General features: G+C 37.2%; 2 protein-coding genes across 2 annotated transcripts; both read left to right on the top strand.

Annotated features, from left to right (window-relative positions):
• The first annotated feature begins 16,807 nt into the window (after positions 1 to 16,807).
• LOX6 (PLAT/LH2 domain-containing lipoxygenase family protein) lies at positions 16,808 to 21,494 on the top strand. The gene is made up of 8 exons (XM_078983481.1): positions 16,808 to 17,238; positions 18,436 to 18,713; positions 18,786 to 19,023; positions 19,107 to 19,424; positions 19,509 to 19,594; positions 19,672 to 19,779; positions 19,857 to 20,164; positions 20,269 to 21,494. The coding sequence occupies exons 1-8, from the start codon at positions 16,851 to 16,853 to the stop codon at positions 21,290 to 21,292; spliced, it is 2,748 nt and encodes a 915-aa protein (XP_078839607.1). The 5' UTR covers positions 16,808 to 16,850; the 3' UTR covers positions 21,293 to 21,494.
• A 25,929-nt stretch (positions 21,495 to 47,423) lies between these two features.
• Positions 47,424 to 49,410, top strand: LOC145034918 (uncharacterized). The gene is made up of 4 exons (XM_078983480.1): positions 47,424 to 48,170; positions 48,261 to 48,692; positions 48,771 to 49,041; positions 49,117 to 49,410. Exons 1-4 carry the CDS (start codon positions 47,673 to 47,675, stop codon positions 49,266 to 49,268), a joined length of 1,353 nt encoding a protein of 450 aa, XP_078839606.1. The 5' UTR covers positions 47,424 to 47,672; the 3' UTR covers positions 49,269 to 49,410.
• Positions 49,411 to 59,483: the final 10,073 nt, after the last annotated feature.

Below are 59,483 nucleotides of genomic sequence, written 5' to 3'. Positions count from 1 at the left end.
TGGATGCCATGAAGTCCTTGTACTTGCATCCTTTTCCATCGTTTCCTCTACCCTGGTTCTTCTGCCTTACAATCGGTGGGTCGTCTTGACCAATGATCCTACTAAAGTTTCCTCTTTCAAATTGCCTTCCATTTACTTCAGGCTCTTCAAATTGAATTGACAATCCTTCGCGATTCTGCCTAATCAGACGTCTGGTTTCTTCCATCTGACGATCCAACATCGTTTGAATCATCAATTGTATTCCAGCCATTGTTATCGGCTCAGGTGTTACTGTTACAACCAGTGCTTGCTCAACCACAGGAGGTTGATTCCTGTTTTCGTTCACGTTTCCAGCTCCACTTCTTGTTCTTGCCATTCTTGATCTATACACCGAATAAAGTGATTTTATATCTTCATTCATGGTAGATATTCAAATCATCCTTATCACTCTGAAATGCTTACATGCTAGTTCTAATATCGTAGTCGTACGCTTAGAATCCTAAACACATAAGGTTTCTAGATCCGGTCGGCAACATACCATAGATCCGAACAAACAATATCATATATGGCAAACATATAACATTTAGCACATAAAAGCATTTTAGACATCCTTCCTAAAATATACTAGTGCTCATGTCTTAAAATATGGTAGACACTCATCTCACAATCATCGCTTAGCATTCTAAGTTTAAGTCTAGAAATCCTACAAATTTCTAGTTCGCTTAAATTAATGCTCTGATACCAACTGTGACATCCCCAATTTCACGGCCAGAAAAGACTGATTTGTTTATGCTTTGTTTTTATAATCAGAGTAATTGTTTAAAGAAAATTGTTGCGGAATTTGTCCCCAAAACAAAATATGATAAGAATTTATCAAAGCATTTCTTAAAGAAAAGTATTTTCATCATATAACAAACTCTCAGGATGTCATGTTCCGATACAAACACATAAGCATAGACAGAACTTACATTTATTTACACTAATAATTTACATCTCCTTTAATCTCTTAGTGCAATATGTCTTCGTATTGATACCTGTGATACAAAGAAAACTGAGTGGGTCAGGCTTGGGAGCCTGGTGAGCATATAGGGTTTTCAACCCACAATAATATAATTATTATATTCAATCATCAAACAATCAACCCAATTACCCATCCCCATTTTCTTCTTTAATTCTTAAGGTTTTACCCTAAGAATCGACTATCCTTCCTTCATTCATTCCTAAGGAATTGACCTAAGGAATTGGCACAAAGTGCATTGCTGCCTGAGGTTAATCTACATAGTACTAAATCTATAGCTACCAAGAATCGTAGTACTAAATCCATAGCTACCATGGTTCATCTACATTGTACTAAATCCATAGCTACCATCGTTTTATTATGAGGCACTAAATCTATATCTGCCAGGGTTTTTAGAGTATACCGGTGAACATCAAGTCCACAACACCTACAAGTTGCGAGTTTGCTAGTGTTCCACTATACTGTCTAGAATAGTCTTTGGTTGTCATCCCTACTCTGCTGAATGACGGGGGTCATCGTTTGGGTAAGGTTTCACTTATTTTTCACCTATCACCCTCATCTCATGATCTATATTATCTTTTGTCTCATCCTCAAACTCATCTTTCATCACACACTAACTATTTCATCTACCCATATTCTACCAAACATATTCGTAGATATAAATTACATATATATAATTTGAATTATTTAAAAGCCTGTAAAAAACATTCGTTCAACATCCATCTCAAGTAAACAAATAACGTATAAACACATAGCACGTATTTCATAGCAAATACTTCATATCTATGTGGTAGAAGAAAGTAACTATATACTCACTTGATCAGAAGATGATCGGACAACACTACAACTTGTAGAAGTAGTATTCTTCGGTAGATCTGGAAGATCTTCACAAAAAAATGGGCTTCTCGCGGGCAGAGCTTCGGCTCAGAAATCTCACTTATCGGGATCCTCAGGGCTTCGGAACTTGCTTCGGGGATCGAGAATGATACTGGGGCTTCGGGATATAATTGACACGCAAATCGAGGCAAAAACTTAGAGAGAAGAAAGAAAATGAGCAAAGAAAATGGCTGATCTCGGTTTCTATTTATAGGCTGCTGAGTTTGGGATTACGTTGGGCGTAATTTCCATGTACGCTGGGCATAGTCAGTACGCTGAGCGTACGTTTCAGATAAGCTTTGGTATGTGTGCCATGATCTTCAAAAAATCATATCTTTCGCATACGAGCTCCATTTTCGATATTCTTTATATCCACGCGTAAGTGAGATTATGCTCTACAATTTTTATTTTGACTCCGTTGGCTAATTTTGATTTTATTTTTATTATATTATTTTTGGTAGGCCGGGACAGGAAAAACTCAGTTATAAATTCATAACTTCTTCATCCGATATCCGTTTTCGTTTGTATTTTTACTGTTGGACTACTATCAACAAGATCTTTGAGTCTCGTTTAGATTGTTTCGGCTAAAAACCGCTCGATCTCAAATCGAGTATTCGGGCTGCATACCTCTAAGTCGAAACTTAGAAAAATCATAACTTCCACATACGAAGTCAGATTCGGACGTTCTTTTTATGCACGTTCACAGTTTAACGAAATCTGCAACTTTTTTTTTAGATCGCTAAGGCTAAATATCAATCTAACGTAAATTCACTTTTTATGTCATTCAACGTCGTGTCGGTTCTTTCGCGAAACTTCGACAGGTCATAACTTCTTCGTTATAACTCGGATTTCGGCGTTCTTTATATGTACGGAAACCTTGTGACATATACTAAAACTTAGTTAAGGTTATTCATTCTAAATATTCTTCTATCAAAAAGTTGTTTTTTGATGCTTATCATCTCTTAATTGATGAGCCTTGATCTACAGGCGTTACTGGATGTTGTGACAAGTCTCTGAGCAGAGTTTGCACCAGCAATTGAGATGCAATAGCTGGGGATGGAGTTTCAGGACCTTATCTAGAGCACAAAGACTGTGGAAGTGTAACATCTTAAAATTCACGACCAAAAATTTCATTTTTAAATATACAATTATAAAACCATTTGTCTGAAAACAACCATAGTATGAACTCATGTCAAATCCAAAGTATCAATAGTCAAAACATGTTATGATAAATAAATATCAGAGTAACAATCTCAAAGATCTCCGGTGCAGAAAATGTAGTGTGATGCGTTGCGATCATGCCGGCTCCTTTCCCTTCGAAGAGGAAGTACCTGAAACCAAAACTGAAAACCGTAAGCACAAAGCTTTGTGTAACGACCCTAGTTCTGGTATGTTATTTAATGGTTATTTTTCTAAGTATTCAAGAGGGACTCGACAAGTCTGTTACCCGACTCATCGAGTAGAGACGGGATTTCCAGCACGTGTATGTGGGTGACTCGACAAGTCCATATCCTGGACTCGGCGAGTCCGCCATCCTGGAAGAAACCCTAGATCCATGGGTTTTGCACCCTATATAATCCCCCTTATGCACCCAATCTGGCCTCCCTCACCCTCAGAACGTTTCATAGCCATACCCTAACCTATCTTGAGTGTTTTTGGGTATTTTTGTGTAAGAAGTGAAGATTGGAAGAGAGGAGGAAGGCTAGATCCAAAGGAGAAGAAGGGGAACAAGATCTTGCATCCATTTCAGAGTCATTTGAGGTATTAATCGGACCCCTTTCTGTTCTTTGGTTGTTTTTCTTCAAAAATCTCATTTAGGTTACCTTTTTGCCCATTTGTGAGCTTAATCTAGTATGGGAGCTTGTGTAAGTGTTATAGCTTTCAGATCTAATCATATTTCTGTCCCAAAACCCATATCTAATACCTTTATTGAACCTTGTTGCATATAAACCCTAGATCTAGCCTTATTCATGCATTTTAAGCCTATAAACCTCTTTAGGAGTGTATGTGCACGTAAAAATGGAACCTTTACGTGCAAACCAGGCCTTATGAGCCCAGATCTATCAGTTGGATGCGTTGGTTTTGAGCAAAATCGTCTAAATAGTAATTGCATGCATGCGACTCAGCGAGTCATTCTTTGGACTCGGCGAGTCGAGTCGCGAGTCCAAGACAGTCTTCATACCTCTAGATCAGACTCGACGAGTTGTTCATACAACTCGGCGAGCCACAGCCAGAGTGTTCATACGTTGAAGGAGGACTCGACGAGTTGTTCATACAACTCGGCGAGTCAGATGTAGATCGACTAGGTGATAACATAGAAGGGGAACTCGTTGAGTCTATGCCAAACTCAATGAGTAGTAGCGATCAGATGCAAAGAAGTGAGGGTGAGGACTCGACGAGTTGGTGACCCGACTCGATGAGTCAGGTCAACTGTATGTTGACTTTGACCAATAGGGTTGACTTTGACTAGGGGGGTAAAATAGTCATTTTACCCTCGGTATAGTTATCAGTATTTGATTCAGTATGTTATGGAAATTGTATCCGGGGAGATACCGGAGCAGCAGCAGACAGTTTCCAGAGCCGTTTATTTACCAGCCAGTTTACGAGGTGAGTTTTCTTCCAGTAGGAACGGGTCTAAGGCCACAATGCCGACCCGTTTAGTTAGTAGTAGTTTCTGGACTTCGGTCCGATGCAATTTTTAGTATGTTTGATGCCTTCGTGGCTCAGACAAGATTTATGTGTTATGTGTTCCGGGCTACAGCCCGATGCAGTGTGCAGTTTATGTGTTCATGCTGGTTAATATGTTTATGCCATGCTATGTTATACTCAGTCAGTTCCGGACTTCGGTCCGATGCAGTTAGTTCCGGACTTCGGTCAGATGCAGTCAGTTCTAGACTTCGGTCCAATGCAGTTTCCGAACTTCTGTCTGATGCAGAGGGCAAGGCCATGGTTAGTTTCAGACTTCGGTCCGCTGCAGTTTCCGGACTTCGGTCCGATGTAGTGGGCAAGGCCCAGTATGTGTTTATATGTTGTTTTATGGTATGTGGTAGTTTGGGGGAGCTCACTAAGCTTTGTGCTTACAGTTTCAGTTTTGGTTTCAGGTACTTCCGCAAGTAAAGGGAAAGGATCGGGTTGATGACATCGCACACACCACAGCTTCAGCCTTATTTCTGGGAGTTTTGTTCAGATACTTAGATATGATTTGATACAGTTCTTGATATGACATTTTTATTATGGCTTTGAGATACCCGACGTATGGTTTTATTATATGACATTCAGTGTTATGACTTTTATTATTATTTAAAAACAAAATTTTTGGGTCGTATTTCTGGGATGTTTCACTTTGTGAGTTCCTCCATCATAACACATACCATACAATAACATACTGCCTAGAATATATGGGTAATGGCCTCCTCTTTGGTCTCTTTCAACCGATAACTATCTAACATGCCTGGGTGCTAGTCTACCCCTTCGGTCTCTTTCAACCGGTAACTACCTAACATATATGGGTGTTGGCCTACCCCTTTGGTCTCTTTCAATCGGTAACCGAAGACTATTTCACCCCTACCACTAGCACATAATACCCTATCATATATATATAAATTACATACTACTTAGCATATTTGGGTGCTGGCCTCCCCTTTGGTCTCTTTCAACCGGTAACAAGGTTTATCCTACCCATCCTACCACTATTACAATATGAAATAACATACTAACACATAAAGCATAACAGATAGTGGCATACCAGACAATTATCACAAAGACAACCATCTCAACTATAGTCAAATACTAGTGCGCCGACATTGGTGTCTTCGACCCATTCCTGCTAGAAGGTAACTCACCTCAAACGCTGCGAAGTAGCTGAACAGTCCACGACTCTGAAATCAATCCCACTCAAACTCCTACACGTAGAAAAATTCCTTTAATTACCCTTTCATACTCATGACCCCCTTTAAGGGTAAACTTTGGTGAAAGTGAAAGTGAAAGTCAAGGTCAACATCCGGGTCAAAGTCAACCTCTGGTCAAAATCAACATTCCGAGTTGACTTAACTCGTCGAGTTTGATAAATCATAACACTCTGAAATCGTGTTTCAACTCGTCGAGTTCTTTCTTAACTCGTTGAGTTCCTCGTGTCCACAAAATTGAGACTTCTCAACTCATCCTTGAACTCGTCAAGTTTGTCCCCTTAACAGAATAGAGACATTTCGACCCAACTCGCCGAGTTCCTCTATGGACTCAACGAGTTCTTCAGTCTGTTAAGCCATCTTAATAGATTAAGCTCCTATCCTTCAAATATAGGCTCCATACTTCATCTACCTACTGAAAATGTCCTTTTAAAGTTAAAGTTTCCATCTTTACCAATTAATAGCCTCCCATAATGGGTTTAGCTCAAACCCTAACTCCTTAAGACCTAGATCTTAATCCAAAAGCCATTTATACTTCAAGCTAAGACATATAAACTGAGATCTAGACCCTAGACACCACTTAAACACGTAAAGTATCTGCCTTTCTCCCTATGCATGGACTTTTGGGGCTTAAAAGGCCAGACCGTGCTACTTGGACCTAAAACCCCATAAAAGTGACAATTAGGAGATATAACAAATAAATAGTCAAGGTTTGGACTTTATACCTCCAAATGGTTGCCAAAACACTGAGGATCTTGGATCTTATGAACATAGGGTTTGGTATTGTACCTTTTGAAGGCATGCAAAGGCATAAAGTCGGAGACGTTATCATTTAGGATGCTTAAGACGAGATTTGGGAATTGGACGTTTATTATTTAAGTATTAAGAGTTTATTATAAAGTTGAAAAAACTGAGTAGTATGCATGGCTTAATTTTGGCTACACAGAGCGTAGCCTAATTTTGCCCCATTTCCATCCGCAAGCTCTACGTTGGGCTTAGTGCATGGTACACGTATAGCCCCATAAGTTGATTTTTGGACAAAATGGGTTTTAATTCAAGTAGGGTGGATTCTAGCCATGGAAGGGTAAAATGGTCTTTTTGATGGGTTTTAGCCATAAGAACTTTCCTATGTGCGCATGCAAAACCCTAATGCTTGGATCTAGGCTTTCTAATAAACATGCTTTTGAATCCAAGACTTCTAATAGCTAATTAGGTTAAACAACAATATCAAAACAGATCTAGAATCATACCTTTGAATTCCTTGTTGATCTTGTTTGTCTTGGAGCTTCTAGAGTCACAATTGTCACTCCTCTAATGGCTTACAAACACCAATAGCAAGCAAGATGATTTAGGAGAGAGGAGAGGGGAGGAATTCAACCAAAGGTTTCTTGCTTAAGGTTGTGTGTCTAATTCCCTCATCCATAGGGTCTATTTATACTATTAGACTCCTTAAGGGTTTCACCCTAAACCCTAATTGGATAATCTTCTCTTAAGGCTATCCAAATCCATTCCATAGATAACCCTATGGACGATTTGAGCTATCCTAAAGCTCTTAGAATCCGTCCAAGGTATATCCTAATGGATTTATAGTCTAAAGTCTAACTATCAAACAATTGACAGTTTATACCCTCTTATTTAATTAATCTCTTTAAGTCACCAAATTAATACCAATTAATTTATGACTTATATTAATCAAATAGCCAAATATTATTCCTTATAATATTTACTCTCTCTTAATAAATCATCCTTCAAGTTGCTATGGTGAAGGCAACCCAAAAGGACCATGCACAACCAAATATAGTTATAGCCTTAGACACTATTCCAACAGTCTCCCACTTGGATAAGTCTAGTAACTATACAAGTACAATTCGGTTTGCAATCGTAGCTCTTAAAGATGCTGTCAACTCTGATCTAATCAATCTTGTCCTTTAGATAAGGGATTGTACAGTCCTCTGTTAGATATCATGCTGACAATCCTATGGAATGGTTAGTCTAGCATTTAGATTTCTCGATCTCCGATTTATTTGACATAGAACTTAATCGAACACATCAATTCAGTTCTGACCGGGCCCGGCACATAAGTCAAATCAAATCATCGAGTGGCCAACATATCTCTTCTATCCTCTTATGATAAAATTTACAGATAAACTTCGACTTATATGCATTTACTTATTCATTAACCAACTATACACAACAATGCGTTTTATAACATCAAGTTACTGATGCGTTTTCGCATTATCAATGCACAATCAATTAACAAATAATAAACCATATATCTAGGTTTTAAGACCATATGATATTATCGTCTTGCGATCACCTTTTATATCGTATTCCATAAAGTGATTCCAGCAAGCGCGGGTTTATTCCAATGCTCATAACCAGTTCATAAGCACTCATGAACGTTGCAGCAACCCTTGCTATGTCTAACACCATTTAGACACTCTACACGCCAATTCATGACAATCTTCATTCATATCTACTCCCAACATATGAACGATTGTGGACCATTTGAATAATTCGATTATTCCTAATAAACTCAATTATTCTGGAAGTCAAAACATGCAAAGTGAAACAATAGTTAAACAACTAACATGTGACAGTAACTTTACTCATAAATAAAACTCCTTTATTTAATCATCAAATGTTAATTACATTTATCTATTATACGTTTCTAATACTATCTAATCTATACTAATATCATCCTTCAGCCCAATACTCCTAGCATGCTGCAAGTGCTTAACCCTACTCAGTCCCTTCGTAAGCGGATCTGCTGGGTTATCTTCTGATGATATCCTCTTCACTACGAGTTGTCCTTATTCTACACGATGTCTAATGAAGTGATATTTTCTATCGATATGTCGAGATCTACCATGATCCCTCGGTTCCTTGGTCAAGGCAACCGCACCTTCGTTATCACAGAAAATCTCCATGGGCTCCTTTATGGCCGGCACAACTCCAAGATCACCGATGAAGTTCTTCAGCCATATTGCCTCCTTCGACGCTTCGCTCGCTGCGATGTATTCTGATTCACACGTTCAATCAGCTACGGTTTCCTGCTTGGAACTTTTCCATGTCACTGCTCCTCCATTTAGGGTAAAGACCCAGCCTGACTGCGAACGGTAGTTGTCCCTGTCGGTCTGAAAGCTGGCGTCACTATACCCTCGCACCTTCAAGTCATCACTCCCTCCAAGGACTAAGAACCATTCTTTCGTCCTCCGAAGGTACTTAAGGATGTTCTTCACCGCAATCCAATGTGCTTTGCCAGGGTTCCCTTGATATCTGCTAACCATGCTCAAAGCGAAGGCTACATCAGGGCGAGTACAAGTCATAGCGTACATGATTGAGCCAACTGCGGAAGCGTATGGTACTCGGCTCATTTCTGCTATCTCGGCTTCGGTACTCGGACTTTGAGTCTTACTCAACTTGGCATTTCCTTGTATCGGTAATTCTCCCTTCTTTGAGTTTTCCATACTAAAACGTTTTAGTACCTTCTCCAAGTAAGTATTTTGACTAAGTTCAATTAGTTTCTTACTTCTTTCTCTTACTATCCTTATTCCCAAAATGTAAGAAGCCTCTCCGAGGTCCTTCATAGCGAAGCACTTCCCGAGCCAGGACTTAACCTCCTGCAGAGTCGGGATGTCGTTTCCTATGAGTAATATGTCATCGACATATAGAACGAGGAAGCTTACTATACTCCCACTGGCTTTGACATATACACAAGATTCGTCTTCGCTTCGTACAAATCCAAACTCTTTGACTTTCTCATCGAAGCAAAGATTCCATCTGCGAGACGCTTGCTTAAGTCCATAAATGGACTTCTCAAGCTTACACACTCTATTCGGATGCTTCGGATCCACAAACCCCTCTGGCTGAGCCATGTAAACATCCTCAGCCAACTTTCCGTTAAGGAAAGCGGTTTGACATCCATTTGCCAAATCTCATAATCATGAAATGCGGCAATTGCTAGCATCACTCTAATAGATTTAATCTTCGCAACTGGTGAGAAGGTCTCATCATAGTCAACTCCGGGAGTTTGAGTAAAGCCCTTCGCAACCAATCGCGCTTTATATGTGTGTACGTTCCCATCCACGTCGGTCTTCTTCTTGAAGATCCACTTGCACCCTACGGTCTTACGTTCGGGCACGTAATCAACCAAATTCCAAACTTGGTTATCGTACATGGATTGGATCTTGCTATCCATCGCCTCTTTCCATTTCGCAGACTCCGGGCCTGCCATGGCTTCCTTATAACTATTAGGTTCATCAAGATTTACTAGTGTACCATCACTAATATACGTGTCCCCTTCGGTGGTAATATGAAAACCATAAAACTGGGGTTGAACTCTAACTCAATCGGAACGTCTAAGAGGTAAGGATTCGTCAATCGGTTCAACCGGAGTTTCCTCCTCAGGTTGAATGCCAGCGGTAGAGGTTCCTTCATCTATCGATTCTTGAATCTCTTCAAGTTCGATTTGCCTCCCACTGTCTCCTTGGCTTATGAGTTCTCGCTCTCGGAAAACTCCTCTCCTCGCAACAAAGATAACATTATCTTTCGGTCTATAGAAGAGATATCCAAAGGAAGTTTGCGGGTAGCCGATGAAAATACATTGCTCACTTCGAGGTTCAAGCTTGTCGTGAGTATCTCGTCTTACGAAAGCCTCGCAACCCCAAACCTTGATATGTGCCAACGAGGGAGCTTTCCCCGTCCACATCTCGTGAGGTGTTTTGGCAACCTTCTTAGAAGGGACTCGGTTAAGGATATGGGCGGCAGTCTCTAAGGCATACCCCCAAAAGAATATAGGTAGTGAAGCACGACTCATCATAGAGCGAACCATATCCAATAAGGTTCGATTACGCCTTTCTGCCACACCATTCAATTGCGGTGTCCTAGGAGGCGTCAATTGCGAAACTATTCCACACTCCTTGAGATAATCGTGGAATTCAAGACTTAGGTACTCTCCTCCTCGATCGGATCGAAGCATCTTGATTTTCCTGCCCAATTGATTCTCCACTTCATTCTTGAACTCTTTGAACTTTTCAAAGGTTTCTGACTTTTGCTTGATTAAATAGATATACCCATATCTACTATAATCATCGGTAAAAGTCACATAGAAGCGGTTCCCATCCTTCGTGGTTGATCTAAAGATTCCACATACATCGGTATGTATTAGGTCCAATAGTCCCTCACCCCTTTCACAAGTACTCGTGAAGGGTGACTTAGTCATCTTTCCAAGTAAACAAGACTCGCATGTGTCATCTTCCCTAAGGTCGAATGACTCCAACACTCCATCCTTTTGGAGTTGGGCTATGCGTTTCTTGTTGACATGTCCAAGACGACAATGCCACAAGGATGCTTTATCCATACTAGTGGAAGAATCAATGTTCAAAACATCATTTCCTAAGTTATCAACAATCATAACAGTTTCATATATTCCATTACATGGTATAGCTTCAAAGTAAAAGACACCATTTAGATAAGCCAAAATAGAACCATTCTCATTATTAAAAGAAAATCTAAATCCTTGTCTATATAAACCATGAAATGAAATGATGTTTCTAGCCATTTCTGGCGAATAGCAACAATTGTTCAAATCCAAAACTAAACTATTCTTAAGCACTAAAGAATACACTCCAATCTTGGTCACAGGCGACGATCTTCTGTTCCCCATGATTAGATTGATCCTTCCTTGCTCCACATCCCTACTTCTTCTTAGTCCCTGCACATTAGAACAAATGTGATAACCACAACCGGTGTCAAGAACCCAAGAAATAGCATGATTAGAATCGTTAGATTTGATTGCATATATACCTGCGAAAGATGGCTTGATCTTTCCTTCCTTGATGGCTTGCAGGTAATCCGGGCAGCTTCTCTTCCAATGTCCTATCTTGTGACAGTGGTGGCACTCTGCCTCCTTCGGGTTAGAGTAGGGCTTAGAGGGATCAACTTTTGTCCCACTAGAAGAGGAACCATCTCGGGCTTTCACCTTGCGATAGTTGTTCGAAGAAGCTTTCCTCTTCTTTCCCTTCCCTTGACCAATAGCCAAGACAGGAGCAGCGGATGGATTGGGAGTTGGTGCAACAGACTTGTCCTTGAAATTGCTCTCAGCAACCCTCAAGAGACCTTGGAGTTTACTTAGAGTGACCTCCTCTTTGTTCATGTGGTAGGTCATCCTAAATTGATTGTACATCGGAGGCAAAGAGTGAAGTACCATGTCGATCGCCAAGTCTTCGCCGAAGTCAACATTTAGCTTGCGAAGGCGGTCGACATACCTTTGCATCTTTTGCAAGTGCACGGTAAGAGATTCTCCATGACCCATCTTAGCGGAAATCATGTTAGTGAAAATCTCGTAACGCTCTTGTCTCGCGTTTTGGTGGTACCTCTCCAACAAGTCTTGATGCATCTCGTATGGATACATGTCCTCGTAGGACTTTTGGAATTCGGAGTTCATGGTGGCGATCATGATGCAATGTACCTTCGTTGCATCTCGCTCATGAGTTTCAAAGGCGGTGATTTCTTCGGGAGTAGCAACTTCGGGGTTGATTTTCTCGAGCTTCTCATCGAGGACATACTCTTTATCCTCATAGCGAGCAATGGTGCGAATGTATCTTATCCATTCGCTAAAGTTCGTTCCATCGAAGGTGACCTTTTGGCAAAGGCTCATCAACGTGAAAGAACTAGCAACAGCGTTGTTTGCGTTTGACATCTATAGAAAGGACAAAGATAGATTAGAACAAGAATCCCTAATTATCACCCAATAAGAAAAATTAGGGCTAGGATCCAACAATAACATTTACATACTAGAAAAGGGATGCCGTAATCCAATATGCAAATAAATTGAAGGTAAGTGAATGACGATTCACTAATTCTCCACTACAAAACTTAAACTATTAGTCCTAAGTGTTTTTGAGAATTCCTAGATTCGGATGAGATTCATTGAACTATTCAATGGTATGTTTAAATCTCGATATGCCCCTCTTGTTTGTGACTGGGATGCCGAGGATCACAAAGCGGGTGTGAATTACCATGCAAATTCACATGGTGCCTTCATTGTAACGATCACCTATTCGATGTGCCGGTAAACCACACACGCTCCATCGAACTATGATGAACAATGAATCACCCTTTGCCACCTTCGCTTAGAACCAATTAGTGTGCCGGTAAACCACACACGCTCCACTAACATCTTAGCAAGGTGCAAAGTGTAATTTCATGGGATTGCATCAATTCACTTTTCCTAAAGTAACTAAGATTGGGAAATTAAAAAAATTTAGTTACTTCGTATTTCTTATTATACTTTTAATGAGAGGATGAGGTTGCCCTATCCTACCCGTTCGGCTAACGACCCTCCACCAATCAAGCAAGCGGTGGGTGTGAGTGTACACCCATTAAGCGCCATTTTATAGGCCGCAACCTTATACCCACCTTATAGATCGGCTTCGTGAATGAGGCCTACTAGCGGTAAGACTAGCATTTAGTCATACATATATATATATATATATATATATATATATATATATATATATATATATATATATATATTAATCTAGTAATATCATATAAGTATAGGGTTGCATTTTAAACTTTTCAAAATCTAGGGTTTGAAATTTAAGTTGTCTAAATTAAAACTTTTAATCACAAATATAAATTTCAAAACTTTAGGGTAGGTTTTAAACATTTAAAACATAGAGGATCAAATAACAAATAATTCCAATTAACAATTAATATTCTAATTATCTTTATTTGATTTATCTTGATTTCTTTGAAGATAATTACCAAAATAATTAATCATTATCATATAAGGAAATTAAATATTTTATTAGATGATAAATATCTTTAATTAGATCAAGATAATAGTCATATTTATCAAAAAATCGGATTTATATTGATCTAATATGATTAAGGTAAGTTTCCATAAGATAATTATGAAAAAATCCCGAATCTGGCCATTCCTGACGCCTGGACTCGCCGAGTCACAAGGGGACTCGCCGAGTCAGGCCTACTCGACGAGTCCACCTTGGAACTCGACGAGTCAGTGACTCAAAACCCAAAAAATCGAATTTTGCAGGTTTGTTTCAGTTAATCAAGCAACAATTTAAAGAAAACCAAGCTAGGCTTTGATACCACTGATGGGTTTTAGCCATAAGAACTTTCCTATGTGCGCATGCAAAACCCTAATGCTTGGATCTAGGCTTTCTAATAAACATGCTTTTGAATCCAAGACTTCTAATAGCTAATTAGGTTAAACAACAATATCAAAACAGATCTAGAATCATACTTTTGAATTCCTTGTTGATCTTGTTTGTCTTGGAGCTTCTAGAGTCACAATTGTCACTCCTCTAATGGCTTACAAACACCAATAGCAAGCAAGATGATTTAGGAGAGAGGAGAGGGGAGGAATTCGACCAGAGGTTCCTTGCTTAAGGTTGTGTGTCTAATTCCCTCATCCATAGGGTTTATTTATACTATTAGACTCCTTAAGGGTTTCACCCTAAACCCTAATTGGATAATCTTCTCTTAAGGCTATCCAAATCCATTCCATAGATAACCCTATGGACGATTTGAGCTATCCTAAAGCTCTTAGAATCCGTCCAAGGTATATCCTAATGGATTTATAGTCTAAAGTCTAACTATCAAACAATTGACAGTTTATACCCTCTTATTTAATTAATCTCTTTAAGTCACCAAATTAATACCAATTAATTTATGACTTATATTAATCAAATAGCCAAATATTATTCCTTATAATATTTACTCTCTCTTAATAAATCATCCTTCAAGTTGCTATGGTGAAGGCAACCCAAAAGGACCATGCACAACCAAATATAGTTATAGCCTTAGACACTATTCCAACACTTTTACCCAAGTAAGACAACTACGAATGAATGACCTAAGGTGGATTAGCATCTAAATTATGATTATGGTTTTATTGTGAATTTGGTTAGTATGAGGAGTTCCAGCATCGACTAGTCGGGTGTGGGTATTGTTTATCTTCAAACTGAGGTAAGTCTTCTCATTATATTCGTGGGTCGAAGGCAACAATGTCAGTCCACTGGCTTGTACTAGTTGTCTTTGTAACTCTTGCATTATATGTTAGGTTGGACCCATTTGTATGTTAGGCAGGGACTAATATTATTTATTTTCGGTCGGGCCCATTTGTATGCTAAGTTGGGCCCACTATTATTTATGTTGGGTTGGGCTCATTTATATAGTATATTGTATTTTGGGAAACTCACTAAGCTTTGTACTTACGGTTTTTTGGTTTAACATTTTCAGGTAATTCCAGTTCGAAAGAGAAGAATCTGATATGACGGTAGAAGACCCCCTTAATTTTATTCCACATTGACATTTGATTTTACTCTGATGTTGAGAATATTTTATACTACGGTTGAATTGAAACAAATTGGTTGTATTTTTGGGTGTTTGAAAATGAAAAATTTACCACTGTTTTTAAGATGTTACAGTTAAAGGCAACCATAATATTACATAACTACGTCTAGTCATTAACATTAATTTAATATGTAGTTCACATTTTAGACCATATTATATGGATGTCAAAAAGTTTTATGTAACCCCATTCCCGTGAGACCTCGATCTTGTACAGGGGTATTTGATTAAAAAAATATTGGGCAGGGACGAGGGCAGGGGTTGGGTTAACCTCCGTTTTAATTTAGGGGGCAGGGGCGGGTGTGGGCAGTATCGTCCCGAAATCATATGTAGGCCCCGTTAATATTATATATATATATATATATATATATATATATATATATATATATATATATATATATATATATATATATAATTTTGAACTGCTAAAATTCAACAAAAAATAATCATGTTTTTAAGTTAATATAATATTTTTGAGATGTCATAACATTTTTGTTTTTTAACATTTCAATTTCTGTTATAAATAAGTATTTTCTACCCACAAAATAGTTTCTTTTAACCCAAAAAACTACTTTTAACTAAAAAAAAAAAGCAACCCAAAATCAACCATTGTCGGGGACGATAATCCAGGAGTTCGGGGGAGGGGGAGGGAAGATTAGAGATTTTGAGGGTGGGGTGGAGGATGCAACCCCAATCTGTTTGCATCCGTTGACATCCCTACCACATCAAGGATGCGTTGCCTTCTGTGTTTGTTTATTTAAAATCATTTATGTTTTTTAGTAAAAATATTTGTTTCCGGTGTCAAAATGTAATTAAAAAAAGGTATTTGGTTTTGTTTATTAGGTACTAAAGCATAGTAAATTGGTAAATTAATGTTTGGCAAATGGTGCGGAAATAAGATATCAATAATCCTTAAATAATTCAAAAGTTTGAAGAAAATAACTTATCAAAAACTTATTATTTAAGTCAATAACTTTTTATAAAATATTAACATCTAAAATACATTATTATCGATATTAAACCATAATAAATCAATAAAACACCAAATAAATAATTCCAATTCACAATCAACACATAAGCATAATTTAATATATTTCTCATTTTACACAATAATAATATAATCTATTATAGTGAAAATAATTTTGCTATATTTCAATCTCTAATGAGTTTTAACACTTATTATTTTATGATAATTTTTAAATAAATAATATCTACATATCAATTTATGATTTTTTTAATAAAAAAAAATTAAAAAGTCACATAATACTTATACTTATATATGTAAACTAACAAATGTAATAAATATTATACTAAATTGCAATTAATATGTTTCTTAATTCTTTATTTCAAAATTTTATCTTAAAAAATACTTATAATTTACATTTTAATATTTTGTTATTTTTAATCAACCTGTTTAATACATATCTTCTAAACCTAGTATTCTAATATATTTGAATTTGTTATCAAGACTTTATCGATTTATACTTCATATCATAAAAGTTTATCACCAACCACTGTATAGATACAATAAATGATAAATGTTAAGTAACGTCTAACAACAAAAAATGATTAAAAAAGAACCATTCTATTACATTTAAGATAAAAAAGGCAATTGACCTTTTTCTATATAAGCATTCCTAAATCCCACTTACTCCTAAAAAAAGACCACGTACTCTTCTTACAGAAGAATGTATACATCTCAACCACCTACCTCCTCTATCCGACGATCACCGGCAATCTCAGCCACAGGAGAATCTACCATCAACATCCCGGCCAAAAACCGAGTGTGTGGTCATGGTTTCAGGCCAAACCTCCGGAGTCAAAGCCGTAGGGTGCGAGGGTCATCGATCAGAGCAGTGGTGAGCAAGGAAGAAAGCAAGAGTAGTACAGTAACAGTAGAAGATACGACCGCCATTGATGGAGTTGGAGGGATGATGGATCTGAAAGCTACGATCACAATAAAGAAACAGATGAAGGAGAAAGTGATAGAGAAGATTGAAGACCAGTGGGAGTCATTCGTGATCGGAATAGGTCGTGGGGTCTTGATTCAACTCATTAGCGAAGAGATTGATCCAGGTAAGCACTTTTTTACAGTTTTACTTGCAATCAAAATCAAAAGTAGCATTTGGAAAGCATATATAACATGCCTTCCACCCATTCTTTTATTTTATGAAGATATTATTTTGGAAATTGATAATTTGATATTCTATATATGTTGACTTTTTAATCTGTCTTTCATTTAAATATTAATTATCTTATATGTTTTTAAAGGACGCCTCTAGAAATATATTTTTTGAAATAAAGTTGAAAGTGCATTCTCTTTGTGTATAGTTATCGTTGATAGATAGAGATAACGTGTAACAATATTATATATTTATTACACTCTTAACTTGTAACATATGTTCGATTCAAAAATTACATTTTTTAAAATAAAAACATATTATTTTACGTTTTAATAGAACTAATTAATATACTACATCATTGATGTAGTATAATTTACTTTTTTTTTTTCTTGATTATTGTATTTCTATTTCTTTTTTGCCGAAAGTTTTCTAGGGAGAGTTTTATAACCTTATGGTAAACTCTAACAAAACTGATTATCTATAATTGTAAAGTAAAATTAACCTAGATATTTTAAATTCAGTCTTGTCGTATCTAATACTTTATAAATAGCAAGAATTTGTTAAACGTTTGACACAATAAAAAATATGACAATATATTACAATGATAAACAACAAAAACATGTCTATCTTTTCTTAAATCATGTTTATTACAACGTAATTTTAACTATTTAATATCTCGACATTCTAAAAACACATCCAAAACAACCTTGCATGTTTTATATAATCTCATTATATTACCAGACATTATAAAAACTTAAAATAATTAAAAGTATGGTTCTGATATTCTAAATTATTATCACAAAAATGACAGTTCATTTAGCAATTTGGACTTCGTCAAATGGCATTTTTAAACAGATGATATTTTGGAATATTTATTAAAAAACACTTTGGAGTTATGAGATAAGAAAATGAAATATGCAAAATAAAATGTTGTATAATTTATTGTTGTAAAAGTGATTTATCAAATTATTCCCTCGCCTATTTCCTCTAAAAATATAAATATAAGTCGCTTGATCTCCAAATAAATAAAACCAATTTATTTTAAGGTTATTCGAAAACAAATTAATCCGCAGTAAAGTTAAATTTATTTTTCTTTAATAAATTAAAATGCAAAAAGAAATGATATAAACGTATCATCGTCTTGTTGCAGTAACAAAATCGGGCAAGTATGCAGAGTCTAGTCCCAGGGGTTGGTTACCGAATGCATCCAGTCATCCTCACGTTCTGGAGTTCACGTCGAACATCGCCGTTCCGGCCAACTTCGGTCGTCCGGGAGCCGTTCTAGTCACCAATTTACTCCGAAGAGAGTTCTACTTAGTAGACATTGTCATCCATGGCGTCAACCAAGATCCGGTCATCTTCCCAGCCAAAACTTGGATTCATTCGCAACAATCCAACCCCGATAGCCGAATCATATTCAAAAACCAGGTACGAATCACATTGATTTTGAATTTCGCCGGAAAACAGTTAGGATCCTAACTATTTCTGCCGTTGAAACAGGCATACTTACCATCACAAACCCCACCGGGGCTTAAGGATCTCCGTAGAGAAGACCTACGAAGCATCAGAGGCAATGGAAAAGGCGAAAGGAAACCACATGATAGAATTTATGATTACGCCACGTATAACGACTTGGGTAGACCCGACAAGTCACCGGACTTAGCTAGACCGGTTCTTGGAGTCCCAGAGACGCCGTACCCTAGGCGGTGCCGGACTGGACGACCACCAACCAAATCAGGTAGATTTATCCTTCGGCTTTCGTCTTTTATCACCTCTAGAATTCCTCGATGATCCGAATTTGCTAATAATCACTCGATATAGATCCGAATTCTGAGTCTAGAATCGAGAAACCACATCCTGTTTATGTTCCTAGAGATGAAACCTTTGAGGAGATCAAGCAGAACACCTTCTCTGCCGGAAGACTGAAAGCCCTTTTGCACAACTTATTACCGTCTATCGCCGCCAAGCTATCGGATACGGACATCTCTTTTGAATGCTTCTCCGAGATCGATAAGCTTTACAACGATGGGGTTTTTCTTAAAGAAGCAGAACACAACCAGTTCTTGGTTAACTTTACCAATCAAGTCATGAACGTTGGTAAAAGATTCTTAAAATACGACACTCCAGCCATCATGAGACGTATGTATAATTCAAAAGATTCAGATTAATCTAACATTTTGTGTTTCGATAAGATTCACAGGTTTTTTTTTGTGTACTATTCAGGGGATAGATTTGCATGGTTGCGTGACGATGAGTTTGCTCGACAGACATTGGCTGGGGTTAATCCAGTGAACATCGAACTATTGAAGGTACTAAACAACAGAAGCACGACAAAACTTTCTTTGAATCAATATCAAATTAGATTAATTTCGGGATTTTTCTTCAGGAATTCCCGATTTTGAGCAAACTCGACGCATCAACTTATGGTCCAGTTGAATCAGCACTAACTAAAGAAATAATAGCAGAAGAACTCCACGGAATGAGCGTTGAAGAGGTATCGATGTCGTATATATTGTGTTCATCGTCTCCAGATTTCTGATTAACTAAGCGTGTGATTTTGTCACGACACAGGCGATCCGGGAGAAAAGATTGTTCATAATCGACTATCATGACATGCTTCTACCATTTATAGAAAAGATGAACGAATTGCCAGGAAGAAAAGCTTATGCTTCTAGAACCATTCTGTTCTTTAATCGAGCCAATGTTCTACGACCTATAGCCATCGAGCTCTCACTCCCACCAACACCTTCTTCTTCTTCCTCATCAAATAAACGTGTATTCAGACCAGGCCATGACGCAACAGCTCACTGGCTATGGAACCTAGCCAAGGCTCATGTTTGCTCCAATGATGCCGGCATTCATCAGCTAGTCAATCACTGGTTAGATATTTCAAGATTTTCTTGAATCAAGACACCCAAATTCATCAAATTACTGAATCTTGACTAAAAAGTGAACATTTTTTTAAAAAAAAAAAATTCTTCAGGTTGAGGACCCATGCGTGTATGGAGCCTTATATAATTGCAACCCATAGGCAGCTTAGCTCGATGCACCCTGTGTTCAAGCTTCTCCACCCTCATATGAGATACACTTTGGAGATCAACGCACTCGCTAGACAAAGTTTAATCAATGGAGGTGGGATAATCGAGGCTTGTTTTAGCCCCGGAAAATTCGCCATGGAGTTGAGCTCAGCCGCCTACAAGAGCTCATGGCGGTTTGATTTGGAAGCATTACCGGCCGATTTGATTCGCCGGGGTATGGCGGTCGAGGACCCTACAACGCCACATGGCGTAAAGCTAGTGATCGAGGACTACCCGTATGCATCAGACGGGCTTCTAATATGGTCCGCTATAAAAGAACTGGTTGAAAGTATTGTGTATCATTATTACCTTGGATCTGACTCCATCACATCTGATGTAGAGCTTCAGAGATGGTGGAGTGAGATCATAAACATGGGCCACCACGATAAAAGAAACGAACCATGGTGGCCCAAACTTGATACAAAAGAAAGTTTGATTGGTGTGCTGACCACTATCATTTGGATAGCTTCTGGTCAGCACGCAGCAATCAACTTCGGGCAGTACCCATTTGGTGGGTACGTGCCTAACAGGCCTACACTTATGAGAAAGCTTATTCCTGAAGAAGGACCCGAATACGATCACTTCTTAATGAACCCTCAGTTTACTTTTTTGTCATCTTTACCGACTCAACTTCAAGCCACGAAAGTGATGGCGGTTCAAGACACGTTGTCGACTCACTCGGCTGATGAAGAGTATTTGGGTCAGGTGCACCATCTCTCGAACCATTGGCTACATGATGGTGAGGTTTGGGGTTTTTTTGAGAGGTTTGGTGCTAAAATGGAGGAGATAGAAGGGATTATTAATAGTAGAAATAAAGATGTTCGTTTAAAGAACCGAAATGGGGCAGGGATACCTCCATACGAGCTTCTTCTTCCGACGTCTGGCCCCGGTGTTACGGGTCGTGGGGTTCCAAATAGTGTTTCCATTTAGGACATATTCATATACATCGTTTATCTTTGTACACTAGGAAACAAATGGAATTGTTATGATGATCAGAAAATATACAATTTGTTAGTAAACTAAAGAAATGGTAGATACTAGATATTTACAAATTTTAAGTTTGCATTTTGTTTCTTTGTAATTTTGCATTGTTCTTTTTTGTGAGTTTATTGTTGTTCTCTATGTTTTTATCTTTTTGGAGTTGGGGTTAACCCGAACAAAATTTTGTAGTATGTTACTATGACAAACCCAAAATTTTGGTTGTTCTCTATACATTATTGCCCATTTTTTGTAAATCAAATTTAGTAAACTCAATTCTGCAGCCTCTTTACTAAAACAAATTTATAAATATATAAATTTGAGAATTTGTTATATATTAATTTAATGATTTTAGTTTTTAATATAATAAAAAAAAATTATATATTTTTCTATCTTTCTTCATAACCATCTTTCTACTCATGAAATAGTAAGTGTATTAATTTTCTCTCTTAACATTTTGATATTTGTGTTGATCTAATGAATAACAAAATAGGAAGAAATAAAAATAAAAGAATATTTGATTTTATCTAAAACAAATTATTTAATTAATTTAAATATGAGAAATCTGCAAAAAAAAAAAGAAAAAAGAAATCGTTACATTTTGACTCTATTAACTACGGTTGTAAACAAACCGAACATTCAACGAATTGTTTATGAACCGATTCGGTAAGAAGTTTGTTTATATTCGTTTATTTAATAAATGAACGGATAGTTTTCGTTCGTTTAGTTAAACGAATGAGCATAAACAAAGGTCTCGTTCGTTCAATTATGCACACGAACGTTCGTTTACATTCGTTTATATTCATTCGTTTAAATTTCTATTATCTTCATATATATTCAATTGTGTTTAATTACATTATTATATTATATGTTTGTTTATGTTCAATTATGTTTGTTTATCTTCGTTCGTTTGTTTATATTTGTTTAACATGTTCATTAACATAAACGAACATTAACAATGCAATTTATTATACGAACGAACATGATGAAGAAAACTCGTTCGTTTATCTGTTCTTGTTTATTCGTTTGTTGGCTAACTTAAACAAATGAACATGAACAAGTCATCGTTCTTATTCGTTTGGTTTATTTACAGCCCTAAATTGACAAAAAAAAACCATTTTTTTTTGCAGTTTAACCATTGAAATCAGTAAACACTTATAGGGCTGTAAACGAACCAAACAAACACGAACAAGGTCGTGTTCATGTTCGTTCGTTTAAGTTAGTCGAACAACAAACGAACACGAACGGATAAACGAACGAGATTTTCTTGTTCATGTTCGTTCGTTTAACAAATTACTTTGTTCATGTTCGTTCATTTATGTTTGTGAACATGCTAAACGAACATAAACGAACAAAGATAAAAAAAAAAAACACAATTGAACATATATGAACATAAACGAACATATAATATAGCAATATAATAAAAAATAATTGAATATAGATGAATATAAATAAACTTAAACGAACGAACATAAACGAACGTAAATGAACATCATAAACGAACGTTCACGAACATAAATGAACGAACGAGACCATTGTTCATGTTCGTTCATTTAACTAAACGAACGATAATTTTTGTTCATGTTCGTTCATTTATTAAATAAACGAACATAAACGAACTTCCCGCCGAACAGTTCACGAACGGTTCGTCGAACGTTCAGTTCGTTTACAGCCCTAAACACTTGTACTTGGTTAGTGCCAATTTTAAGGGTTAAAAAATGAATGATTTTTTCGTTAATAAAGTTAAAGTTTAAAGAATTTTCTAGAGATTTTTTTTTTATATACTAAAGTTATTTGAAGAAAACTTATATTGATTTATTAAAAATACATAAAATAAAAATACCATCTACACCTCTTTCACTAAAAGAACTCATGTTTTTTTTTAAATAATACACAATGATAATTTATATATCATTTGTAGGAATTTTTTTGTGATTCTTTTAATAAATATAATTTCTCCAATCATAAATATATCATCTAAATATAATTTCTAAATAGAGTTCCATGATATATGTGACATAAAAATGCACTTCTTACCACAAATCAACAAAAATCATATTAATTTATTTAACATGTGGTTTTATAACTATTGTAACTCTTATATTATGGTTATTATCATAAAGACCTCATATTTAAATGAAATGTCTAGTTGTATCCTAATTCCAAATTTGTGTTCGTTAATGCCCCATATTTAGATACGTTTTGTCATTTATGGTTTTTTATCAAGTTGTAAAGAGAAAGGATTGTAGACGGACAATGGTGACCATGGAGAGTTAGAGATAATGTTAATATGTGCTATCAGTGTTTTGTGGTGAAGATGGTGTTGTTGGTAGCAAATGATGGTAGTGTGACAGAGTGTGGTGGTAGTGATGTGTAAATATGAGGATTTTTATGGCAATGGTAACCAGCTAAAAGGGTGCAAAACCTGATAAAATGTTAAAATATAAAAATGTGACAAATATGAGCCATTAATGAACATTAAAACAGACTTTTGTTGATTTGTCGTAAGAAGTGCGTTTCTAGGTCACATAGTTTGTACAATGGATCTCTATTTAGGAATAACAGTCTTTGATAAATCTTTATTTTCTAAGGTGTCGTTTGATTGTAAAAGAATCTTCGGTAAGTTATAGTTTTATGATAAACGTTTTACATGCAAGACCCACGAATTCAACAATGAAGTAACATTTGACCTATGAAATATACTTCTTGTCGACAAATCAACAAAATCCTCTTAAGTTATATAAGATATGGATGATATCTTTATGGTTGTAATAATGATATTTGTTAAAGATAATCACAAAAAAAAAAAAAAAATGATATATATAAATTATAATTATTGTGTTCTTTAATAAAAAAATTACATTTAGTTTGAGTTTTTTAATAATTCAAATAAATTTAGTATATAAAAAAATCTCCAAAAGAATCATTAAACTTTAATATTGTTAACGAAAAGGTCATCGATGATTTTTTTTTTAATAACCCTTAAAACCGGTATTAATCGGTTGCAAAAGTTATTTTGCAAGCAATTATGTTTCAATGGTTAAATTAAAAAAAATAACAACAATAAAAATAAAAACAGGGATGACTTTTTTGTCAATAACGTTAAAATATACAGACTTTTTTTTTTTTTTTTTTTTTTGTAAATTTCTGTTTAAATATTTATCATAATTTTTCTTTTTGGTTTATTAGTTATAATTTAAATTACATGTAAAAAAAAAAAAAGAAAAACCATATGTTCCAGTAACAGTGCCAACATTATAATTACCTTGTGTTGCAGACTGTTGTTATACAAGTATAATTAATTAATAAAACTGTTTTATTTATGTATAAACTGTGCCAACATTATAATTACCTTGTGTTGCACACTATTGTTTATACAAGTATAATTAATTAATAAAACTGTTTTATTTATGTATAAATGTGTAAAACGTTTTTTTAATCATAAAGGCATGATACTTAATACTTATGTTTATACTTAGTGTTCATATTATCGACTTCATAAATGTAAAGTTGTTTTTGTTGGTTTTATCCATATAACATATAAGGATTTTTTGATTTTTTATTTGTTAATGTTCAAAATTTGTCAAATTTTTTTAGTCTTATCCTACTTATAGTAATAGAAAATTGAGCAATCTAACCCTTATTTTGGGTATTTTTTAAAAATATAACATATTTTCTATTTTTTTTGCAAAATAACCACATATTTCGGAACGAGTCGTTTCGGAATGTATTTTGGATTATTTTTCGGGTGGTCCGGTTCATTTCATTGGATCTGAAATGCATACTCAGGATCAACGTATATGTTACGGATCGGGATTTTGAATATCAAAATCCAGAATATAATTTGAGGCGACGATTTCATTCTGGAACAGCGCATTCCGATTCCTACGTTCCGACATCCAACTTCGATCACCGACAACCATCTCCGACATGGAAGATGAGCACTACGACCCCATTATTTTACGGGTACGTTCTTTATTTTCTCTTTATATAGTTTCCTTGTTTGTTTAATGTGTCTATTTTTCTACTGTCACTATTCCAGAATTCGTAGAACACCTCCGGAATGAACTGAAAACGTTATGGAGTTTAAATTAAAGATGTTATTGTTGTAGGACTAACTAAAAAATAATTTAGATGTTTAGGTATTGTTGATTTACATCGAAATGTCATGTTCCGGATCTTAATAGTTCATTTCGGAAGCCACCGGAACGTGAGGAACTGTTCTGGAACATGATGAACTCGTATGGAACATGAGGAACAAGTCTGAAATATTGGTCATTTCCATTTTAGAATGAAGTGGTAACACCTTTTTTATTTGTGCAAACACGACATGATTTTTGATGCATCAATTACACTCTTGTGTAAACCCAAATCGGTCGGAAAATTCTTGTGGTATTTAGAGACAGACCCGAATGCGAGACTATGTTCCAGAATACATGTTTCGGGAGGTAGTTAGACATTCCTAATATAAATGTCGATCATTTGATTCTACATTACGTCTTTTGCCACAAAGGTGTCACCGAACCTCGAAGCCAAGTAGATGAAATGGTTTTAGAGATTGGGAGTTACGAGCTGTCTTTCGGGAAGAAAGAATTTTGTCTCAACACCAGCTTTCAGTTTGATAACTATTTTCCTGCTTATGCATCCGGCGTCGCCTTCCATTCCAATGCCTTTCCTATGGTCCTGACTAATGTCTCAATCAAATTCAACCATGTTTGAAGGTGTTTAAACATTCACTTAATGAGTTATCAGACGAGGATGCAGTCCGTGTTTGTCTTCTATACCTATTAGAGAAGGGTTTCAATGGGCGGTTGGCTACACAACCTGTTACAGAAGAGTATTTCGCTTTGCTATCCAACATTGATGAATTCAACAGGTATAATGTTGTCTATTTGATAATTACTAATTATAATTACTTATCGTTACTAATATTTTTTAGATATTTAATTGTTAACTAATTTTTTATATGACAGATATCCATGTGGGAGAATAATTTGAGATCAATTGTACAAATAGCTATTTACTGTATTCAATAAGGTTAACAAGCTTATACTTCCAGTCGAACCAAAAGAGAACCAAATTAAAAAATTGACCTACACCCTAAAGGGTTATTATACGCTTTTAAGGTAAGTATATGATGAAAAATTTATTATTTATTTTTGTTTGCTAACATGCTAACTATTTTTTATTTATTTGATTTCTAACGTTCATATATGGATTCTTGAGATTTTTCCGGTGAGTAGTTTGTTTGGTACCCAACAACAAAATTTGATCACTCGGATTGTTGCATGGTCAAAACTGAGGCCTTTACAAAAGACTCGCTACAACCAATTTTAACAAATCGATGACGTATAGTTACTATATTATTTAAATATTTATTTATTTATTTTATAATTTATGTTTATTTATAATTTTATAATTTTGTTAGTAAGATAATAGACTCGTACACAAGTTAGAGCCGATAGAAGATGAGATGTGGGTTGAATGGTGGATAGTTAGCTCAGAGTGGATTGATTACCTTGATTTTACCGACACTTAAGTTCACATGGCACCTTCCCTAACACCATCACCCAAAAACTCCCCTACCCATGAGTGTCAAGAAAAGAAGGCATAGATACATGATCCATCTCACCTGCCACCACCACCACCGCCGACCACAAACCCATCAACTGACAAGGATCGAATTATTAGTGGCTTGAAAAACAAGGTCCGTCAATTGAAAAATGAGTTTTCTGAATGTCGTGAGTAGTTGTGGTCTCAGGATGAGCATTTAGCATAGCATGAGGCTACTTTACCCATGGTTCTAAAACTTATCAATAAGACTCCCGGAGACGATGTTGGTACCTCGAAGGGGATGAGGTACATTTTTAATTATTTCATCATTTATGGTCGTTATGTTTTTGCATCATTTATAAGTATACATTATTGAACCCTACATGGATACTACAATGACAATGACTTATGGGAGCATGATTATGTCTTAAGCACCCCCGAACAGCCACTAAATGATGGCCCTGAAAAAAGCCGAATAGCGTCCTTGAGCAGTTGTCTTCGGTTATTCAATCATCGAATTTAAAAGAGATTCCACATGATGAATACGAAACACCATCGTGAGCACCCCTTAGGCGTTCTAAGCACCAAAAATTTATGTATGTATGGTATAAGTCGACATGGATACAAATGAAGAGGAAATGTGTTACACGACAACAACCAAAACCGTTGGACAATCTTTTAGAGCCTACCGTACATAGTGTATATAAAGAACGATATGGTTCATTATTGTTTGGTCACAATTATTTGACCGGTTTTGCTACACTTGATTTTTGGACACGATTATATGCGAATAGTCTTGAAGGATGGTTGTCATGTGATGTAAGTAATATAATTATTTTCTCATTACACAATACGCATATAATAACAATACTTACTTTACTGCAAAAAATAATAATAATAATAATAAATAAAATAAAAAAATAAAAATGGCAACACATCATGATGTGGATCTCATTTTTGCTAGAGTGTAGAAAGGATGATGCTCGACGTATTCAAGCCAACAAACAAAAATATGGGCCCAACCATCGGGTTTATTCAACCCGATCAAACAATAAATGGCCCATCCTTAGGGTTTATTTCAACCCGATCTTACAATAATGGGCCTAGCCCTAGGATTTATTTCAATCCGATGACACAAACATATAAGAGTCACATAATGGCTAGCATTCTACATAACAGAATAATGGGTCGACATTGGTTCCTTCGACCCATAGGTACAATGAGAAGACTCACCTTTGTCAAAACACAACTATATCACAGACTCGAGCTGTTGCTAAGACGGCTCCTTAGAATAATCATAACCTAATAATAATCCTAATTAATAATAATGGCCAAAACATAATTTATCCTAATAAGGGGAAAAGACAATTTTCCCCTTCACACATGGTCCAACCAACCAAATCCCAACACTTCCTAGTAACCTAAAGCCCAAATGGCCCAAAAGGCTTCCTGAGCGTACGCTCGGTGTACACCTAGTTACGCCCAACGTATAGCTCGACCTCAAAAGACTTACGGGATCACAACCTGATACGCCCAGTGTACTCTAGGTTACACCCAATGTACTCAACAGGCTTCAAAATCTCTATTAACATCTTAATACCTTAAGAATTTACGTCTAAACTTCAAATCAAAAACTAATAAACGTCTGGAGTCATAAAGTTGCAAACTTTATGTCTTTGCATGGCTACTAGGAGTCCAAAGTCCAACTCTAAGTCTTATTGATGACCAAAAGTGTAAGTCCCAAAATTATGAACCAACTAGTAATCAATCGAATAAGCTAAACAAAAGCGGAAACAATGCAAAGCGAATCAATCCAATGAATACGATTATGTATTCAAGAAGTCTTCTAGTACAAAGGAGCCTTCACAATGCTATGACCGAAAACTGCTAGCCTTAGAACAGGTCATATAAGTCTCCTTATATAGGGAAAACAAATGTACAAGCCAACCCGAAACCGAAAACACCAAGGGACCGAAATCAAGGCTAATTTCGGTCCAACCAACCAAAAATACAAAATAAGCCCTAACAACGAATAATAAAGCCTACAATATATATATATATATATATATATATATATATATATATATATATGCATAGCAAAAACAAACAAAATAGGTCCTAAAAATCTCCCCCTTGGTTTGATACTAGCTTGAACACAAGGCTTGTTAACGATCACCACATCTGAGCTTCCCATAGCACCTGCCCGCATCCTCTTGTTTATGATTTCAGCAACCATACCAGTGAACTCTTTGGCAGCAACCTCCAAAATATCATCTTTGACCACGATCTGATGCCCTGCCAGAGTATGGATATCACGCTTAGAAAACCGTAAGAGATCCTTCGTTTCAAGAAGACGAATAACACCAATCGAAAGCTTGATGACAGTAGTGGTTGTGGCTTCATCAAAAACCTAATAGTCCATATTACGTAGAGAACTGTCAGGTGACTGCTAAATAATAGGAACTTGTTTCATCTGCTTAGTGAGAGGCCACATCACATTCTTCACGGTTCGGTTGGTGTTGGGATCAAGTACACCTTTGACTTTCTTCACGAAAGAATATGCAGTCTTCATCCCATCAAACTTTCTCTTCACTTGATTCTCCAAGAAGAGATTGAATTCAGTTCCATGAGGGTCATTTGATGGGTTGTGGACGGGAGCACTAGCTAATTCTATAAGATCAACATTAGTCTAAGAACTAAAGTCATTTTGATGCTCGTAGTACTCCACATTGCCACTGTTTCTTTTGACTGCCTAGATATTCTTTTTTGTCATGAAATCCCCACACCTTAATACCCGACTAATCACCGTACTTAGTTGAGAATCTCCTTTTACCGAGCTCAGTGACACTTGATGGGTTTTAGTCATAAGAACATCCTATGTGCTCATACAAACCCTAATGCTTGGATCTAGGTTTCTCTATTGTACATGCAATTCATCCAAGACTATAAACCCTAATTATAGCATATGTAAATCGACATTAACATATTAATAGGTTTAAGATGTTACCTTGATTGTTATGTAGCAATAACAATCACAATTCCTTCTTGTAATGACTTTAGAAAGCTTAGAGTCACAAATGTCACTCCTCTAATGGTTCACAAACACCAAGAGCAAGAGGATGAAGAAGAGAAGAGAAGGAGGCTGCCCAAAACCGTCCAAACCCCTAGAAGGAAGCTTGTCCACGTTTTTGAGTCATAAGGGTTATATATATATAGTGAGGCTATTAGGGTTATCTAACAAGGAAACCCTAATTTGGATGCTTAAACCCTAAGCAACCCATTGACTCCTTTATTTAAGGCCCTTGGATGATTTCTTATGGGTTTCCCCATAGAATTCGTCCAACCTTATTATATAAGGCAATCCATAGCCTAATTGCAATTATCTTATAATTACAATTCCAATCCCTTAAGTTTAAATAATTTTTTTTTATGTCACAAACTTAATTCCTATTAATTCTTGACTAATATTAATTAAACAATATGATTTCTCCTTTAATATATTATTCCCATAATATATTAATAAATCATATTTAATCCTTTCTCTCCATAATTCATTCTATCAAGTTGCTTTGGTGAAGGCAACCCAAAAGGACCATGCACCATCGGGTCAAGTACATACCAAAATAGTTATGGATTTAGACACTAATCCAACAGTCTCCCACTTGGATAAGTCTAATAACTATTCTGCGTATGACTTCAGATCCTGATCTACAATCGTAGCTTTCCAAAGCCGCTGTCAACTCTGATCTTATCAGATACGCGTGTCCTTTAGATAAGGGATCATATATTCCTCCATTCTAAATATCGTAACCGACTGATCACCGTACTTAGTTGAGAATCTCCTTTTACCGAGCTCAGTGACACTAACTCGAGGCCGATCTCCACAAACATTTTGATCAGAGTTTTTCATGAAAAGCAATTGACCTTTTCCTTGAGTTTTGGCTTGCCTCTGAGCTCGCTTCAAGATTACGCTGGGATCAGCATTAGCGGGTTCATTATCAAATCAGTCAACAATATGAGTTGCACTGGTCTGACGAGGAATATATTGTGGTGCTGGGGTAGGTACACTTAGGGATGCATTAGCTTTATCAGGCTCATTAATAGATCTCTTGAATTTGTCACCAAATTCACTGATTAGCTTATTCTTCAAATCAAAGTATCCAGCAGTAAGAGCACCGAGATTTTGCTGCAGATTAGAAATTTGTTTTGACTTTTGAGCATTTTCTCTTTCAAGATCGGAAACTCTAGCATTCAGAATTCCAATCAAGATATTTTCTCAATAAGCTTCTGATTCAAGATCCCGATTTCTTCCTTGAGCACAAAAGTTGTTGGATCTTCATTATCAGAGATCCCTGCAGCAATTGATATGCATTTACATTTGGGTGAAGGATCAATACTTTCTTGGGGAAGAAACCTGACAAGCCTTTCAGAAGCAGCATCGTGCGCAGATTCAGGGGATGAGGAACCTCTAGGAGCTGAAGATCTTCTTGTTTCAAAAGATGTATGAACAAAACTAGGCCCCTCATGCAAGATTTGGCTTTCGACATGAGTTGGTTGGGTTGGTTCATTGGTTAGGGTTGGTTCATTAGTTGGGGTTGGTTGTTGAGTAGGTTGAGTTTGTTCCCTAATAAGCACTCCTGGCCTAGGATCTGCATGCTTTCATTCCAGTGGCAGCTGGGATACTTGAGACTCTTCAAGATCACATTTAGATGGAATAATGTTTGGAGTAGCAACTGCTCGGGGGAGGAATCCTTGCAATTGAATCCAATTGAGCTATAATCTCCTCCATCTAAGCGGGCGTTTGAATTGGCAGATTGAGAATGTTAGTATCTCCCTCAGTCTCTGTTGGAGAATTCACAATGTCATTGACTTCATCAACATCAAAATACGAATGAAAGTCACCATCACTCAACTCAAAATCAAATGTGAAATATTCATCATTAAAACTCCTTGCAACACCCCTTCATCAATTCCTTCACCTTCATCATCATCATCATCAACATTAAGAACATGCACATGTTCCTCTGCCACAATCTCCATAGGGGAAGTGACAGCAGGAACAACTTCAGGCTCATGAACAGGAATATGTTGAAGTATAGGAGCTTCTTCGATTTCAGCAAATCTTCCAAATTTTACTAAAGGGCTTGTTCCCCTGAACTCAACCTTTAAGCCCTTGCGATTCTTTTTCATCAAAACAAAAGTGTTTGGACCCAAGGATTTCATATCCAAAGTTTCACATGTCCTTTCCAAATCGGGATATTAATCATCAAAGATCATTTGTAGAAACCTTGGGCACATCAAGAATATATCCTTCTTTTTCCATTATAGGTTGCTCTTCATCTCATTGAACACAAGTCTTGAAAAATTGAAGTCCAAGTCCATGATGAGAGCAACAATGGCACCCATAGATGACTAGGAGATCTCATCCGATCCCCCTTTTATGCCTGAAATGCATATCACGAAAGTGTGAGCAAGGAAGCACCATTAGGGAGGGAGTAGCTTCTTCAAGGTTGGAGGAAAATTACCTTTATAGCACATTCTTTCGAGAACCTCCTTAATCTGAGAAGCAGGATTGCAGTCGGGGATCCTGGCTGATCTCCAAATCAAAGAACTTCTCGAATGGTTTGTTCAGACAATAATTTTCTCCCCCTTTACTATTGACTCAACAGTGCCTTTTCCATTTGCTCTTGCTTTATTGAGAGAGGCTTTATCCCAAAACTCACTCACTAACTCTTTATAAATGATAGGATTTTCTCGAAGAGCGTGAGTGATTCTACAGTTGTTTAGACCATGAACCATGGACTTAAACTCCTGATGGCTTAGAGGTGCATCAGAAAGACATCCAACAATGTTGTAATTATCAGAAAATTTCAATCCAACCATTTGTGTGCACCAAACGAACCAAGTGAGAAAAGCAAAAATTAAACAAATAAAATTAAATTTCTCAAAAGATTGATTTCGATTAACTAAGGTTGATATCGGTCAACCAAAGTCAAAACAGGCTCAGATTAGGCTTGAAATTGGTTGAAATTAAGTCGATTTCGGTCAAAATGGTCAAAATTTATCTAGATTGGTCCATTTTCTGAGGTTTTGGCCGAAAACGTCCCACCGAAAATCTAAAATCCTTGGATTTGGGTTTTTGGCCGAAAACGCGTCACCGAAAATCTAAGACTCTTGAATTTTAGTTTGCGGCCGAAAATATCCCATCGTAAACCAAAACCCTTGAATTCAAAACCCCAAAATTAACGTAGCACTTCCATCATAATCGAAGATTTGTCCTAAAACATGCAAGAAAACTTGATAAAATCATGTTAGATCTGATGCACCGCACTCGAAATCTACTTACATTAATGAATCAGTGAGCAATTTTGATGAATCACAAGGGAAAAATGAATCGATGAGATGATGAACTCGAGCAAATGGATTTTAGCAGCAAACGTGAATGAATGAGAGAGAGAAAGAAAAAGTGATTTCAGTGGAGGTGTGAAAAGAGAGGGGGAGGCCGAAATCTCTCTTTTTATACCCCAATTTAGGGTTTTCGGCTCATAAATCCGGTGGGCCTCACCCCAAAAATAATCTAGTTTTTAAAAAATATTTGAACGTTTTGAAGACTTAAAAATAAAATAAAATAAAAACTAAAATTTAAACGCAAACAAAATTTAATTTTAGAAAAAAATGAAAAAATAAAAATAAAATGAAATTTAGAAAGAACACTAACCACACTTCAAAACTAGAATTTAAACACTTTGGGATCATAAGTTTTAAAACAGTCTTAACTTTGTTTTTCAACACAAAAATTATCCAAAATATCATTCTTGAACTCTGTGCCAACGTTACTTCAAATTCCCTTCACCCTTTTGTTAGTCTGATTCTCAATTAACACAATGAATTGCTTAATCAAGTCAGCAGTCTTACTCTTGTTGGATAAGAAGAAAATCCAGGTAAACCGTGGGTAATCATCAATGACAACCAAGCAGTATGAATTCTTACTAATGCTGAAAATGTTGACCGGACTAAACAACTCCATATGCAATAACTGAAGAACAGTGATGATTGAGTTGACTAGTTTTGGCTTATGTGGCTTGCGATGATGTTTTCCTTGAGCACATGCCACACACTTCTCGAAAACAATGAAGTTCTTGATTGGAATACTACACACAATATCATTTTTCGCAAGACGGTTGAGGTTCTTGGCATTTGCGTGACTGAGTCGACGACGCCAAATCATAGCATTGTGTTCAGAAACCTTAGAGAAAAGACATGTAACTTGCTCGGGAATGTTATGGTTCATATCAATGATGTAGGCATCCCCTTCTCTTTTTGACCTCACCAAAATCCACTCTTCAGGAATGATGATTCCAGGCTTCAGAATTAGACATTCCTTGTTCATAAAGTGAGTGGAGTAGTCTTTATCACAAATCTGAGATACACTCAGCAGACTGTGTTTCAACTCGGGAGCATAATTCACACCGAGAACCGGAGACGCTCCACCGCAAACTCGGCTGACTGCAAACGCGCTGCTAGCCAAAAACACTGTTGAAACCCTAATATGAGACCGAGAATAGCCGCTGGGGTCTCGTAAAAAATGATCAAAATCGCCCAAAACTTGCCAAAAACACAAGTTTTTCAAAATTTTAATGCCAAACTCAATCAAAACTTCAAAAATATGAAGAACACGAAGAACAAACATGAAACATCCCAAAAATACCACCCAAAAATTTTTGTTTGAAAACTTTACTAAACCATAATATCAATTACCAAAAGATAAAGCCATGAATCATGTATCTCAAAATGTCATAATAAATTTATCAAATCGAAACTAGTATCAAAATCATATCAAAATATCAGAGTCTATCTCCCAGGCTAAACTATGGTGTGTGCCATGCCATCATCCCTAGCCCTTCCTTTTGCTAGCTGAGGTACCTTAAATCAAAAAATAAAAATGTAAGCACGAAACTTAGTAAGCTCCCCCAAACTACTACATACCATACAATAACACATAAAGCAACTACTCGGCCTTGCCCACTGCGTCGAACCAAAGTCCTGAAACTGCATCGGACCTAAGTCCGGAACTAACCAGGGCCTCGCCCTCTGCATCGGATCGAAGTCCGGAAAATGCATTGGACCTAAGTTCGTAACTTGCCCTCTGCATTAGACCGAAGTCCGGAAACTTACTGAACATAGCATAGCATAACATAACTACTAGCATAAACACATATACTACATACTGCATCGGACCGACGTCCGGGACACATAACACAAAGACATGCTTGAATCACAAAGACATCAACCACACTAGGCTACAGCATCGAACCAAAGTCCGGAACTACTGCTAACTAAATGGGCCGACATTGTAGCCGTAGACCCGTTCCTACTGGAAGGAAACTCACCTCGTAACGCTGGCTGCTGAGATGCTAAGTCTGAAACTGTCTGACTGCTGCTCCGGAACTCCCCGGCTAAAAAATCCATAAACACTAAATCAAATACTAATAACTAATCTCATGGTAAAAAGACTATTGTACCCCTGGTCAATGTCAACATCCTGGTCAAAGTCATCTTTCAGTTGATCGGACTCGCCGAGTTGGACTACCAACTCGCCGAGTCCTTATCATTCTTTCCGATCCTCTACCCGCTTCTACTCGTCGAGTTTGGCAAAGACTCGACGAGTTCTTCTTCGATACTAACATCGAGTCTAACTTCATCCGACTCGCCAAGTTGTATGAACAGCTCGTCGAGTTCTCCTTCATCATATGAACTCGTCCAGTCTGTGACTCTCCAAGTTGTATGAACAACTCGTTGAGTCTGTTCTTGAGGCAAGAAGATTGCCTTGTATGAACAACTCGTCGAGTCTCATGCATGCCATTACTATACAGTCGATTCTAGTCAATTTCATTGCATCCAATCCATAGATCTGGGCTTCTAGGGTTGGTTTTACACGTAAAGTTTCCAACTTTACTTGCATGCACAAGAGAATGGGGGTAAAACACCAAAATCATCCAACAATAAGCACTTGGGGTTTGGAACAAGGCTATATTTGCATAAAGGTAGCTACATTGAGCTCCTAGAGCTCAATAACATCCAGATCTATGGTTTCCATCCTAAGGAGAGTTCACATATCGAGTTTGAATCATATAAAGTTCCAAGAGAAACATACCCAAGCATAAAAGAGGGTTAAATGGAAGAATAAGCAAGGTGATAGGTTTATTACCAAAATATATAGCAAATGGGAGCTAGATTTTGGATCTCCTTTCTCTTCTATTGGTCTTCTTTCCTTTTTTCTCTTCTACAACTTTCAAACTAACACCAAAACACTCAAGCTCAACAATGGAGACTAGGGTTTACAGAGAAATGCTCTAGAGGTGCTGGAGGCTAGGATGGGAGGCTATAATGACGTTTAAATAGGGTACAAACCTTGGGATTTAGGTTTTCTTCCAAACAGGCGGACTTGCCGAGTTCGGAATATGGACTCAACGATGTGGGACCATGACTGATGGGTTTTCAGGCTTGGCAACAAACGTCTCGTCGATGGAAGGGGATAGGATTGACTCAACGATGTGGGCAACCCTTTTTCCACGACGTGGGACCAAAAAAAGGGCTATAAATAGAGCTCAAAGGGTTTCGGGTTTCATAGCTTAATTCTCTTCTTTTTCGTGTCAAAGCTCTACATTTTAACCCCCCGAAGCCATCCCGAAGCCCCGTTCTTCACATCCAAGTTCCGAAGGAAGGTCTTACACTCCTGAGATTCCCGAGAATCCTGAGAAATCAACTTTCTCCAGTCGAAGTTCTGCTCGATTTTCGTCTCACCTTCTTCAATCTATCAAGTGAGTTCATACCCCCACAACTACATTTTCAAATGCTTTGTAAATACTTTCATACACTTTTAAGGGGGGGAAATACAAGTAAACACACAGTTATCCTCGTGTGAAAAACATCAATCTTTTTCTATACTTTTTGTAATATAATCAATCATATGTTATTTATAACTATCATACGAAAACGTTCTCATGCAACATATCACGATAACACCTTGTCCTTTTGGACTAAAACATGTTGTTATATAAATTATCAAACACTTTATTTATATTTTGAGTATAAATGTTCAATAATGTTATTACAAATGTTATACTTTACATACAAAGTCGATACTACACTAGGGTTTACCATACAAACAAAATACTTTTGGAAAAACTATAATAGGTATAGTTTACAAAGAAATCGTGAAATTTTACATACTATAAATACTATATCAAGGAAATACTTTCATATACAAGAACAAATGAAATCTTCATACATAAATCTTTTTGATACTAAGTTTTGTGAGCCATTCAACTTCACGTACTTTCAAGTATGTAGTTAAAGTCATGTATTATATACCATAATATCTTGTAGGGAGAGCGTGATACTTGTGTATTGATCTATACGAGATTGACAATCCTGCACCTAAACTGTTAGCTACAGTTAGACCGGCAGGTTTGGGGTGAATAACTTCATAACATTCCAACGCCTGAAGAACGTTGTAACAGGCAGTCTGGGTCAATAGCATGGTTATAAAACTCACATAGAGTATTAAAAACACATTGATTTACGGGGTTATCAAATGTCTTAGTGATTTTATACATACATAAATCTACTATTCTAGGTATGAAAAACACTATTGCATTACAATTTTGGAACTTTTAAACTACCACACACTTAGGGAAAAAATTTGGATTTCTAGAAGCAAACATTCAAAACTGTCGGGTCTTGGTAGACGACTACTTTTATACTAGTAGGATATATGATATTTTCCAGGAGTTTTCAAACATATACAAACATTGACATTAAATACTTATGAACTCACCAACTTAATTGTTGACACTTTTTCAAAACTACTTGTATTTCTTAGGGATTCAGTAATACATGTAGACTTCAGCTTTTGGAGAAGTGACGCTAAGTCGTCAGTTTAAAACTCATTTTGTTATCATATTGGAATTTGTTTTGAACAAGTATCATTCAAAAATGTAACTTTTAAATTATATATATGATGGTTGTGTTACTTTCTTTACTATGTATTCAGCTGTTATGATACTACACGAAGTCAACCGCCCTCGAACGATTCTGTCGTTCTAGTTTGGGGGTGTGAAAGGTAGTCTCTTTCTCTCCCGTGTAACTCCAGACAGACAAGGCTCTCCGTTGAGCCTTAAATCCTCACCAATTCCTTTGAATCATCAGCTCTTCGCCATGGCTCATGCACTTCAGCTGCCAGGGGTCACTTCATGACTTTAACAGCAACTGCTCGTGACATTCACGTACCTCATTTTTAATTGACTGGTCTCATTTTGCAAGTCACTAATAATTCGATCCTTGTCAGTTGATGAGTCAACGGCCGACAGTGGTGGTGGTGACGGGTGAGATGGATCATATATCCGTGCCTGCTTTTATTGAGCCTCATGGGTAGGGGAGTTTTTGGGTGATGCTATTAGGGAAGGTGTCCTGTGAATTTTAGTGTCGAAAAAATCAGGGTGATTAATCCACATCGAGCAAATAATCCACCATTCAGCACGCATCTCATCTTCTATCAGCTCCAACTTCTATATGAGCCTATTACCCTGCTAACAAAATTATAAAACTATAAATAAACATAAATTATAAAATAAATAAATATTTAAATAATAAAGTAACCATACATCGTCTATTTGCAAAAATTGGTTGCAGTGAATCTTTGGTAACGACCTTAGTTTTGACCATGCAACAACCTGAGGGATCATATTCTGTTGTTGGGTACCAAACAAACTACTCACCGGTTAAAATGTTAGCAAACAAAATAAATAATAGTTTTTATCATATACTTACATTAAAAGCGTATAAAAACCCCTGTAGGGTGTAGGTTAATTTTTGAGGTTCGTTCTCTTTCGGTTCTTCTGGATGTATAAGCGTGTCAACCTTATTGAATACAATATATAGTTGTTTGTACAACTGATCCCAAGTTATTCTCCTCTATGGATATCTGCCACATAAAAAATTAGTTAAGAATTAAATTTATAAAAAATATTAGTAACGATAGGTAATTTAATTAATCAATAATTATAAAATAGACAATATTATACATGTTGAATTCATCAAGGCCGGATAACAAAGAGAAATACTCTTCGTTGTTTAGCCAACCACCCATTGAAACCCTTCTTTAACAGGTATAGAAGACATACACAGACTGTATCCTTGTCTAATAACTCATTAAGTGAATGTTGAAATACATTCGTAACATGGTGTAATTTGACCGAGACATTCATTGAGACCATAGGAAAGGCACGATAACGGAAGGCGACATCGGATGCAAAAGCAGGAAAATAGTCACCAAACCGAAAGCTGGTGATTAAACAAAATTCTTTCTTCCTGAAAGACAGCTCGTAACCCCAATCTCAAAAACCATTTCCTTTACTTGGCTTCGGGGGTCGGTGACAACTTCATGGAAAAGACGTAATATAGAAGCAAATGATCCCCATCTATATTAGGAATGTCTAACCACCTCCTGAAACATGTATTTTGGAACATAATCTCGCATTCAAGTTTGTTTTTAAATACCGCAAGAATTTCCTGCTGATTTTGGGTTTACGTGAGAGTGTAACTGATGCATCAAAAACCATGTCGTGTTGCATAAAAAAGAGGTGTTATCACTTCATTCTAAAATGGAAATGACTAATATTCCAGACCAGTTCCGGAGCAGTTTTGGACATGTTCGTCATGATCCGGACGAGTTCATCGTGTTTCGAAGCAGTTTTGGACATGTTCTTCATGTTCTGGAGGCTTCTGGAATGAAATTGTAAGATTCAGAATATGAAATTTCGATCTAAATCAACAATACCTAAACATCTAAATTACTTTTTAGTTGGTCCTACAACAATGACATCTTTAATTAAAACTCTGGAACGTTTTCAGTTCATTCCAGAGGTGGTCTACAAGTTCCGGAACAATAAGTAATAGTAGACAAATAGGAACCTTAAATAAACAAAGAAAAAATGAAGAACGTACCTATAAAATAACGGAGTCGTAGTGCTCGTCTTCCATGTCAGAGACGGGTGTCAATGCATGTCGGAGATAGGATTGTGTGTCTGAATCGAGTCCAAAATGTCGGAATCTGTAACAACCCGGTATTTCAAATCAATGTAATGACCTAAAAGGTCAAGAATTGTAATCTCTTTTGATATAATGAAATTAGTGTCAAAAATAAAATGTTCAGAAGTCTCTATTGGGTTGCCAAAAATGATAGTAAACGTGTCAACGTTTTCGGAAATATAAAGAACACTAAAATCTGAGTTATAACGAAGAAGATATGACCAATCGAAAATTCGTGTCAAAACCGATAAAACACCAGCAAACGTAAAAAAAGTGAAATTTCAAAAAAAATACTTTTTAGCCTTAGGTATCTAAACGAAAGTAGTGGATTATACTAAACCGTGAGCATGCATAAAAAGAACGTCAAAATCCGACTTCGTGTGAGGAATTTATGATTTTTTTAAGTTTTGGAATAGCGGTAGACAACTAAAAACTTGAAATAGAGATCGAGGGATTTTTGGCTGAAATAATCGAAATGAGAATCGAAGATCTCAACAATAGTAGCGCAACGGTAAAAAGTCTGACGAAAACGGACACCGGATGAAGAAGTTATGGATTTTTAACGGACTTTTCCTGTCCCGGCCTGTTAAAAATATAATATTGGAAATAAAGTCAAAATTAGCAGAAGGAGTCTAAGCGATAGTTGTAGAGCATAACCTAAGGCTACGCGTGGATATAAAGAACATCAAAAATGGAGCTCGTACATGGAAGTTATGGATTTTACAAGTTCGGGACACAAAACCCGAGGCTGTCAGGCAGCTCACGACGTGAGCCACCCATACTCACGACGTGAACCTGTGACTAATGGGTTCCAAAGCCAATCAACGAGTTGTCAAGTCTACGAGAGGAGGCAGGTCGAGCTCACAACGTGAACCAGCCAAACTCATGACCTGAACCTCAAATTTCACCCCTATAAATAGAAACCGATGGTTTAGGGTTTAGGTGCTCAATTCTCTTCTCTCTCGTGCCAAAGCTCTGTGTTTTAACCTCGGAGCCATCGCGAATCCCCGATCTTCACATCCAAGTCCCGAAGGAAGGTTTTACACTCCCGAGATTCCCGGGAATCTCGAGAAATCCGTTTTCTCTTGTCGAAGTTATGCTCGATTTTCTTCTCACCTTCTTTAATCTATCAGGTGAGTTCATACCCCTACAACTACATTTTCAAATGCTTTGTAAATGCTTTTATACACTTTTAAGGGGAGGGGGGAGGGGGAATACAAGTAAACACACGATTATCCTCGTATGAATAACATAAATCTTTTGCTATACTTGTTGTTATAATCAATCATATGTGATTTATATCATACGGAAACATTCTCATGCAACATATCACGATAACACTTTGTCCATTTTGAAATGAAACATGTTGTCATATAAATATCAAACACTTTATTTATAATTTTGAGTATAAATGTTCAATGATGCATTACAAATGTTATAATTTACATACAAAGTCGACACTACACTAGAGTTTACCATACAAACGAAACACACTTTTGGAAAAACTATAATAGGTATAGTTTACAAGGAAATCATGAGATTTTACATAATATAAGTACTATATCAAGGAAATACTTTCATATACAGGAACAAATGGACTTTTCATACGTACATCTATTTAATACTAAGTTTTGTGAGACATTCCACTTCACATACTACCAAGTATGCCGTTAAAGTCTTGTATTATATACGATAATCTCTTGTAGGGAGAGCGTGATACTTGTGTATGGGATTTACAATCCCGCACCTAAACTGTTAGCTACAATTAGACCGGCAGGTCTGGGGTGACAAACGTCATAACATTCCAACGCCTGAAGAACGTTGTTACAGGCAGCCTAAGTCAATAGCATGGTTATAAACTCAAATGGAGTATTAAAAACACAATGATTTACGGGGTTATCAAATGTCTTAGTGAATTTATCCATACATAAATCTATTATTCTAGGCATGACAACTACTAATGCATTACAATTTTGGAACTTTTAAACTACCATACATAAATCTATTAAAAAGGAACTCAGTGATTTTATACCAAACTTAAAAACTTTATACATAAACGCTTATAAACTCAACAATAATTGTTGACACTCTTTCAAAACTACTTGTATTTCTCAGAGATTCGATAATACAAGTAGACTTCAGCTTTTGGAGAAGTGACGCTAAGTCGTCAGTTTAAAACTCATTTTGTCATCATATTGTAATTTGTTTTGAACAAGTATCATTCAACAATGTAATTTTTAAATTATATATATGATGGTTGTTTTACTTTCTTTACTATGTATTCAATTGTTACGATACTACATGAAGTCATCCGTCCTCGAACAATTCCGCCGTTCTGGTTTGGGGGTGTGACAGAATCGGAATGTGCCTTTCTGAAATGATATCGCCACCTCAAATTATATGCCAAATTTTGAAAATCCAAATCCCGATTCGGAACATATACGGTTAATCCAAAATAGGCATTTCAGATCCAATGAAATGGGCCCGACCACCCGAAAAATAATCTAGAATTCGTTCCGGAACGACTAATTCCGGAATATATGGTTATTTTGCAAAAAAAGGAGAGAGAGAGAGAGAGAGAGAGAGAGAGAGATTATATTTATAAAAAAATCCCAAATCAATCTCCGCAATAATAATAATAATAATAATAATAATAATAATAATAATAATAATAATAATAATACTAACTTTGGAGAGTTTTAAACCAATTCATCAGGTGATAATGATATTAGGGATAATGATTTAAAAGGTTAATATATTTTTCGATTTGTACACATTTGATCCCTCGGTTTTTTGTCCACATTTACCACTTCAACTTGTTAAACTGTACACATCCAATCCTTATAACAGACTATTCTAGCTTAACCGGTAAAAATAACTTAACAGGGTATTGCATTTTCTCACTTTCTACACATTTAGTCCTTAATATTCTTGTACACATTTAGTCCTTAATTTTTTTTTGTTGCGAAATAATTCATTTTTGTTTTTGTACTCATTCGGTACTTATGAATGATTTCTTTAGGTTTTTTTCACAACATCTTACGTGGAACAATCATTAATGAGATGTTTTGGCTTTTGATGCTTATGTCAATCGTGATCCCGACTACTTAGTTGCTTAGGTCATGTGTTGTGAATGTCATAATTTTTTTCATACGATCTCAGATTTTAACGTTCTTTATATCTATGCATTTGTATTGTAATCTAGTACCGTCACACCCCAAAACCAAAAACGGCGGAAATGTTCTAGGGCGGAGGACGTCATGTAAAGTATCACAACAGTGCAAAGTAGTAAACAAGCAACAACATCATCCATTGCATTAATAGTAGAACTTTAATACATGTATGTTCTTTCATAGAATAAAACACCATAACAAATAATCAAAATAAAAGACGAATCTTGACCGCTCCGTCTTCTCAAAACTTGGTCGCCGTACCTGTCTACTGGTGACCTGAGAATACAAGTTATTTTGAAATCGTAGATCAGCATTTAAGTTGGTGAGTTCATAAGTATTTAATGTCAATGTTTGTATAAATTTGAATGAAATTGTTTGTAGATGTTTGAAAACTCCTAAAAAATCCCACATTTCCTACTAGTATAAAAGTAGCCTTCTACCAAGACCCGACTGTTTTGAATGTTTGCTTCTAGAAATCCAATATTTTTCCATAAGTGTAGGGTAGTTTAAAAGTTCCAAAACTGTAATGCAATAACGTTTTTCATACTTAGAATAATAGATTTATGTATGTATAAAATCCTTAAGGCATTTGATAACCCCGTAACTATAATGAAAAACTGTAATGCAATAATGTTTTTCTTAATACTCCATGTGAATTTTATAACCATGCTATTGACCCAGGCTGCCTATCATAACGTTCTTCAGGCGTTGGAATGTTATGATGTTTGTCACCCCAGACCTGCCGGTCTAACTGTAGCTAACAGTTTAGGTGCGGGATTGTCAATCTCGTATAGATCTATACACAAGTATCACGCTCTCCCTACAAGAGATTATGATATATAATACAAGACTTTAACGTCATACTTGAAAGTACGTGAAGTGGAATATCTCACAAAACTTAGTATCAAATAGATTTACGTATTTCCTTGATATAGTACTTATAGTATGTAAAATCTCATGATTTCCCTGTAAACTATACCTATTATAGTTTTTCCAAAAGTGTATTTTGTTTGTATGGTAAACCCTAGTGTAGTGTCGACTTTGTACGTAAAGTATAACATTTATAATGACATCATTGAACATTTATACTCAAAATATAAATAAAGTGTTTGATATTTATATAAAAACATGTTTCATTTCAAAATGGACAAAGTGTTATCGTGATATGTTGTATGAGAACGTTTCTGTATGTTAGTTATAAATCACATATGATTGATTATAACAAAAAGTATAGCAAAAGATTTATGTTATTCACACGAGGATAATTGTGTGTTTACTTGTATTCCCCCCCCCCCCCCCCCCCCCTTAAAAGTGTATAAAATCATTTACAAAGCATTTGAAAACGTAGTTATAAGGGTATGAACTCACTTGATACATAAAGTATAAGAAAACATAATCAATAGTTTGAAACACAAATTTCCTTGTGTTATACTTGTATTCCCCCCCCCCCCCTATAAAACATATAAAAAGCTTGGAAAAGGAGTAGGGGTGTGGACTCACTTGATACATAAAGTATAAGAAAACATAATCAATAGTTTCAAACACAAGTTTCCTTGTGTTATACTTGTATTCCCCCCCCCCCCCCCCCCCCTTATAAAACATATAAAAAGTTTGGAAAAGGAGTAGGGGTATGGACTCACTTGATACATAAAGTATAAGAAAACATAATCAATAGTTTGAAACACAAGTTTCCTTGAGTTATACTTGTATTCCCCCTATAAAACATATAAAAAGTTTGGAAAAGGAGTAGGGGTATGGACTCACTTGATAGATTGAAGAAGGTGAGTTGAAGAAGACGAGACACAACCCGGGCAGTACTTCGACTGAAAAGAAATCAATTTCTTGGAAATATCGGGACTTCAGGATTTGCATCGTGTGCTAGGGTTGTTATCGGGGCTTCGGGGTGGTCTCGGATGCTTAACACAGAGTAGAAGTGGGAGAGAGGATAGAAATGAGAAGCCAAACTCGGAAGGCTTCAATTTCTATATATAGGCTAAAAATCGAAGTTCGCGTCGTGAGTTTTACCAATTCACGTCGTGAGTTTGTCCCAAGTCGTAATGGCATGCGTCATCTGTCAAGTGGCTCTAAAATGGCCAGTCAGACAGTTCACATCGTGAACTTTAGTGTTCAGGTCGTGAACTCAGACAAATCTGACTCAGTTTCGAAACTCGTGCCTCAAACTTCAGAAAATCATATATTTCGCATACGAGCTCCGTTTTCGACGTTTCTTATATCCACGCATAGGTGAGATTATGCTCTACAACTCTCATTTAGACTCCATCGGCAAATTTTGATTTTATTTTTAATATTATATTTTTAACAGGCCGGGATAGGAAAATTCTGTTAAAAATCCATAACTTCTTCATCCGATGTCCGTCTTCATCAGACTTTTTACCGTTGTAATACCATTGATGAGATCTTCGAATCTCGTTTAGGTCATGTTGGCAAAAAGTCGCTCGATCTCGATTTCGAGTTTTTTGCTGTCTACTGCTATGTCTGAAATTTCGAAAAATCATAATTTCCTCATATGAAGTCAGATTTGGGTGTTCTTTTTATGTATGTTTACGGGTTTGGGATATCTACAACTTTCATTTAGACACCTAAGGTTGAAAAGTATTTTATTGAAATTTCTCGTTTTATGCTTAACAGTGTTTTACCCGTATTGTTGCGTATCTTCGATCGGTCATAACTTCTTCATTATAATTCGGATTTTAATATTCTTCATATTTTTGGAAACCTAGTTACGATCTTTATCACTTTATTTATCCCGATAGAGACTTTTGAACATTTTATTTTTGACGCTATTTTCATTATATTAAAAGAGATTACAATTCTTGATTTTTTAGGTCATTATATTGATTCGAAATATCGGGTTGTCACAACTACAACCTTCATTTAGATTACTCCTATTTAAAAGTAATATATTTTTACTTACAATCTTTATATCCATACGTTTTTTATGAAAGCATGTATTGATGTTTTTTTTATAAAATCGTAAGTAAAAATATATTACATTTTAACGGGAGTAATCTTAACGAAAGTTATAGTAGACTCAAAATATAAACATGTGGATATAATGATGGTTAAAATTTGATATCGTATGAAGAAGATACGATATTCAAAATACAAGACCTAAGTCAAACCACAAGACCTATGCAACCAAGCAGTCGAGGTTGCGATGGACATAATCATCAACAAACCCAAGCACCTCATCAATGATTTTTCAACGTAAGTTGGCATGAGAAAAAAACGTAAAGAAAGCATTCATAAGTACTGAATGTGTACAAAATCAAAAAAAAAAAATTATTTTGAAACAACAAATATATTAATGACTAAATGTGTAAAAAAATATTAATGACTAAATGTGTATAAAATGAGAAATATATTACCCTATTAAGTTTTTCCCGGCTAACCTGGAGTACCCAGTCACAAGAACTGAATATGTACAGTTTAATAAGTTGAAGGTTAAATGTTGACTAAAAAAACTTAGTAACCAAATGTATACAAATCGAAAAATATATTCCCCATAATATTATCATCACTTCTTGTATCGCGACGAATACGAGAAACACAGAATTTTTAGAAACACTATGAAGACTTGGACCTATCTAAAAGAAAAAAAATACAATTGCTGACATATCTAAAATCAAAGAACTTCATCCTGCCATCTTGAGATCCTAGACTTATGTCGATGCCGTCGAAAAAAATACACAACAAAACTCCCAAGAATTTCGAAATAAAAATGTTTGATCTTCATCAGAAATCAAACCTTAAGGTTGGAACTCAACTTCAAATTTGGTATTTGTTTGAATCGCTGATATGCACACCACGAGGGAGTGGGGGTAGGAGACGGATGAATATTATGTCGGTAGATGAGAAAATAATCAAAATATGGTTTAGGGTTTGATATATGAGAAAATATGGAAAGAGGGAGATACTTTAGGTGTGGGATGATATATGGGTTAAAGTTAACATTTATTTTGCTATTGTTTTATAATTTATAATTTATTATTAATAAATAAAGGATAAGTAAGTGCCATCTATAGTATTAATACGTTTTTTGTTTTTGTTTTATAATTTATTATTAATAAATAAATGATAAGTAAGTGCTAACTATAATAATTAATTGCTAAAAGCTAAATGATGAATAAAAAAATAGAATTATGAAAATTAATGAGATAAAATAACTAGTTCTAAATATAAGGTTGAAATGTGATATATAATCAAATATGACCATAACGACCCCTAATTCTTTTGGTTAAGCTTTGAACCTTTGGCCACTTAATCACTAAATATTTAAGAACAAAGTCGGAAGATTCGTCCGAAAAAAAGTTAAGTAGAGCAAGAAAAACCTAGAGATTGAAGCAAAGACGACAGCGATGCCATTTCTCCTCTTTAAAGGCACTCTAAAATTCAAACTGCGTTCAAATTAAATGGTTTCCATTCCAATCCTCCTCTAAAATCTACAGATTTCGCATGAACTCCGACAATTACGTAACACTTTCTTGTGCCAAATGTCAGATCACTCACCAGCGCAAATAGAACAGGAATCGAAAGAAGAAAACCTCCCAATCAAAACCCCTCTTCTTCCCCTCATTCCGGACCAAACCCAAAACCTAAATGAAGAAGATCAAGAACAAAAAGAGGACGACGAAGAAGAAGAAACCCGTCTTGATAAAAGCCTTCAAAGGTTGAAGTTGATTTTAATTTTGTTGGGTTTCGATCAAACTACTGTTTTGAGATTTGGGATTTCTTGGGTAGCGTTTTTGGTAATTGGGGTTTCGGTTCCTGTAATTGTGCTGTGGCTGACCACCAACTGTTTGAATTGTGATCTCTACCAAATCGAAGGCTTTGAGCTTATCATCGTTGCTTCACATGCTTGTTTGGCAGCTGTTTCTCTGCTTTGTCTTTCCCATAATTTGAGGAAATATGGTCTTCGAAAGTTTCTGTTCGTCGATCAGTATAGTGGCCATGTCGAAAGATTCTCAAAGGAGTATATCCAGAAAATTTCTGTAAGTAAATACCCAATTCGAATCCATCTATATCATCAGAGTAAATCTACGACTATATAAATCGGGCTTTGTTTGTCTTATTTATCACAGGAATCTATACGATTGCTAATACTATGGGCTCTGCCATGTCTAATTTTAAAGATAGCCCGTGAAGTGATTCGTATTACATACATGCACAATGATTCATGGTGGAAGTCTTTAGGGATCCTTGTAGCTTTGACTTGGTCATGGGCATATGTAAACTTCATCTATTTATCAGCCTGTCTCGTGTTCCATTTAGTCTGTAATTTACAAATCATCCAGTTTGATGATTACGGAAGACTCTTGGAAACAGAAACCGATGTTCTTGTATTCATAGAGGAACATGCTCGTTTACGCCATGATCTCTCAAAAATAAGCCATAGGTTCCGAATCTTTCTCATACTCATGTTCACCGTTGTCACATCAAGCCAATTTGCAATGCTGTTTCAAATCACCGAGTTCAGTAACAAAGTAACCTTTATAAACAGCGGTGATTTTGCAGTAAGTCGGATACCAAAAAACCCTAAACCATAAACCCAGATCCAGAACCAGTTGATGATTTATCAAGTGTTGTTGCAGGTGTCATCAATTGCGCAAGTTGTGGGTTTGATTCTGTGTTTGAATGCTGCTGCGAAGATTTCTCATAGAGCTCAAGGGATTGCAGCGTTAGCAAGTAGATGGCATGCATTGGCTTCATGTGGTCCAGATGATGCGTCTCATATGAGAGTTTCTAATCAAGCGATGAGTGTGTCTTCTGAAAGTGATTTGGAGGCAATGAATTATATACCCCTTCCTACGAATACGCAATTGGCTTCTTATCTGTCTTCCTACCATAGGAGACAAGCTTTTGGTAAGCTGATAATAAATCCTGAACCCTAAACCCTAAACTGTATTGGAATTTGGTCTGATTTGAGTTTTGTTGTAGTGATGTATTTGCAGAATAATCCGGGAGGGATTACTTTGTATGGATGGACGGTGGATAGGAGTCTGATAAACACCATCTTCTTTATTGAGTTGTCTCTGGTTCTCTTTGTTTTGGGAAGGACTACAGTTTTCACAAGCGAGACTTTGCCATGATTATTTCAAGATTGGTAATTATTATGGGTTCTATTCGATGATACCCAGAGAACATAGAATGAAGGAAAATGTATTCATTTATAACTGTTAATACAGTTTTAGTTGCATTCTAAGAAAGGAGGACTAAAGTCTATTGTTTTTCTCTAGAAGAAGGGCTCATTCTAAATAGAGTTAGAATTATATATAATATAATGTTAATATTAGAATTATATATAATAATTATATTTTTTTAGAAACAATACGAACGTTAACAACAACAAACATAATGATACCAACAAAATGAAAATGAAATGAACCCTTCCGATATTTAAATAGAAATTCACAAACTGTTTAGAATACACAGATTAAATAAGTTGTTACATTTATGGTTGGTTTCTAACAGAGAAATTTCCCCATTAAATAAAAGTAAAAGAATGTCAATTTTTTGTTAGTCAAACAAACCAAGCTGTCCCTAATTTGGGTTGTTGAAGTTCCTTCCTACGTTGCTCTTCTAAAGGATCAGGACTCTTCATTAACCTCCGTACACGCATGAAATAAATTATTAAATTGGTATTATTTATTTTATTAAATTCAACAACAAATCTTCCCTTCCATTATTTATCAAATATAATAGACAAAAACAACCGACACTTGTCCTGTGCATGATGAGCCGGAAAAGTTGGCATAAAATCAGGGGCGGAGATTTAACTTGGTCCATATGGTAATATGTTATTTCAGGCTAGGTCCATAGGGGAAAATAGCCATTTAAAAAAAAAAAAAAAAAATTAACACCTCAATGGTTAGATTTAACGACAAGGACGACTTATTTCGGGAACCAAAATTGCAAGAATATGAAACCACAAGGACGACTGGTGTAATGAAAAAACAAAAACTAGACCAAAGTTGCTATTTTCATTGTGATACAGGGGCCATTTCTATAATTTACTCTAAAACATTTTAACTACAAGAAAGATAGGCATACATTAAATTAAGGAAATTGATTAACGAACGCTTTTTAAAAAATAACTAACAATTCTAATTTTTGAAATACGACTATCATGTCCGGAACCGGGAATTTCCGAGAGAAATCTAGGATATCGGAGTAGTATTCCGAAATAGCGTTTCAGAACAATCGTTTTTTTTTTTTTTCAAATAAAATGTATATATTGCAAAACAGAACAGTGCTTAATAATTTTTAAATCTATCAAAACTAATAATTATATAAATCTTCCAAAACTAATAATTTTTAAATATACTAAAACTAATAATTACATAAAGATAAAAATAACTTGTGCTTGATATGTTTTAAATAATACTACATCGTTCAAATGGAACACTATTTTTTCATGGTTGTCCAAAAATTTCCATCAATCGCTCCAATATGATTTCCTTTGGTGTCAGACAGTTGTGATTTATATGCGCCCATTTCAAGGGCAAATTTGAAACTCTCTAGGGCCCACACATCAGTGGGTTTGATACCCCAATAGTTGATATCCGCTAGAAGTTGGGTACACATTATCATTTCAGCACAACTTTCCACCCGCAGACCAACAAACAGAGTGAGTAGACTATCCAAAACTTGGAGGATACGTTTCGGGCATGCGTATTGGATTTTGGTAGGATTTGGGGTACGTATCTCCCTTTGGCGGAGTTTTTGTATAAAAACAGTTATCATACCAACATTGATTGACTTCCTTTTAAGATGCTCTATGGGAGGAAGTGCAAGACCCCGATATGTTGGGGTGAGATCGGTCAGTGATTCATGGGGAGTACTAAGGTGGTACTTAAAACTACCGAGTTAATTTAACAAGTTTGGGTAGACTTCAGACAGCTCAAAGTCGACACAAGAGCTAGTCCGACAAGCAACGGTCGGATATGGAGTTTCAGGATGGGGATTTGGTTCTCCTGAAGGTGTCACCTTGGAAAGGTGCCATCTGATTCAGGAAGATTGACAAGTTGGGCCCCAGGTACATCAGTCCTTTCGGGGTTTTGGCATGGGTGGGCCGAGTTGCTTATCGCTTGGATCTACCTGAGGAGCTTAATGAGATCCATAGCACGTTTCACGTCTCTCAACTATGGAAATGTTTGGTTGATGATTCCATAATGGTTCCATTGGATGATATTTAAGTGGATGATTGCCTGAATTATATCGAGAGACCAGTGGCAATTCTTGATCGGAAGACAAAAACCTTGAGGAACAAGGTTGTTGAGTTAGTGAAGGTGCAGTGGCAGCACCGCAAGGGTTCATAATGGACGTGGATCGAGGTCGAGATGATGGAGCATTACACTGAATTATTTGTGGTAGCCGACTTCAAGGACGAAGTCTCATTCAAGTGGGGGAGAATTGTAACACTCGATTAAAGGTATTTTTCATTTTGACCCGTGGTGTGTAAATGTTTTGCAAATTTGGACCCTAGGGGCAGTTTTGCCAATTCCAGAAAAGTTAGAGTACGTTGAGTGTACTCCTCGTACGTTGGGCATACGTACTCAGAGGGAAAACCTTAAATTTTAGAGTTTGGACCCTATTTAAACAGCTTAATGAACCTTGATCCTCTCATTTCCCAATCTCCATAGCCTTTTGAGTCCCATTTCGAAACCCTAGCCCCTCTTGAAGAGATTTGACCCTTTTATGTGTGTTGGTAAGAGTTGAAGAAGAAGAAGAGATTGGAAGAAGGAGCTTTGATCAAAGGAGAACTTGTACATCTAGATTTCTCACATCATTTCCAGCTTCATTGAGGTATAAATCTTGGAACTTGCTTCTTGTATACTAAGATCTAGCATTTATGAAGTTTTGGTCCCTTTTTGGTCATATGACGAGATCTAGTGGATTCCTTCCACTCCATGTAACATCTCGTTTAAAATAATAATAATAATAATAATAATAATAATAATAATAATAATAATAATAAATAAATAAATAAATAAACCCTAAAAACCTAAGTTGTATTTTTATATTTTTTGTTTTAGCCCTAAAGTCGTATTAAATTAGTGGGGTGTACACCTTGGGGTGTTAAAAATTATATTTTCTGGATATTGAGGGTTAAATTGTAACATATGGACTTAAATTGAAAGGATTTTTGGAAGAAGGGGGCTATATAGTAAATTAGGGATTTAATTTGAAACGATTTAGGATGGAGGGACTGGAAGTGTCAAAATGGAATGAAGTTTAAAGTTGGAGACGGGACTTAAACCCGTCACTCCCCATCCTCCCTTGGTTCTCACTTGAAGCAAACCCTAATCTAAATCATATTGCAGTCGCCACCCTTATCACTCCACACCTCCAGCCACCGCCACCCCCTTGTCACCATCGTGAACCACCAAAGCAACCACCGTTGTTGCTACTGCTAAAAACTACGAAGATTGATGTGTGGACACCATATCAGTGGGCAGTCGAAACGTTTTGACTGTGGACGCTGTTACCTCTCTTCGATAATGGTGTAGCTCTCTTTCATGTTCCTTGTTTGGTTCTAGTTCTATAGTAAGATCACATGTCCGGGTGACTATCTCACCTCTGAGTATATACGGCCATGCATTCCTTAGATTGTGTGTGTGTGTGTGTGTATATATATATATAGTATGTTGCTATGTTGTAATGATCTGTTAGATATGTGTTCTGGTATCGAGTATGCTGCTATATTATAGTGATTTGTAAGATCTGTCTCCTAGTATTGAGAATGTTGCTTTGCTATAATAATATGTAGAACTATATGTTATTTGTGCTTGTTGGTCATCATCTATGGAGTGCCCTTACAGACCGTGTTGTCATGTACGATAGCCTGAGAACTCTTGGTCTAGGCTCTCTTGTCTGTTCCTTGTTCGGTTGTGGCTCTAGAGTAGGATCATTTGTTCGAGTAGCTATCTCACCTCTGGTTACTTATGGTTACGCATTCTATGGAGGTTAGCTAGTAGAAGGACTGTATGTTGTGAGAGGACTAGTAAGTGGTAGTGAGTTGTATGATTGTTGTTTTCCTATTTTATGTGCCTACTTGATCCTAATTATTTATATGTTGACATTTGTGTTTGGTTTGGGTTGAGTCGTTCTTGGTTTGTGTTGTAAGCCAAGATACCCAGTACCGACCGGCTGTAAGTCATAGGCCCGAAGGCTCGAGAGGAGTGGTTGCGTTGAGGCGATAGGCTAACAAACCCTGGTATTCTGGCCCATATAGACTGAGGTCCTCCAAGGCGGTCCAGTCAGGTAGAAGGCCCAAAGAGGTGGTGTTATGTACACTTGTATGATTATCCGTATGGGGTATTTTAGGGGGAAAATCACTAAGCTTTATGCTTACCCAACTGTTTATTGTTCCAGGTATTATCGGTGACTATGGGAAGGCGTAGGCAGGACTGTACACACTCATTAGCAGCATTAAGGATTTATCATTTCCTATTATACTCTGTTTTTAATAAATGTAATTTGGAATAAACGGTTTTATTAATAACGGATTTATAAATAGAAAAGTTTTAACCTAATAAAAATGAAAAAAATGGTTCTGAAAATGGGACGTTACAAGTTGGTATCAGAGACCTAGTTTGAGTGAATTGGAGTAACACTTGTGTAAATCCAGTCTCAAACTAGGATACAAGAATTTTTGTAAAATGTTGTTGAAAGAAATAATTTAAAATAAACAGGTTAGGCTAAGGACATGGGCTCAGTCTTTTGTCATGTTCTTGTTTGATTGTTGGCTTGGGATCAGGAACGTAGGACTTGACCTAACTTTGACTTTTTCAGGGGGTGTGGTGTGTATAGTCAGTCATAGCACGTACAGGAAAGTAGTTCCCAAAAAACCCATACTTGTTATGTTTGCTGAGTTTTTATTTTTGTTGATGCATGAATTGTTAGAAAATCATGCTAGTGGATAAGATTCTTTTAGAAACTATTGGATAGAAAGGCCTAATTTCTGTGATGCCTTCTAATTTAGGGAGTTGCTTACCTAATATATATGTTGTTGATTGTGTGATTACTGCATACATGTTGATTAGTTGTATATGTTCGGGATTGAATATCCTCAGGATGATCGAATTGGCCTTACTTCCTGTTCCTTGTTTGGTTGTGAATTTAGGGTAGAGTCGATTATTCGACAGTCTATCTAACCCCGTATTATGTATAACAAGCATGTATAAAAGCAACCAGCGGTGCATGATGAGGGTAATCCTAGGAAGTTAGTTGTAGCTCGCAGGAGTAGTAGGTGTTAGCACACCTAGGAGTGGCTTAGTGTAATGACTTAGAACCTTGGAATGAATTCTGAATCAACTATAGATATGTGTTGAAGGTAGTATGGGCCTATACTACTGAAAGCACATGATCAGTATAAGACTCGGGAGAAATTTTGAGGCTACAAAGGGACTAATAGGAGTAGGGTCGAGTGTGTTGAGCACTATGTTGTGATGTATGATCTTTTCTTGGTATATTTTCAGTATGACGGCTATTGGAGGTTCAACAGTCGAAGCAGGTAGCCAGGGAGGGCCAGGATTAACGGAGGACCAGGTTAAGGAGATCATTCGTGAGGAGGTTGCTTCTTTTTTTTAGGGGGTGACTGCAGAGTTTCTCGAGATGGTCAAAACCACCATGATTGAGTTTTTTGATGATTGTTATGCTACAATTTCTAAGGTTGTTGCTACTGCAGCCACCACGACTGTTACTGCCATTAGGGCTCAAGGAGAGAGAGCTTTCCAGTACCAGGACTTCGATAATATGAAGCCCCGAGAGTTTGATGGTGTGACATCCCCAAAATCACGGCCAGAAAAGACCGATTTTGTTTATGCTTTATAAAAATCAGAGTACTTCATTTTATAAAAAAGTTGCGAAATTTGTTCCCAGAAAAACATGGTAAATACGTTATTAAAACATTTTCGAAGAAACGTATTTATTTCATTTTAAAACGTTTGGGATGTCATCGTTAATACAGGAACATAAGCATAAATAGAACTTACAATTATTCACACTAGTGGTCTACATCTCTTTAAATCTCTCAGTGTAATGTCACTTCATATCAACACCTATGATATAAATAAACTGAGTGGGTCAGGTTGGGAAACCTGGTGAGCACATAGGGATTTCAATCCCACAATGTTATACCATATATATAGTTTAAAATTCACAAAATATACAATTTCACCATACATATATATAAACAACTCTTATCCCACCCCGTCGATCCTCGCAACGAGGCTATCCATTGTAACACCCAAAGTTTCGAAGACCAAGAAAGGAAAGAAAACCCTAAGTTTAGGGGTCGACTCGGCGAGTCTAAGGAGGGACTCGGCGAGCCGACCAGGGGGACTCGGCGAGTCTGGTCTGTGCGTGGAAAACCCTAAATTCGGGACTTGGGGCCTATATAAATGTCTTAATCTTCTTCCCAGGGTTCCTTACTGCCTCTTTAGCCCTGGATATCAAACCCTAGCCGTCATATCTCCTAGTTGAGCCTTGGAAGGTGCTTTAAAGCTTGGAAAAAGGAAGAAGGAACTTGGAGGAGCAGGAAGGAGCTATAGATCTGGGATTGTGAGTTCATTTTGAGCACTTGGAGGTAATAAACTAGTTCCTGGACCCTTTTTGCACCTAGATCTATGTGTGGTTGTTGGGGCTCTTTTGACATAATGTTATTATTTTGGGTTAGAAGCCGGATCTGGAGTTGCTACTTCAGATTCAAGTGTTTTAGGGCCTGGAGAAGCATAAAGTATCAGTCATTGTGTTGATTTTGAAATCCCTTGGCCTTACACCCTAGTTAATGGCGTATCTTGCCTAGATCTCCTTCTCTACACGTAAAGTTTGCAACTTTACGTAAGGAATAGACCTTAAAAGAGTGGATCTACAGTTTGGAGTCCATGCATGACTCAAAGGTCCTCTGCATGTATGTAGAACCGACTGGACTCGGCGAGTCCTCCGAGTGGACTCGGCAAGTAGCTTGAAGATGAGGAGGAACTCGACGAGTAGGATGAACAACTCGTCGAGTCGGATGAAGTTAGGCATGGACTCGGCGAGTTGGATGAGCAACTCGGCGAGTTGGTTGAAGATTTTCTAGGACTCGGCGAGTCATGGACTGACTCGGCGAGTCGGGTCGCGAATAAGAAAGACCCTGAGTTTATGAACTCGGCGAGTCTTTAGGAAGACTCGGCGAGTAGGGTTGACCTGGAAGGTTGACTTTGACCAGAGTTGACTTAGTTGACTATCAGACTAAGTGTTATATGTATATTGATAGCTCGGAGAGCTGGAGGAGCAGCGGATCAGGGGATTATCGAGTAGCAGCCAGAGATTTATCAGTAGGGTTCAGCAGTCTCAAGTGAGTTTCCTTCCAGTAGGGACGGGTCTAAGGCCACAATGCCGGACCGTCCAGTTAGCAGTGGTTTCCGATGCAGTAGTTAGCATGTTTGATGCCTTCGTGGCTCAGACAGGATTTATGTGCTATGTTTTATGTGTTATGTGTTATGTGTTCCGGGCTACGGCCCGATGTAGTATGCAGTATATGTGTTCATGCTAGTTGATATGTTATGCTATGCTGTGTTCACCCAGTTAGCCCGGACTTCGGTCCGATGCAGGGGGCAAGGCCCCAGTTAGTCCGGACTTCGGTCCGATGCAGGGGACAAGGTCCCAGTCAGTCTCCGGACTTCGGTCCGATGCAGGGGGCAAGGCCCCAATTAGTCCGGACTTCGGTCCGATGCAGGGGACAAGGTCCCAGTCAATCTCCGGACTTCGGTCCGATGCAGGGGCAAGGCCCCAGTTAGTCCGGACTTCGGTCCGATGCAGGGGACAAGGTCCCAGTCAGTCTCCGGACTTCGGTCCGATGCAGGGGGCAAGGCCCCAGTTAGTTCGGACTTCGGTCCGATGCAGGGGACAAGGTCCCAGTCAGTCTCCGGACTTCGGTCCGATGCAGGGGGCAAGGCCCCAGTTAGTCCGGACTTCGGTCCGATGCAGGGGGCAAGGCCCCAGTTAGTCCGGACATTGGTCCGATGTAGTAGGCAAGGCCCAGTATGTGCTTTATATGTTTTTGTATGGTATGTGTTAGATTGGGGGAGCTCACTAAGCTTCGTGCTTACGGTTTTTAGTTTTGGTTTCAGGTACCCGGTTTTCAAAAGAGGAGCTCGGGGAGATTGCAGTGCACACACCGTAGTCAGTTAGCCTGGGAATGATCGACTCTGATAATGATATTATGTTTTGAATTAATACTCGAGAATTTATGTTATGAATTATGATACAGTTTTTATAAATATGATTCTAGTAATGCTTTTAAAGAAATTTTTGATCGTGATTTTTGGGTCGTTACAAGTTGGTATCAGAGCCTTGGTTTGAGGGATTCAGATATGCATTCGAGTGTATCTGAACTCAAACTAAGGGCACGATAAGGGATTTTCAAAAGAAAAACATTTTTGAAAAAGGGTTTTGGAAAAAGAACATAGAAAGAAAAGATTTTTTTTTAAAAAAACGAGAAAAGGGTGTGGTGCATGCAATCAGCCGAGCTCAAGTAAGTACTCCCAATTTACCCATACAAGTTATGTTATTATTTTCGATATCAGTTTCAGTATCAGTTTCAGTTCAGTTTCAGTTCCAGCTTCAGTAGAACAGCATGCTAGAATAGGACTAAGGATCTAGGATGATGCCTTATGTGCCTGCTTTATGTGTTCCAGCTTGATGAGAATTGCATGTTAGTAATGAGTAGACAGTAGTAGGATAGCCTGGGTAGGTTATGCCTGATAGTATGAGCTTAGCATTGTATGCTAGTGCAGTTTCTTGTTATGAGAATAGTTTTGCCTGAGTATGTTTCCCTTATCCGAATGTTGCTTGCTTCGTGCTTTGTAGAACTCTGAGTGATGAGAGTTAGCCATTAGGTGAATACGTCACATTACATGTGATCAGGGTTGAATAATCTCAGAGTGTTGGATTTGGCCCTACTGCGCAGCTCTTGTTTGAGTCCAACCGTTGTAGGGACGAGTCCTTTACTTGAAGGATTATCTGAGACTCGTCACATGTGATGGTATTCAGGTGGTGACTAATTGGCATTACAAGGAGGCCTTCGGCAGCTGAGGACTGTTTGGGTAGAGTTAGAGGTTCCCTAGGGCAAGCCTAGGATGAGAGTAGCAGAGATCAGTAGAAGAGTAAAGGGGACTTGGTGGAGTTGAGGTAACTCTTGAGGAAAGTACGGATAGATGTGGAAGGTAGTAGGGGCCCATACTACTGAAAGCAGAGGATCCGTACTCGATTCAAGAGGGGCCGAGGCGAAACCAGGGAACTAGTAGAGTATGTGAGAGATCCCTCAGCAGTAGTATGTAATTGATCAGGGATTGTTATATTTTTCAGCATGGTGACGTTGCGCGAGATATCAGTTGGCAGTTCAGGTGCAGGGGAGGGTTCTGGCTCGGGCTTTAGAGTCGGGCAGCTTGATGATCAGATGAGGGATTTCATTTCCGCAGAGATTATGCGCAACATCATCGATCAGACTCCAGTGATTTTCGGTTCAGTTAAAGAGGCTATTGTGGAGCTCATGGACAGTCATCTTGAGGCGTTTAGGGCCGGATTAGTTTCAGGACAGATTGGGGCTCGTCTAGGTCCCGAATCCTATGGAGTTTAGGGATCCATCAGGGAGGGAGATCCCATTTCTAGTTTCTGCTATCAGGGGGCAGGGGTGTGTGGGGCATTCTGTCTCCAAGAGAAACCATTGCATGATTGGATAGTTGAGGAAGTTTCGCGAGCCATTCGCGAGGGTCTGCTAGACATGGTCGTGAGGATCACTGATAGATTGATAGCGAGGCTTCAGGATCAGACATCTGTTGTTCAGTCAGCAGACGTTACCGTTGGGGTAACACAGGAGCAAGAGTCGGGCAGGGAGCCGGAAGGGAAGAGGAAAATGGATGAGACTCAGGTTGCCACAGGTTCGAGTAAGAGGCCCAAGGGTTCATATTTGAGGACGAGGAACTATCAGAGCCACAGTCGATGCGGGAAGTGCGGAAGGACGCACATGGGTGTGTGTAGGCGTAGAAGTGGTGGCGATGCTGGGTGTTTCAAGTGCGGCCAGATTGGTCATTTTAGCAGAGACTGTGTTGTTACCATCGCCCAGGGACTTGATCCGTTGTGTTTCCATTGCAGTTTGAGGGGCCACAAGAAGGCCCACTGTCCGAGTTTGTATTCAGCAGGGCAGGCGCCAGCTCCTGCCCTTGGAACTTCAAGTACCGTCAGTGGTTGTCAAGGCCGGGCAAGGGTGCCTACGGCTCGGAGCCGAGTTTCTCCGGTAGATTTCAGCAGGGATTCGA

Source organism: Lactuca saligna, chromosome 3 (assembly GCF_052625555.1).
Source record: "Lactuca saligna cultivar CGN05327 chromosome 3, ASM5262555v1, whole genome shotgun sequence".
NCBI lineage: Eukaryota > Viridiplantae > Streptophyta > Magnoliopsida > Asterales > Asteraceae > Lactuca > Lactuca saligna.
The sequence above is the reverse complement of the archived record's forward strand: the minus strand, read 5'-3'. Positions and strand labels throughout refer to the sequence as shown.

Coding starts and splice junctions, on each gene's coding strand:
- LOX6 (XM_078983481.1), top strand. CDS start 16,851: ATGTATACATCTCAACCACCTACCTCCTCTATCCGACGATCACCGGCA. Junction 17,239..18,435: donor TAGCGAAGAGATTGATCCAG/GTAAGCACTTTT, acceptor GTCTTGTTGCAG/TAACAAAATCGGGCAAGTAT. Junction 19,425..19,508: donor CACTCCAGCCATCATGAGAC/GTATGTATAATT, acceptor TGTACTATTCAG/GGGATAGATTTGCATGGTTG.
- LOC145034918 (XM_078983480.1), top strand. CDS start 47,673: ATGTCAGATCACTCACCAGCGCAAATAGAACAGGAATCGAAAGAAGAA. Junction 48,693..48,770: donor TAAACAGCGGTGATTTTGCA/GTAAGTCGGATA, acceptor GTGTTGTTGCAG/GTGTCATCAATTGCGCAAGT. Junction 49,042..49,116: donor CCATAGGAGACAAGCTTTTG/GTAAGCTGATAA, acceptor GTTTTGTTGTAG/TGATGTATTTGCAGAATAAT.